Here is a 72,089-nt window from a genome sequence, read left to right as displayed (position 1 = left end):
TTGTGCGCCCAGTAGCAGTCCAGTCCTTAGCTTCTCATCAGCACGGTAGTCCTGGTAAAGCACATGGGGCGGGGGTGCCACCACTCCACTGCAAAAATGGTGGAAACCAGCAGATTATTGGTCAGTGCCAAACGTGAAGCTGGCGATCCCTGTAGTCAGCAGTAAGACGCTGACAAGAACAGCCCTTTTATGCTGAAGAATGAATTATTCATCCATTCCACTTTCTTGTTTTCATCTATTATTGAATGAACACTCAGCTCGGCACAGAGGGTCACTAGGAGATGCAGAATATATTGCTGGATCCAGAAGTGGCCAGGTGGGTACGAGGAGGTCACAATGGAACACGTCCAATCCATGTCCTGGATGCTTCGCTGACAACAGGGACGTTCCCTCTGCAATTAGACCTCAGTTTGCTGCTGAGCTTGTGTATCTCATACTACTGGGCGAATCTCTGGCCAGGCACATGCTTGTGGCAGCGGTTCCTTCAGGGGCATTGTGTGAATAACGGACAATCCGATGGTCAGATGAAGACTGAACATCAATAAATAAGAAGTAATTTCACTGGAATAGTAGCAGGCAAAGAGATACATTGTGATAGGCTTAGATACACAAGCAGAACCTATCATGAGAGAGTCATGGTGTACATACATTATATTACTTATCCTGTACTGATCCTGAGTTACATCCTGTATTATACTCCAGAGCTGCACTCACTATTCTGCTGGTGCAGTCACTGTGTACATACATTATATTACTTATCCTGTACTGATCCTGAGTTACATCCTGTATTATACTCCGGAGCTGCACTCACTATTCTGCTGGTGCAGTCACTGTGTACATACATTATATTACTTATCCTGTACTGATCCTGAGTTACATCCTGTATTATACTCCAGAGCTGCACTCACTATTCTGCTGGTGCAGTCACTGTGTACATACCTTATATTACTTATCCTGTACTGATCCTGAGTTACATCCTGCATTATACTCCAGAGCTGTACTCACTATTCTGCTGGTGCAGTCACTGTGTACATACATTACATTACTTATCCTGTACTGATCCTGAGTTATATCCTGTATTATACTCCAGAGCTGCACTCACTATTCTGCTGGTGCAGTCACTGTGTACATACATTACTTATCCTGCACTGATCCTGAGTTACATCCTGTATTATACTCCAGAGCTGCACTCACTATTCTGCTGGTGCAGTCACTGTGTACATACATTACTTATCCTGTACTGATCCTGAGTTACATCCTGTATTATACTCCAGAGCTGTACTCACTATTCTGCTGGTGCAGTCACTGTGTACATACATTACTTATCCAGTACTGATCCTGAGTTACATCCTGTATTATACTCCAGAGCTGCACTCACTATTCTACTAGTGCAGTCACTGTGTACATACATTACATTACTTATCCTGTACCAATCCTGAGTTACATCCTGTATTATACTCCAGAGCTGCACTCACTATTCTGCTGGTGCAGTCACTGTGTACATACATTATATTACTTATCCTGTACTGATCCTGAGATACATCCTGTATTATACTCCAGAGCTGCACTCACTGTTCTGCTGGTTGTTTTTGGACAGTGGGACTGTTAGGTTATCCTACATCAGACAGTCATACTGTGTTCCTAAATCACTAAAGTACAAACATTGCAGATGTGAAGCCAGCTAGGAATGCTCGGAGAGTTAAGCCTTGCACAATTTTAATGTAGGTCTAGCTCATCAGAGAAAACCCATTTCAAAATGCAAGTGACAGGGCAATCATCTGGTTACCATAGGTATTGCGAACAACCGATTTTGCTGGCGAAAGCTGCAAGAAGCCGGGTATTTAGCCTATTATGTGACCACCATTCAGATGTAACACAATCACCTCTCAAGTCTGCAGGAAAGGGGACTTCATTCTGTCTCGCAAAGGGGAGGACCCAACTGAGAGACCCACTGTATGATGTCCAATAGTCCTAATGGAGCATAAGGTCAAACCTATAATAATGGCAGCATAAATACACATGTAGGGAGCTCCCCCTAGTGGCATCTGAAGACAGACAGAATTTACTCCTTCAGCTTTAGGACTGTGAGGGGCATTCTACTAAAGTGGGGCTTCTTGGTATTAGGAACCTCTTCCAAGTATAATATAAATGTCTGTGCCAGGGTGGATTTGATTTAAATCAAAATGATTTAAAGAGGACCTTTCACTAGTATACAAACTAAAAACTAACTATACCTGTGGGCAGAGCGGCGCCCAGGGGTCCCCCTGCACTTACTAGTATGCCTGGGCGCCGCTCCGTTCGCCCGGTATAGGCTCCGGTGTCTCAGCTCCCTCTGTTGTACTGGACTGATTTTTTGTAGGAGGCGTGTCCCTTGCTGCAGTGCTGGCCAATCGCAGCGCACAGCTCATAGCCTGGCTATGAGCTGTGCGCTGCGATTGGCCAGCACTGCAGCAAGGGACACGCCTCCTACAAAAAAATCAGTCCAGTACAACAGAGGGAGCTGAGACACCGGAGCCTATACCGGGCGAACGGAGCGGCGCCCAGGCATACTAGTAAGTGCAGGGGGACCCCTGGGCGCCGCTCTGCCCACAGATAGAGTTAGTTTTTAGTTTGTATACTAGTGAAAGGTCCTCTTTAAATCATGATTTAAATCACGATTTAAATCACTAGTCAGTAAGGCTTGATTTAAATCATAGTTTTCTACATAAAGACAAATTCTTGCTAGTATAACTTATAATATGCAAGTAGATGAAGATTTTTAGAATAACAACTTTTCATATTAGTTTGATTAGGTTGATTCTGTATTCATAGGTTTGTAGAAGTTAGGATTAAGGTCTTTTTCTCAACTCTGTTCATGTTATAAAAGGTTTTGCTGTGAAGAAGAGGCATGTGATCTCTGCTGAGTCAAATTCAGTTTTGAGAACTGCACAAGTAAACCAAGCATCTGTGATAATATCTTGTAGGCAAAGAAACTGCCCAATAATCTTACAAAAACCTCTGGAAGACCATGACATTGTGAATGGATTCATGGAATTTATTTACCCAAAAAATTACACATATATAGAAACCTAGAATGTGTCGGCAGATAAGAACCATTTGGCCCATCTAGTCTGCCCAATATACTGAATACTATGGATAGCCCCTGGCCCTATCCTATATGAAGGATGGCCTTATGCCTATCCCATGCATGCTTAAACTCCTTCACTGTATTTGCAGCTAACACTTCTGCAGGAAGGCTATTCCATGCATCCACTACTCTCTCAGTAAAGTAATACTTCCTGATATTACTTTTAAACCTTTGCCCCTCTAATTTTAAACGATGTCCTCTTGTAGCAGTTTTTCTTCTTTTAAATATCCTCTCCTCTTTTTCCTTGTTGATTCCCTTTATGTATTTAAAAGTTTCTATCATCTCCCCTCTGTCTCGTCTTTTTTCCAAGCTATACATGTTAAGGTCCTTTAACCTTCCCTGGTAAGTTTTATCCTGCAATCCATGTACCAGTTTAGTAGCTCTTCTCTGAACTCTCTCCAAAGTATCACTATCCTTCTGGAGATATGGTCTCCAGTACTGAGCACAATACTCCAAATGAGGTCTCACTAGTGCTCTGTAGAGTGGCATGAGCACCTCCCTCTTTCTACTGGTAATTCCTCTCCCTATACACCCAAACATTCTGCTAGCATTTCCTGCTGCTCTGTGACATTGTCTGCCTACCTTTAAGTCTTCTGAAATAATGACCCCTAAATCCCTTTCCTCAGATACTGAGGTTAGGACTGTATCACTGATTTTATATTCTGCTCTTGGGTTTTTACTCCCCAGGTGCATTATCTTGCACTTATCAACATTAAATTTTAGTTGCCAGAGTTCTGACTATTCCTCTAGGTTTCCTAAATCCTTTTCCATTTGGTGTATTCCTCCAGGAACATCAACCCTGTTACAAATCTTTGTGTCATCAGCAAAAAGACACACCTTACCATCGAGGCCTTCTGCAATTTCGCTGATAAAGATATTAAACAATATGGGTCAGAGAACAGATCCCTGAGGTACCCCACTGGTAACAAGACCCTGGTCTGAATATACTCCATTGACTACAACCCTCTGTTGCCTGTCCCTCAGCCACTGCCTAATCCATTCAACAATATGGGAGTCCACGTACAGCCTTATTTTACATAATTAAAAAACTAATCTTTATTTTATGATGGAATAAACTTTGGATAGTAATATATTTTCCTCAAAAAGCATTTTATATATAAAAAAAAATCAGATTTAAATTAAAAAAAATCTTTTTTTTTTTTTTAAATCATTGATTTTTATCCACCCTGGTCTGTGCGCTTCATGCAGCATGATAGGAGGAAAATGTAATAAAAATGAAAGAAACACACTTAAGCTACTTTCACACTCGTCATGGATCTGCACAGACGGATCCGCTTAGATAATACATCCGTTTGTATTTTCTTTAACATTGCCAAAACTGATCCGTCTTGAACACTACTGAAAGTCAATGGAGGACAGATCCATTTTCTATTGTGCCAGATTGTGTCAGAAAACGGATCCGTCCCCAATGACTTACATTGTGTGCCAGGACGGATCCGTTTGGCTCAGTTTCATTAGACGCTGCAAGCAGCGTTTTGGTGTCCGCCTCCAAAGCGGAATGGAGACGGAATGGAGGCAAACTGATGCATTCTGAGCGGATCCTTATCCATTCAGAATGTTTTGGACCGCTTGTCAGAGCCCTGAACGGATCTCACAAACAGAAAGCCAAAACGCCAGTGTGAAAGTAGCCTAAGCTGCGCCAATAATTGTGACATCATTAGCACTGATATCAGAGAGGAACTGCCCTTTAAGCAGGAATTGTCCACACAGAATCCTAGAACATTGTTACATTATGTGCAGACCTCCCGGGCCCCTGACATCTGCTCACATGAGCTGTCCTTCAAGTCTTCATTTGGCCGGTATTACTTTCACTGTGCCTGCGAGATATTGCAGTTGGCAGAATGGGGCTCTGTGATTCGGACGTCCAAATTCACAGACCACTGTTCTGGGCAATAGGCCAGTGCTATACACATGAAGGACCTGGGACAATGAAGAGGACACAATGGCCCTGAGTGAGAAAAGAGGCCACTAGGTATAAACTGGAATATGACAATGGCTGACTTACGATGCCAAGACACCCACAGGTATAAATAGAGTGGTACACCAGATTTTACAAGACTCCTTTCCAAACTCTAGGCTGCCGAAAACTTCACCTTGGATGATGCACAATTTAGAAAATGTATATATAACAAGCCTTCACACTGTGTGATTACAGGGGAGATAAAATGAGATGTCAGAAAGTTGTAAAACGAAACAAGCAAAGGGAAATTAAATTTTAATTCTATGCACTCGTTTTTCCCTAACAAAATTAATCTATAAACAAACAATATACAAAGAGAAAAGTGTATACATCATATAGATATTTTATAATGGAAACTAATTACATCTTTCCAATACTGCCTTCTCTGTACTACAATATAACTACTATAATACTACCTCCTATGTACAAGAATATAACTACTATAATACTGCCTCCTATGTACAAGAATATAACTACTATAATACTGCCTCCTATATACAAGAATATAACTACTATAATACTGCTCCTATGTACAAGAATATAACTACTATGGGGGCGGAGCTTGACTTCCGGCCAAGCCAGACGCATGTGAGAGAGCTCCTCTCCATGTGAGCCAGCAAACTAGTTAATTTCGCTACCTAGCTTTGAAAGAATGGGCAAAGTGGGTCGGTACATACCCAGAGAAACGCCTGAACACCTGAGATCGGACCGCGGTCCGCAAGAAATGGACAAATTTCTACATAAGAAGGCTCCGGCCGCGAGTGCCGCCAAGATGGCGCCTCTGGAGCAGGAGGACTGGCCACAGGAAGCGGAGGGGGCGGACGGCGTCTCATCAGATCTGGATGCCGGACCCCGCGCCTCCACCTCGGCGCCTATTTCACGCCAATTCATCCAACAAGCCCTATCGTCGGCATTAGCCCCGGTGATTCAAGATCTCACCGAAATCAAGTGCGACGTGAAGCACATCGGGCACCGCGTGGAGAAGCTGGAGCACACGCAGGCAGCCATCCTGACTTTTGCTCACACGCTGGGCGACAACAGTGCCGCACTCGCTGCCTCTTTGGATACAGCTTACGCCCTGATAGAGGACCAAGAGAACCGCAGCCGACGTAAGAATATCCGGCTGCGAGGTCTCCCAGAGCGGGTACTGCATGAAGCGCTGCCTGAGGCGGCATCCGCCATCTTTTCCGGCCTGCTAGGTGCAGAAAGAGCAGCTGAAATCTGCGTGGAGCGCATCCACAGGGCGCTCAGGCCGAAACCGAGGGACAATGACCCACCGAGGGATGTGGTCTGCGGTTTGCTACGATATGTGGACACAGCAGCGATCCTAAAAGCGGCAAGAGAACAGAAAGAACCGCTCTACGAAGGAGCCAAGATCCTCTTATTTCAAGACCTAGCACCCTCTACTTTGAGTAAGCGAAGGATCCTACGACCGCTTACGGATCATCTGAGGGCTGTTAAAATGCCCTACAAATGGCTATTCCCGTTTGGTCTGACTTTCGCATCGGAGGGAAAGAGGACTTGCCTGCGGCGTGGACTCTGCTCCAGACGACCCCCCTGGATATACCATCATGGCTCCCGTCGGCTGACACAGGAGTCCCTCTGCCTGACTTGCCAGAAGAGCAGAAGTGGGTTAAAGCTTCTACTAAAAGAAAGTCCAACAACAGGCCGTGAGGTCTGCCGCACGGTTTGCAGAGGTCTATTTCACTCATGGACGGTAGCTCACTGAGCTAATGCTGCTGGACTGCTGGACGTTACAGATGATCTCCGGGTCCCTGAGCGCAAGTATTAGTGGCGGCCGTCTGAGCCTTTTCAGTTTGTTTGTAGCCTGACTCAGTTAGCCGGCGGTGGTCGGATAGGTAGGGGCTCGTTCTGAGTGGCCCTGAGCAGTTGGACCGCGGGCGGTGGACTCTTGGGTCAGGACGGCCCCACGGGGTGATCCGTGAGCCACTGTTGTGTCGGCGCGTCACTACTGCCGTGGTTTGTTCACATCCACAGGTTCCACATGTTTAGCATGCATGTCTATACTGCATATGTTTATGATAGCTATGGTGTGGCTGTAAGGAGTGTTAGTCCCTGTGACTGGCCTCTGGTTCAGTCAGGCCATTCATCTAATGGCTGGGAACCAGCTTATTGTTACTAATGTTATGTTTGCTATGGCTCGCAGGACAAGCAGGCTTACTCCCCCCGTATAGCCGCTTGCCTTAGACCATTATGGCACTCACCAGGAACTTACTGGCGCAACCCTGGTGCAAGCGCCTTACAATTGGCTGGCTTGGGCCATTCGCGCTTTGCCTTGCTTTGCTGGGCTGCGCGCTAGGCACAAGCCACCCGAACCCTATGTTGGAGATTTTCTCCACTTCCCGGTTGTTCTTGAAGTTGGATACTCCATTTTGTTTCCCTGGTCACACGCATGATTTTAAGCAACTAGCAGCTCTAAGGTCTACACTTGTAATACGTCATGGCATTGATTAAGTGTACTTCCCTTAATGTCAGAGGTTTTAATACACCGCAGAAGAGGTCACAGGTTGTTCGTATGTTAAAAAAATCTCGCACTGACATATGTTTTCTACAGGAATTGCATTTCAAGTCGGCACATGTGCCTACTCTCCCTAAGTCCTATTTCCAGCATTGGTTCACCAGCACGTTCAGTAGTGCAGCTAGGGGAGTCGGCATTGCCATATCAAAGACAGTTCCCTTCCGGTTATCATGTATACAGGATGACCCGGAAGGGCGATATGTATTTGTTAAGGGTTCAATAGGCACCCAGGTAGTGACATTAGCTAGTCTATACTGCCCAAATCGCGGTCAAACGAAATGGCTCATCAATACCCTAAAGACGTTTGCCTCCTTTGCTGAAGGAATTAGATTAATAGGCGGAGATCTCAACATGACGCTGAACCCCATAATGGATGCGTCCGATGGCTCTTCCCAATTGACCCAGGTGGCTCTAGGTAGAGTTAATGCCTATCTAGCGGAGGTAAATTTGGTGGACTCCTGGCGGTTGCTTCACCCTGCTGACAGAGACTACACTTTCTTCTCGGCACCGCATAATACTCATAAGAGGCTGGATTATGTCCTGATCTCGGGCAGCTGTGCTGACAGGGTGGAGCAGTCTACCATTGAGCCCATAACGGTCTCAGACCATGCCCCGGTGTCGACTTCGCTTCATTTCCCTACGCTACCTACACAAACCAAACAATGGCGTCTAAATGAGACACTCCTGGATAAACAGTCAGATGTAGATACCCTCAGTCAGAAACTAACGTGGTTCTTTGCTGAAAACTCTACTGATGGGATGCCACTGGCTACTGTCTGGGAGACACATAAACAGGTCATGAGAGGCGAGCTCATTGCGCTAGGCAGCAGGGTTAAAAGAACTAGACAGGAGCACTTAAATTCCCTCCTTAAGCAAATAGCGGATATCGAGTCCGTACATAAGCGCTCTAGAGCCCTAGAGGCCAGGGATCAACTAGCAATTCTGCGTAAGCAACTGACAGACCACCTAAATGTGTGTTATGCAAAAGCATACCAATATTCGCAATTTCGCTTTTACGCGCATGGGGACAAGGGCACGAAATTGATGTCCTCTCTCCTGAAACAGAAGAAGGACTCAATGTATATAGCAGGGATTAATAGGAGAGATGGTACCACTGTCCACAAAACGTCAGATATAGCCACTGAGTTCCAAAAATTTTATCATGACTTGTACGGTCTCCCTGAGGAAGTAGCAGGGTCCACTGTAGATAGGGCTTCCCTAATTGATGACTTCTTACACCGCTTACAGCTCCCCACTCTAAATGAAGAGGAGGCCCAAGCTCTTCTATCCCCAATAACGGAGAGAGAAGTTATGGGCGTTTTAAGCTCTATGCCAATGGGGAAGAGCCCGGGTCCTGACGGTTTCCCGGTGGGATACTATAAGAAATTTTCAAAAATCCTGACTCCCCACATTGCTGCCTGGTGCAATGAGCTCCTGGGTGGCTCACAGTTACATAAACAGTCCCTGGAGGCCACAGTCACTATTCTCCCCAAACCCGGGAAAGACCCTAAGTTGTGTGGCAGCTACAGACCAATTTCGCTTTTGAACGTTGACATTAAGGTCTGGGCGAAATTACTTGCCACTAGAATCAGTACCCTTCTTCCGAAACTCATTAACCCTGAACAAGCAGGCTTCGTCCCTGGCAGGGAAGGCAGTCACAACTCCTGCAGAATCCTATCCACCATACAGCTAGCAAAGAAAAAACAACTCCCCCTGGTTCTGCTGGGTATAGATGCGGAGAAGGCCTTTGACCGGGTGAATTGGGCTTATATGATTAAAACCCTGCATAAGTTTGGCTTCCCTGCGCAATTTCAGAGAGCTATTATGTCTCTGTATGGTGACCCTAGCGCCCGGATCAGAGTTAATGGCACTTTGTCATCTCCCTTCCCTATTAGGAACGGGACGAGGCAGGGATGCCCCTTGTCCCCTGCCCTGTATATATTAGTCATGGAAACCTTGCTGCAGGCCATCAGAGATCATCCTGGCATCAGGGGAATCAAGTTAGAGAATAGCCCCATAGAATATCTTAATGCCGCTTATGCAGACGACCTTCTAGTCATGGTCTCCAACCCGGTCGAGGCCTTCCCGCATCTGTTATCCCTGTTTGAGCAGTATGGACAAGTGTCCAATTTTAAAGTAAACTATACAAAATCAGAGGCCATGAATGTATCAGCTCCGACCAAGCAAATCCGCCTGCTGAAAACGAAAACCCCTTTCATATGGCAAACATCTCACTTGTCCTACCTAGGAATTAAGATTCCTTGTAGAATGGATGAGCTTTTCCGGCTGAACTTTGCTGCACTACTGAACGATGCACAACAACAGCTGCACACACTGAGAATTCCATATATTTCATGGATGGGCCGGAAAAATCTGTTAAAAGCATTTATTATGCCCAAGATACTGTACGCCATGCAGATGCTGCCTGTCTTTCTTCCCTCCTCCTTCTTTACACAAATTAGAAGGCTCTTCAGCACCTTTCTTTGGGGGGGGAGGGGGGCGAGACTGGCACATCGCACGCTGATTCTGAGAAGGGATCAGGGAGGTATGGCACTACCTGACGCTCAGCTATACTATAAGGCCATCCACCTGAAGAGGTGGCTACACCTCCACGCCCCCTGGTCTCATATCCTGGGTGAGGAGCTTGAGATAGCCCAGCTCGACAAAAAGCAGAGAGCGGGGTTATGGGGTCTGAACTCATCCTCACTTCACTCACATGTGCTGCTTAAAGGCACAGCGGCCGTTATCAGACAACTGAACAAGGACAAAGGCTTGTTGCATACTCTCTCACCGCTGATGCCGGCCGACCTTGCCCCATTTATAGTGAGGCCCTCTGCTGACACTGTATCACCTGTGTGGAATAAACTACGCAACTACACTGTCACAGAGTTCTTAGATGGGGCATCAGGTGCTCTCCCTGCTCATCACCCCCTAAACCACACTTTATATTCTAGCAACTTCCTGGATACCATAGAATATAACTCGGTCAGCAAACCATTATTAGCTTCTAGAGTGCCCACTCCGGAAACAACGTGGCTTGAGAAGTTGCTACACTTAAAATCCCCCCCTAGTAAAATAATATCTAAGCTATATCTGGCTCTTAATGTCCAGCCTTCTATGGGAGTCCCACAGTATCTGAAAACCTGGGCATCTGAGCTCAATTTAGAATTTTCGGAAACGGACATACTACGCATACATGCTCATTCTCACGGGTTCTCAAGATGTGTGAAAGTGCAAGAGCACTCATACAAAGTGATGACCCAGTGGTATCAGACCCCCAAACAACTGTTCGTGAAAGGTCTTAGTCAGTCTGACACGTGCTGGAGGTGTAAGGAGGCGTCGGGGACACAAACACACATATTCTGGTCCTGTCCAAAGCTCCGCCAGTATTGGGACGGGGTATCGGCTATGATAAATAAGGTACTGAATGCTTGTGTGCAGCTATCGCCTGAACTGGTGCTTCTCTGGCTTCCCACACCGACCTTCACACCTTCCAAAAGGAGCTTGGCAACGCATTTGATACAGGCAGCAAGGCTACTCATACCACAGAGATGGCTCAGCGAAGACTCACCGACACTCTCACATTGGGAGCAGAAAGTAGATCAGCTATGCAGACTGGAGGAGCTGGCGGGGTGGGAGGCCAGACAACACGAGAAATTTCTGAAAGTTTGGGGACCATGGTTGTCATTTCGTAACAATAGAGTGGGTGGCGCAGACTCACCGAGCATTAGTGGGGCAAGTTAACCTGACATAACCTGACATAACCTGTGTTCCCCTGTGGTCTCACCGCTATGCCAATCGACATCGATTACGCCTGCTAGTACAAGGTTTAGATCGGAATACTTGAACGAGAAGCGTCATTATTATGCGTGTACAGGAGGGCCTCATTTGGGGCCTGCACACCCCGTTTTCCCGTCCAACATTCTCCCCCTCCCCCCCCCCCTCCCTTCCTTCCCTATCCTAGTTTGGGTTTAGACCTGCCTAAGGTTGTTCTTAGTTAGCTGACATAGGGACGGATATGATCTGCACAACCTACACTTAGCAGATATCTATTGAATAAAGTTTTTTTTCTGCGCCTTTTGCACAGTCAGTCCTTCATTTGACAGCACTAGGTGGTATCTTACAATGTATAATGTAGCTTTACAAAGATTTGCGGGTTTTCACCAGAACTGTAAACTTCCAGATGCTAAAATCAGTGTACATTGTCATGTGTTCACATGTATATGTTGCATTCATCTGCTTTGTATATGCATTCATGTGAGTTGCTGCTACCTTGTATGTGCAAAGGTGGTAAGGGGGCGGATCCCTCCACCCGATTTTGTTATTGCTCAATAAAAAGAAATTTGACAAAGAATATAACTACTATAATACTGCTCCTATGTACAAGAATATAACTACTATAATACTGCTCCTATGTACAAGAATATAACTACTATAATACTGCTCCTATGTACAAGAATATAACTACTATAATACTGCTCCTATGTACAAGAATATAACTACTATAATACTGCTCCTATGTACAAGAATATAACTACTATAATACTGCTCCTATGTACAAGAATATAACTACTATAATACTGCTCCTATGTACAAGAATATAACTACTATAATACTGCTCCTATGTACAAGAATATACTATAATACTGCTCCTATGTACAAGAATATAACTACTATAATACTGCTCCTATGTACAAGATATAACTACTATAATACTGCTCCTATGTACAAGATATAACTACTATAATACTGCTCCTATGTACAAGAATATAACTACTATAATACTGCTCCTATGTACAAGAATATAACTACTATAATACTGCTCCTATGTACAAGAATATAACTACTATAATACTGCTCCTATGTACAAGAATATAACTACTATAATACTGCTCCTATGTACAAGAATATAACTACTATAATACTGCCTCCTATGTACAAGAATATAACTACTATAATACTGCTCCTATGTACAAGAATATAACTACTATAATACTGCTCCCTATGTACAAGAATATAACTACTATAATACTGCTCCTATGTACAAGAATATAACTACTATAATACTGCTCCTATGTACAGAATATAACTACTATATACTGCTCCTATGTACCAAGAATATACTACTATAATCTACTGCTACTATGTACAAGAATATAACTACTATATACTGCTCCTATGTACAAGAATATAACTACTATAATACTGCCTCCTATGTACAAGAATATAACTACTATATACTGCCTCCTATGTACAAGAATATAACTACTATAATACTGCTCCTATGTACAAGAATATAACTACTATAATACTGCCTCCTATGTACAAGAATATACTACTATAATACTGCCCTCCTATGTACAGAATATAACTACTATAATACTGCCTCCTAGTGTACAAGAATATAACTACTATAATACTGCTCCTCCTATGTAGCAAGAATATAACTTATATAATACTGCCTCCTATGTGCAAGAATATAACTACTATAATACTGCCCCTATGTACAAGTATATAACTACTATAATACTGCATCCTATGTACAAGATATACTACTATAATACTGCTCCTATGTACAAGAATATAACTACTATAATACTGCTCCTATGTACAAGAATATAACTACTATAATACTGCCTCCTATATACAAGAATATAACTACTATAATACTGCTCCTATGTACAAGAATATAACTACTATAATACATGCTCCTATGTACAAGAATATAACTACTATAATACTGCCTCCTATGTACAAGAATATAACTACTATAATACTGCTCCTATGTACAAGAATATAACTACTATAATACTGCCTCCTATGTACCAAGAATATAACTACTATAATACTGCTCCTATGTACAAGAATATAACTACTATAATACTGCTCCTATGTACAAGAATATACTACTAAATACTGCTCCTATGTACAAGGAATAATAAGTACTATAATACTGCTCCTATGTACAAGAATATAACTACTATAATACTGCCTACTATGTACAAGAATATAACTACTATAATACTGCTCCTCTGTACAAGAATATAACTACTATAATACTTCCTCCTATGTACAAGAATATAACTACTATAATACTGCCTCCTATGTACAAGAATATAACTACTATAATACTGCCTCCTATGTACAAGAATATAACTACTATAATACTGCTCCTCTGTACAAGAATATAACTACTATAATACTTCCTCCTATGTACAAGAATATAACTACTATAATACTGCCTTCTCTGTACTACAATATAACTACTATAATACTTCTCCACTGCTCCTATGTGCAAGAATATAACTTATATAATACTGCCTCCTATGTGCAAGAATATAACTACTATAATACTGCCCCTATGTACAAGTATATAACTACTATAATACTGCCTCCTATGTACAAGAATATAACTACTATAATACTGCTCCTATGTACAAGAATATAACTACTATAATACTGCTCCTATGTACAAGAATATAACTACTATAATACTGCTCCTATGTACAAGAATATAACTTCTATAATACTGCCTACTATGTACAAAAATATAACTACTATAATTCTGCCTCCTATGTACAAGAATATAACTTCTATAATACTGCCTCCTATGTACTACAATATAACTACTATAATACTGCTCTTATTTACAAGAATATAAATACTATTTTACTGCCTCCTATGTACAAGAATATAACTACTATAATACTGCTCCTATGTACAAGAATATAACTACTATAATACTGCCTCCTATGTACAAGAATATAACTACTATAATACTGCTCCTATGTACAAGAATATAACTACCATAATACTGCTCCTATGTACAAGAATATAACTACTATAATACTGTTCCTATGTACAAGAATATAACTACTATAATACTGCTCCTATGTACAAGAATATAACTACTATAATACTGTTCCTATGTACAAGAATATAACTACTATAATACTGCTCCTATGTACAAGAATATAACTACTATAATACTGCTCCTATGTACAAGAATATAACTACCGGTACTATAATACTGCTCCTATGTACAAGAATATAACTACTATAATACTGCCTCCTATGTACAAGAATATAACTACTATAATACTGCTCCTATGTACAAGAATATAACTACCATAATACTGCTCCTATGTACAAGAATATAACTACTATAATACTGTTCCTATGTACAAGAATATAACTACTATAATACTGCCTCCTATGTACAAGAATATAACTACTATAATACTGCTCCTATGTACAAGAATATAACTACTATAATACTGCCTCCTATGTACAAGAACATAACTACTATAATACTGCTCCTATGTACAAGAATAGAACTACTATAATACTGCTCCTATGTACAAGAATATAACTACCATAATACTGCTCCTATGTACAAGAATATAACTACTATAATACTGCTCCTATGTACAAGAATATAACTACTATAATACTGCTCCTATGTACAAGAATATAACTACTATAATACTATGCCTGACAGTATATGTACAAGATGATTAAATGACTGGTATTATGTTAATATCTACCTAGACTTGGTATCTCTGCAGCTGACAGCAGCATTACCTGCAGTGCACAGATTGTACCGTCACTGCCATCTCACTTTCTCTAGCAGGTACCACAGTAAAAAACAAATAATAAATCATCAAATGAGTAATGATATTTCAAAGGTCGCATTTTGAAGTCCAAGTGCTTTCTAGGTCATTGCTCTTTAACTGCAGCCATATATACAGTATGATAAACTTTGGAAGACCAAACTCGAAATTTAGAATCGGTAACAGTTGAAGCGGAGCAGAGGACCCGGCACAGATAATATATGTAAGTATATTAAAACTTTATATTCTTTGAAATGTATTGAGAATGTCGTGACCTGACTGTGGTCACACTGTGTGTAGGGAACATTAAATCCATCAGAAAAGGGAAAGCTAACACTTTGTACCTTTCTTCCCTGGTGTATTTTCTAGTTTTAGTAAAATGTAAAGCGATATCTTCCAGATCAAAAGAGCCACATACTGCAAATGTCTTAATACGAGCAGATGTCCGACCTCATAACAAGACATTTGAATGCGACAAGAGGAAACAACTAAGCTGTTTCTGGAAAACGAATTACACCATTATAATACTGCCCCTATATATTAAAATATTACTACAATAATACTTTTACTATGTACAAGAATATAACTACTATAATACTTACTCCTATGTACAAGAATATATCTACTATAATACTGCTCCTATGTACAAGAATATAAAAACTATAATACTGCTCCTATGTACAATAATAATACTGCTATAATACTGCTCCTATGTACAAGAATATAACTACTATAATACTGCTCCTATGTACAAGAATATAACTACTATAATACTGCTACTAAGTGCAAGAATATAACTGCTATAATACTGCTCCTATGTACAAGAATATAACTACTATAATACTGCTCCTATGTACAAGAATATAACAACTATAATACTGCTTCTATGTACAAGATTATAACTACTATAATACTGATCCTATGTACAAGAATATAACTACTTTAATACTGCCTCCTATGTACAAGAATATAACTACTATAATACTGCTCCTATGTACAAGAATATAAAAACTATAATACTGCTCCTATGTACAATAATATAACTGCTATAATACTGCCTCCTATGTACAAAAAGATAACTACTATAATACTGCCTCCTATGTACAAGAATATAACTACTATAATACCGCTCCTATGTACAAGACTATAACTACTATAATACTGCTCCTATGTACAAGAATATAACTACTATAATACTGCTACTATGTGCAATAATATAACTGATATAATACTGCTCCTATGTACAAGAATATAACTACTATAATACTGCCTCCTATGTACAAGAATATAAAAACTATAATACTGCTCCTATGTACAAGATTATAACTACTATAATACTATGTACAAGAATATAACTACTATAATACTGCTCCTATGTACAAGAATATAACTACTATAATACTGCTCCTATGTACAAGAATATAAAAACTATAATACTGCTCCTATGTACAAGAATATAACTACTATAATACTGCTCCTATGTACAAGAATATAACTACTATAATACCGCTCCTATGTACAGGAATATAACTACTATAATACTGCTCCTATGTACAAGAATATAACTACTATAATACTGCTCCTATGGAAAACAATATAACTACTATAATACTGCTCCTATGTACAATAATATAACTACTATAATACTGCTCCCCTTTATAGATGGTAGCATGGGTATCTAGATGTAGGATTGCTAGAGTGGTGTTGAGTGGCCTACGCTCTCTGAAGGTGTTGCATGCACGTGTCACGGTGCTCCTACCTGGATATCCTTGGATCCCAGATGAGGTGTAGTCCAAAGCAAGTGCTAAAAGAGGTTGTTGAACTTGGGTGATGAATGGGTAGAATAAATGGAGTCCAGACTTTGTATTTACGTTGAAAACAGCTTTACTTGGCAAAAACAGTAATCCAAACAGTTACCAAACTTTATCTTGGTCATCAGCAGGTATTGGCTTAACATTGGCAGGCAAACACTTCAGCAACAATCTCAGCTCTGCTATGATAGCTGGGTTAAATATGAAACTTTTCCTCTTCTGCTGGAACTTAGTTTAGCTATAGTCTGTCTTACTTTAATCCTATGAACTTCTTGTCCTGGCTTTAAGTACCTCAAGCTCTAGCATCAGCTTGGATGAAGGCAATGCAAGCCCAGGAGGAGACAAGCAACCGTGTAGCACTTCACAGGCAGAGCCTGTTGGCCTAGCAGAGCAAGCAGTGCTCTGCTAGCCAACACACAACCTTTTCCCAGGAGGGGGTAGGCTAGACTGCTTACTAACTAAACTCCTCCCTCTCTAAAGAGGGCTGGAATGGAACTAGAAGTTCAGCTCCAGAGAAACTATCTCGCCACAGATTTGCTGCCATCTGCTGGTGAACCAGGCACATTACATGCTAACATAAGTTTCATAGGAATAAATATTCACATTATTTAGGGGTGACACAAAATACATTCTAGTGACATAAGTTAAAATAATGGTGACTATAGCAAGGTGACAAAGAGTGGTAATGGCACTCTGGATCATTACACATAACTACTTTAATACTGCTCCTATGTATAAGAATATAACTACTATAATACTGCTCCTATACACAAGAATATAACTACTATAATACTGCTCCTATGTACAAGAATATAACTACTATAATACTGCCTCCTATGTACAAGAATATAACTACTATAATACTGCCTTCTATGTACAAGAATATAACTACTATAACACTGCCTCCTATGTACAAGAATATATCTACTATAATACTGCTCCTATATACAAGAATACAACTACTATAATACTGCTCCTATGTACAAGAATATAACTACTATAATACTGCTCCTATGTACAAGAATATATCTACTATAATACTGCTCCTATATACAAGAATATAACTACTATAATACTGCTCCTATGTACAAGAATATAACTACTATAATACTGCCTCCTATGTACAAGAATAGAACAACTATAATACTGCCCCTTTGTACAAGAATATAACTACTATAATACTGCTCCTATGTACAAGAATATAACTACTATAATACTGCTCCTATATACAGGAATATAACTACTATAATACTGCCTCCTATGTACAAGAATATAACTACTATAATACTGCTCCTATGTACAGGAATATAACTACTATAATACTGCCTCCTATGTACAAGAATATAACTACTATAATACTGCCTTCTATGTACAAGAATATAACTACTATAACACTGCCTCCTATGTACAAGAATATATCTACTATAATACTGCTCCTATATACAAGAATATAACTACTATAATACTGCTCCTATGTACAAGAATATAACTACTATAATACTGCCTCCTATGTACAAGAATAGAACAACTATAATACTGCCCCTTTGTACAAGAATATAACTACTATAATACTGCTCCTATGTACAAGAATATAACTACTATAATACTGCTCCTATATACAGGAATATAACTACTATAATACTGCCTCCTATGTACAAGAATATAACTACTATAATACTGCTCCTATGTACAAGAATATAACTACCATAATACTGCCTCCTATGTACAAGAATATAACTACTATAATACTGCCTCCTATGTACAAGAATATAACTACTATAATACTGCCTCCTATGTACAAGAATAGAACAACTATAATACTGCTCCTATGTACAGGAATATAACTACTATAATACTGCCTCGTGTACAAGAATATAACTGCTATAATATTGCTCCTATGTACAGGAATATAACTACTATAATACTGCTCCTATGTACAAGAATATAAATACTATAATACTGCCTCCTATGTACAAGAATATAACTACTATAATACTGCTCCTATGTACAAGAATATAACTACTATAATACTGCTCCTATGTACAAGAATATAACTACTATAATACTGCTCCTATGTACAAGAATATAACTACTATAATACTGCTCCTATGTACAAGAATATAACTACTATAATACTGCCTCCTATATACAAGAATATATCTACTATAATACTGCTCCTATATACAAGAATACAACTACTATAATACTGCCTCCTATATACAAGAATATATCTACTATAATACTGCTCCTATATACAAGAATACAACTGCTATAATACTGCCTCCTATATACAAGAATATATCTACTATAATACTGCTCCCTATGTACAAGAGTATGACTACTAGAATGATTAACCTTAAGGACTAGGCCATTTTTTGCAAATCTGACCAGTGTCACATTAAGTGGTGATAACTTTAAAACGCTTTTACTTATCCAGGCCATTCTGAGATTTTTTCCCCGCCACATATTGTACTTCATGACACTGGCAAAATGGAGTCCAAAAAATTCACTTTTATTTATAAAAAAAATACAAAATTTGCCAAAAATGTGAAAAAATTAGCAAATTTCCAAGTTTAAATTTCTCTACTTCTATAATACATAGTAATACCTACAAAAATAGTTATTACTTTACATTCCTCATATGTCTACTTCATGATAGGATCATTTTGGGAATTACATTTTATTTTTGGGGGACATTACAAGGCATAGAAGTTTAGAAGTAAATATAGAAATTTCTCAGACTTTTTCCAAAACCAACTTTTTAAGGGCCAGTTCAGGTCTGAAGTCACTTTGTGAGGCTTACATAATAGAAACCACCCAAAAATGACCCCATTCTAGAAACTACACCCCTCAAGGTATTCAAAACTGATTTTACAAACGTTGTTAACCCTTTAGGTGTTCCACAAGAATGAATGGAAAATAGAGATACAATTTTAAAATTTAACTTTTTTAGCAGATTTTACATTTTTATATTTTTTCCCAGTTACAAAGCAAGGGTTAACAGCCAAACAAAACTCAATATTTTTGGCCCTGATTCTCTAGTTTACAGAAACACCCCATATGTGGTCGTAAACTGCTGTACGGGCACACGGCAGGGCGCAGAAGGAAAGGAATGCCATACGGTTTTTGGAAGGCAGATTTTGCTGGACTGTTTTTTTTGACACCATGTCCCATTTGAAGCCCCCTGATGCACCCCTAGAGTAGAAATTCCATAAAAGTGACCCCATTTAAGAAACTACACCCCTCAAGGTATTCAAAACGTATTTTACAAACGTCGTTAACACTTTAGGTGTTCCACAAGAATGAATGGAAAATAGAGATACAATTTCAAAATTTCACTTTTTTGGCAGATTTTCCATTTTAATATTTTTTTTCCAGTTACAAAGCAAGGGTTAACAGCCAAACAAAACTCAATATTTATGGCCCTGATTCTGTAGTTTACAGAAACACCCCATATGTGGTCGTAAACTGCTGTACGGGCACACGGCAGGGCGAACAAGGAAAGGAATGCCATATGGTTTTTGGAAGGCAGATTTTGCTGGACTGTTTTTTTGACACCATGTCCATTTGAAGCCCCACTGATGCACCCCTAGAGTAGAAACTCCAAAAAAGTGACCCCATTTTAGATACTACGGGATAGGGTGGAAGTTTTGTTGGTACTAGTTTAGGGTACATGTGATTTTTGGTTGCTTTATATTACACTTTTTGTGAGGCAAGGTAACAAGAAATAGCTGTTTTGGCACCGTTTTTTTTTTGTTATTTACAACATTCATCTGACAGGTTAGATCATGTGGTATTTTTATAGAGCAGGTTGTCACGGACGCGGCGATACCTAATATGTATACAATTTTATTTATTTATGTAAGTTTTACACAATGATTTCATTTTTGAAACAAAAAAAATCATGTTTTAGTGTCTCCATAGTGTGAGAGCCATAGTTTTTTCAGTTTTTGGCCGATTATCTTAGGTAGGGTCTCATTTTTTGCAGGATGAGATGACGATTTGATTGGCACTATTTCGGGGTGCATATGACTTTTTGATCGCTTGCTATTACACTTTTTGTGATGTAAGATGACAAAAAATTTTTTTTTTTTATACCGTATTTTTATTTATTTACTTTTTTAACGGTGTTCACCTGAAGGGGTTAGGTCATGTGATATTTTTAAAGAGCAGGTTATTATGGACACAGCCATACCTAATATGTATATATTTTTTTATTTATGTAAGTTTTACACAATGATTTCATTTTTAAAACCAAAAAATCATGTTTTAGTGTCTCCATAGTCTGAGAGCCATAGTTTTTTCAGTTTTTGGGCGTTTATCTTGGGTAAGGTATGAATTTTCCCGGGATGAGATGACTATTTTGGGGTGCGTACGACTTTTTGATCGCTTGCTATTACACTTTTTGTGATGTAAGTTGACAAAAAATGGCTTTTTTGACACTGTTTTTTTTTTTTTTTTAACGGTATTCACCTGAGGGGTTAGGTCATGTGATATTTTTACAGAGCAGGTTATTAAGGACGCGGCGATACCTAATATGTATATTTTTTTATTTTTGTAAGTTTTGCACAATAATATCATTTTTGAAACAAAAAAATATCATGTTTTAGTGTCTCCATATTCTGAGCCATAGTTTTTTTTATTTTTTGGTCGATTGTCTTAGGTAGGGGCTCATTTTTGCGGGATGAGTTGACGGTTAGATTGGTACTATTTTGTCAGGCATACGCCTTTTTGATCGCTTGGTATTGCACTTTTAGTGATGTAAGGTGACAAAAAAATTGCTTTTTTTAGCACAGTTTTAATTTTATTTTTTTGACGGCATTCTCCATGTCTTTTCCCTATTTAAAAAATTATAATTTACTTTATTTTTTGAAAAGGATGCTTTTTTTTTCTTTTTACTTGAAACTTTAAAAAAAAAATTGTAAAATTTTATTAACTTTTTTTTCCCACTTTATTATTTGTCCCACTCTGGGACTTCAACATTATAGGGTCTGATCCCTGTTTCAATGCAGCACGATATGCTGCATTGAACTGTTAGTGTCCTACACTGTAAGACGCTAACAGTTCCCTAGGAGACCCAGCCTGGGGGCTGGGCCTCTTAAGCCTCCGTACATGCCAGGCCCCAAGCCTTGGAATCGCTTGGGGCTGCTATGGCAACCATTGAGTCCCCGCCACAGCAGCGCTGGGACCGATGGATGAGGTGAGGGAGCGCAAACCTCCCATATGCAGCGATCAGCACTGACCGCGGCATATGAGGGGTTAATCCACCGACATCGGCATCATCACCGATGCTGGTGGATGCAGCAGGGATCCGGCTGTCAGTAACAGCCGGATCTCTGCCGCTGATCGATGCACCGCACGCGCGGGGGGGGGAGGAAGGCCCTCCGGACGAGAATGCTCGTCCTCTAGCGCTAAGTGCCGACGATTTAGGACGAGCATTCTCGTCCTGGGTTGTTAAGTTGTAAAATTAATGCAACAAAATATTACAATATCTTTACAATAAAGTCATAGAAAAAAAATAAAGTTAAATCATACTGACACATGGATGTTCCTCCACTACACATTATTGCAGTTATTTTTCCTCATCTTCTATCTTACTACGCCATCATTTCTCTCCAGCACAATGGAGCAGAATGACGCTCCATGTCTCCAGTGTCTCTTGTCTGCAAACTCATGAGCATTGCTCTTCAGATAAGTCTCCTGTAGGGAGAAGGATACATCTCCTGCCGCCTGTTCTTAGTCTTTACACTGTTCACATTAACAGAGATTTCTTATAGTCTTATTCAGGTCACTTAAACTTCTTGGCATTTTTTCTCCTCCTCCCACTGCTGTGACCTGTAGTGCCCCATCTTTTGGTGGACACTGAGGGGATAGGTTCCTCTTTCTGAGGGTCGATGAATGAACTTGCTCCATTTCAGCTTCTTTCTCCAGATCTTCTTCTCCCAGTGCACTGTAACGTCCAGAAGCTACTTCCAGTACCGATAGCTCAGGTGTTCTCTCTGCTGTGATGGTTCTTCCAGGAAAATCTGCTGTGATGTTTTTTCTCTTTACTGTCTGGAACCCTTCATTATCCACACTGGTTCCTGTGGCTGGACCAGATGGCTCGGTGGACATAGTCTGAGCCAATGAACCAGTTGATTCTGTAAGTGTGGCCCCAGCAGCTGGGTTAGCCGGTTCCGTAAACACACAGTGCTGCTGCTCAGGTGGAGGCTGGCTCGGTAGACTTGCTGAGCTGTTTCATTGATTTCATGAAAAGAAAATATATATTTTTTGTATTTTATTTTTTTCAGTGGCTGGTGATATTTGTGAAGCAGCACCCATGGGTGGCACATCAGTCTCTACAGCAGGGTCACTGGTACCTTGCCTTCTAACAGCATTGGGATTGACAGTTTCTGGGACTACATCTGTAGTTGTAGGGACATCCTCTTGGTCTTCCTCCATGTTTTCTGTGAACATCTCCTCAGTGATCTTGTTGTGTTCTGCGTGCGGACAGTCCCGGAACGTGTGGCCCTGTCCTAAGGTTACAGATGACCGGGCCTGTGCACTCGTCCTTTACATGCCCCAACTGTCCACATAATGAGCACTTGGTGTGAGAGCAGCTGTGGGCGAAGTGTCTGCCCCCACATCTATGGCACAGGCGCGGCTGCCCAGGGTAACAACATATCCCTCTCTCAGAGCCCAGGTAGAAGGAGTGCGGCAGATGGCTGGTCACCCCGTTGTGTTGGACGATGACAGTGTAGCCCCCATTCCATATACCCTCCTCATTATAGATTTTTGTTGTTCGGCTTGCTACTATACACTGTCTGTTCAGCCAGAGCTCCAGATCGGCCAGCGCGACCACCTCTGACTGGAAGAGGACAGTGGCCGTGACCACCTGGGGCCTAGACAGCTAGATTACTCTGAGGTGCTCCCAAATCTTGTTCTCTTTTGTATCATTATAAATGCTCCAGAATAAATCCAGACTGTACTGAAGCTTAAAGCTGACATCATAATTCCTGGTGGAAGGAATATGGATCAGAGCATACACCCCAGAAGCCTTAAACTTCATGAACTCTTTCAGAAGAACTTTCCCAATGTACAGTCTGGAGGGGGTGTTCTCCTCTGGTCCTGTGAACCTGATTCTGACTGCGTTCCTCCTCTGAGGTGGGGGGTTCGCCGGCCTGGTGACATTAGAGAACAGTCTCCTGTACTGAGGTTCTTCAGCAGATGGATCAGTACTCGGCCTCTCCTCAGCTGCAGTCTTATGGTCATCTGATGTTGCTGCCTGCACTGTGGAGAGATGAGGGTCCTGTACAATGTCTGTAACCTCTGCTGCACGCTGTGCAGTGGGTTCAATTAGGGGTAAATTGTCACTCGCAGCACTGAGCGGGGTCTCACTGACCATATCAGCGCATACACAGTTTTGTTGCTGAAGCACAGGACTGACACTCAAATTTAATTCATCAGTGCTACAAACAAAGTCCACTGTGCTTAACCCCTTGCTGTCTGACACACTTTGTTCTGCAGCATTTGCAGAGGTTGTGTCACCACCAGACATCTGAGAAGCTCTGTCAGATGTTCTTCAGAACCTCCTGCTTGAGGTTCCTTTTGTTTTGCTTTCGTTTTCTCATCTCGTTAGCCTCTCTCAGCTGTCATGTAGTTGCACTGATTGCATCCCTTTAAATCCCTTCCCATACTGCATCACTTTGCGGTTTATACAACTTCCTGGAGTGTGTGCATGCTGGATGCTACTACTGAGTCTTCTACAGATAAGTTTTGTTCATTCATTTGTGTTTTCCTGTTTGTGACCCTGACTCCCTCCGTATCAAGTGTAGGGAGCTGGTGGTCGTGTCCCCTCACTATTATAGGGTGTTCAGGTGTTATACAGTCGAGGAACGAGGATATGTGATCATCTACCATTGAGATTTTTGCATAGGCTGAGCAGTTAGGGAGAGAGCCAGGTCTGTTGCAGGGCTCTCCCTTTGGTTCCTTAGTTTTGGATCCAGTCAGTCGGATCTTCATTTTGTGTCTTCTAGTTTTCTGTACACCTTCCGTGACAGGTTGATGGCTCAGACCCCAAACATGGTTCACACAAGAGCAGTGATCCTCCAGTCTCTGCACCCCCATATATTATAGGGTTCCTCTGCTTCACAACATTACAACCAGTCTCATATTCAGTTTCTGTTTTTCCATAAAATTCTCTCCTTTTCACAACTTGGGCTCTAGATTCTTTCTTTTTGTCACTTGGCCAGTTTTGTATTTTAGATATTATACTTGTATCCTCCTCCAGACTCCCCTTCAGTACAGCCAGCTCACGTGTGCAATCATCCAGACACTCACACTTCATCAGCTTTGTTTTAGGATCAGACTCTTTGCTAATTTCATCTCTTAATCTGTGGATCTTCATTTCAAGATTAAATACATTTTTTCTGGTCACATTTATTTTCAAGTCAGAAACAATGCTGCATTCAGAAGACTCACCAGCCACCATTTCCAAACTCTCCTCTCCATGCTGCAGGCCACACTCCAGGCTCTGGGCTTTCCCAGGATCATCAGCCCAGCTCCCCTCTCCTCCACCTGGGTCAGAAGCCATGACCCCTCCCTGCAGGGAGCTCAGCACCACACGTCTATCCTCTCCTATGTACAAGAATAGAACTACTATAATACTGCCTCCTATGTACAAGAATATAACTACTATAATACTGCTCCTATGTACAAGAATATAACTACTATAATACTGCTCCTATGTACAAGAATATAACTACTATAATACTGCCTCCTATGTACAAGAATATAACTACTATAATACTGCCTCCTATGTACAAGAATATTACTACTATAATACTGCTCCTATGTACAAGAATATAGCTACTATAATACTGCCTCCTATGTACAAGAATATAACTACTATAATACTGCCCCTATGTACAAGAATATAACTACTATAATACTGCCTCCTAGGTACAAGAATATAACTACTATAATACTGTCCATATGTACAAGAATATAACTACTATAATACTGCCTCCTATGTACAAGAATATAACTACTATAATACTGCCTCCTTTGTGCAAGTATATAACTACTATAATACTGCCCCTATGTACAAGAATATAACTACTATAATACTGCCTCCTTTGTGCAAGTATATAACAACTATAATACTGCCTCCTATGTACAAGAATATAACTACTGTTATACAGTGGTACTATGGTTATGTGAGTGCAGCCTAACTTGTAATATTATTACGCTCCAGAAATACACCAGGCCCCTCTTGAATTCCTTTATTGTACTCACCATCACCACCTCCTCAGGCAGAGAGTTCCATAGTCTCACTGCTCTTACCGTAAAGAATCCTCTTCTATGTTTGTGTATAAACCTTCTTACCGCTAGACACAGAGGATGTCCCCTAGTCACAGTCCTGGGTATAAGTAGATGATGGCAGTGATCTCTGTAATGACCCCTGATATATTTATGGTTATCTCCCCTTAGTCGTCTTTTTTCTAAACTAAATAGCCCTAGTTTTCAAGTTTTTTCTAGGTCCTGCTGTCCACCTATTCCAGTTTTTACAGCATTTTTCGCCCTGTAAGATACACCTAGAGGAGGAGAATAAGAAAATAAAATATTTTTCTTTAGAATTCAGATCAGACCACCAATCTGACACCCAATGTTAATCACACCTCAGCTCAGACCCCAATGTTAATGAGACCCCAATAAGACCTCAGATTAGATCCCCAATCAGACTCCAATATTAATGACCTCCAATCAGACCTCAGATCAGATCCCCAATATGAATAATCCCCCCCCTTATTCAAACCTCAGATTAGACTCCCAATTTAAATGACTCCTAGACCTCAGATAAGAGCTCCAATATGAGTAAACCCCCTCCTATTCAGACCCCCAATATGAATAACCTCAGATCAGAACCCCATGCTCAGAGCAAATAAAATGTAAAAAGATCAACTTACCTCTCGCCGCTCCTAAAATACTGCTCTCTTATTCTTTCTGCTGCACGCCGTGCTGTTACCCAGGTCACAGAGCACCGACAACCTCACGCTGTGCGCAGTCGCAGCACAGCGAGTGGCCGAGAACCAGGAAGCGGTGAGTACAGAGCCCAGGAAGTGCTGCATTCACTGCTTCTCAGTCTCGGCCCTCCTGTATGAATGAGCACTTCCATAATTAAAGCACTCATTAGTATTCTCCCCATAAGACGCACTGACATTTTCCCCCTACTTTGGGTGAAAAAAAGTGCGTCTTATAGGGCGAAAACTACTGTACTGAAGTTGCCTGCCTTTGAAGAGGTGCCCATTACTGTACACAATACTCCATTTGTGGTCTGACTAATGGTGGGTGTTGTAGAAATATTAATATTAGAAATCCGCTCTCATCAGGCTTTGAATAAGGAAAGGCAAATCCCTCAACCGCAGTTACCATCTTGAGTTCGTCTGAGCAACTGCCCCTCCTCCACAGTCTGCTCACCTTTTATTTAGTCACAGTAACAATAGAAAGGGGCTGGCCACTCACCCGACCACTTACTTCATGTAACAAGGATACAGGAAGTGATGACACAGGAAGATGAGCTAGTTCAGGTACTTGTCAAAGGACAGGGGAGGGCATCAACATGGCTGAACAGTGCAATGCACACACCCCATCCCCGTATAAGGAAGGATGAGTCATGTCCATTGTCTGATCAGCCAGGTGGCCGCCTATCCCCCACCACTGTCAGCATGGATCCCATTCAATACTGCTCAAAGTGACCAGTATCTAGTGAAGATTATTCTACTGGTTCTTATAGGTTTGAGAATATCTGCGAGACATTGCTACGGCTATTGTCAGTATACGGTACGAGTATACCGACAAGGCAGAAATGCATGTCTTAAAAGCAGATATGTATCCAGAAAGGGATAGCGAAGCCGCAGCAGAGGTATAATATGTATCTCTCGTTATGCAGACTTCACTTCTCTAATGTGTATAGACATTTGAAGGGAAGAAGCCCAGTGCATTGCACTTAGTGCTCACAAATCGGCAAACGCCCGCTACACACTGAGAACACGTCTCCGAGCCCATGAGAAGGTTTTCATACTGACGGTTTTACCACTGGTCCCGATTCAACCCAAGTACCCTCTGCTAGAGCGCTCTTCGGTTAAATCCGACACAGGGAGACAGATGACAATCTATAAAACACACACACATCCTAAGATAAAATGTCTGCATAATAAAATTTACACAACATGGGTAAATGGTAGAACTATGATCTCATCATCTATGCCCCTTTTGAAGCACCCCATGATCTCATTAACCTCTTAGGAACATATGACGTATAGTACGTTGCCTTTTTATGGTGTGTCACGAGTATTAATTGTGAAGTGGGTACTTTTCACATATACAGGTGCGTTTGTTCAAATGGACTGCGCTGCTCCAGAGTAAACAGAAAGATCCTCCTTTCCAAATCACACAGACTTCCTTGGATATGGGAAAGCATTCAGGTCACCTGGGTTCACTTTCCCCTCTCCTTTGTGAACCTCTGTGAAAGATCAAGGTTGCCTCAAATAGTGAAGCACAGTCACATGGGTTGAACTACGAAGGTGTTATTGTACTTACGGGATAAAAGAAGGTAACAAGCGGAGTATAAAAATCAATCACCCTACCCGGGTTTCGCTTCAGAAAGCTTCGTCAGGGGTATCTCCTCCGCCCACTTTAGGGCGGTCTATATAAACCCACAGGTGGGGATCCACCCCACCTCCATAAAATCGTCATAGTCAATACGGCTTATTACAAAAGTTAAAACCCTTATAAGGTACATAAAATACAAACTCATAGAATTTACATCACATAAAAACCTCCTTTAAATCGCCTAATTCCATAAATTACAGGGAATCTACCTCTAAAACAGTTACATTGTGTTCTCCCATTCAGAAGTATCGACCCTCCCCACGTGACCCATACTCCATCCAATAGTAAAATACACACCCTAGGACCGCCTACTTTCATTCAGGGATTGCAGAACACGTCATACCCCACATGATCCACTCCGGCCAATCACAGCCCTCTAGCAGTACTGCCAAAGGTCCATGAATGGCTCCAGTGGATATTGCGGTACGGGATGTTCTCTCAAGTAAGGCAAGGTTTCAGATCAAACTCCACATTCATCCCTTTAGGTTGTAGCGTATCCATCCTATAGATCCATTCAACCTCCCTCCTATTAATCTGCTCAATGGAATTCCCTCCACGCCAATGTGGTTTAACCAGCTCGACTCCAACAAATGACAGGCCACTGGGATCTTTCTGATGTTTAGTTTTAAAGTGCATAGAGACACTATGCGTCTCAAGTCCCTTTCTAATGTTGCGGACATGCTCTTGAATCCTTACCTTCAATTTTCTCATAGTTCGGCCCACATAGTGGAGGCCACAAGGGCACTCCAGCATGTAGACCACCCCTACACTCTCACAGGTAATAAGCCCTTTTAGTTTATAGTCCTGATCTTTCTGGTTGGAATGTACAATCTGTGTATCCCTCTTTCTTTTTTCTTTCTTCCTATTACGGCACGGCAGACAGAACCCACACCAGGTGAGCGTATCCCCTTTTCTTACACCCTCAGAACGTAGCTCTAGCTGTCATTACACTCCCTGGCTTAAAAATATACCAAAGGGGCAACTAAAAAAGGTTCACCGTAATTGTTCAAAGGAAGAAGATTTTAAGACGCAGAGTGAGGCTATCAGTGAATGGTTTGTGGAAAAGGGATATTGTAGAGAGGACCTAGTGAAATGTAGGAAGGAAATAGAAAGAGAAAGAGAGGGAGATTCACAAAAAATAAAAAAGATTTCCGCTTTTCCTTCCTTACACAATTTAATGTGCATGCCGGGATTATTAAAAATGTGATAAAAAAGAATTGGTCAACCCTAAAGAACGATCCAGTATTAGGGAAAGATATTCCGGATCAACCAAGGGTGATCTTTTGAAAGGCACCGAGTCTACGGACCAAATTGGTGCATAACTCAATACGTTCTGAGGGTGTAAGAAAAGGGGATAAATTCACCTGGTGTGGGTTCTGTCTGCCGTGCCGTAATAGGAAGAAAGAAAAGGGAAAGAGGGATACACAGATTGTGCATTCCAACCAGAAAGATCAGGATTATAAACTAAAAGGGCTTATTACCTGTGAGAGTGTAGGGGTGGTCTACATGCTGGAGTGCCCTTGTGGCCTCCACTATGTGGGCCGAACTATGAGGAAATTGAAGGTAAGGATTCAAGAGCATGTCCGCAACATTAGAAAGGGACTTGAGACGCATAGTGTCTCTATGCACTTTAAAACTAAACATCAGAAAGATCCCAGTGGCCTGTCATTTGTTGGAGTCGAGCTGGTTAAACCACATTGGCGTGGAGGGAATTCCATTGAGCAGATTAATAGGAGGGAGGTTGAATGGATCTATAGGATGGATAATCTACAACCTAAAGGGATGAAAGTGGAGTTTGATCTGAAACCTTGCCTTACTTGAGAGAACATCCCGTACCGCAATATCCACTGGAGCTATTCAAGGACCTTTGGCAGTACTGCTAGAGAACTGTGATTGGCCGGAGTGGATAATGTGGGGTATGACGTGTTCTGCAATCCATGAATGAAATATTGGTTGGAGTATGGGTCACGTGGGGAGGGTGGATACCTCTGAATGGGAGAATACTATGTAATTGTTTTAGAGGTAGATTCCCTGTGAGTTATGGAATTAGGCGATTTAAAGGAGGTTTTTATGTGATGTAAATTCTATGAGTTAGTATTTTATGTACCTTAAAAGGGTTTTAAATTTTGTAATAAGCCGTATTGACTATGATGATTTTATGGAGGTGTGGTGGATCCCCACCTGTGGGTTTATAAAGACCGCCCTAAAGTGGACGGAGGAGATACCCCTGACAAAGCTTTCTAAAGCGAAACCCGGGTCAGGTGATTGATTTTTATACTCTGCTTGTTACCTTCTTTTATCCTGTAAGTACAATAAAACCTTCGCAGTTCAACCCATGTGACTGTGCTTCACTATTTGTGGCAACCTTGATCTTTCACAGAGGTTCGCAAAAATGCTTTCCTATATCAAAGGAAGTCTGTGTGATTTGGAAAGGAGGATCTTTCTGTTTACTCTGGAGCAGCGCGGTCCATATGACGTACCGGTACGTCATGATGTCCTGTTACTTAAGGACACATGACGTACCGGTACGTCATGTGTATTTCCGATCACCGCTGCGTGGCGGGCGGTGATCGGAACTGGGTGCCTGCTGAAATCAATCAGCAGGCACCCTGGGACAATGCGCGGGGGCGTTCTGTGACCCCCCCGTATCGGCGATTGCGGCAAACCGCAGGTCAATTCAGCTTTGGACGACTGATCAGCGAGTTTGAATCTTTAAAAAAAGAAAGAAAAAAAAAGCATTTTTGGGGCTTTTTTTTTATTTAATTTTTATTTTTTACCTGTTAGTTTTAGGGCAAAGTCTGCAAACACCCGTGCCCCCACAAACACGCACACTAAATACAAGTTTAACACGCACGCACACACACACGCACACACACACACTCCCCTATGGCCCACCATATGAGGATGAGGACGTTTTGAGGCCTCGTGCTGCACATGGGCCTAGTAAAAAAAAACAGTGTCAGGCATTACTGGAGTGGGGACGTCCTCTACCAGACCCCAATTTACAGTACGGCCATGACACGTACCCGGTTTGAGGCCATGCAGATAATGCAGCATGTCCCCCCCAAGGTGATCCCGCCTATGACCGCCTGTACAAAATCAGGCCGGTCATCGATCACTTTGGGGCCAAATGTTTGAAGGCCTATGTACCTGGAAGGGAGGTCGCGGTTGATGAGTCTCTCATTGCTTTCAAGGGGAGACTCATTTTCCGCCAGTATGTTCCCTCTAAGAGGGCGAGGTGTGGCGTAAAGCTGTACAAACTTTGTGAGAGTACCCCAGGGTACGCTTACAAGTTGTGTGTACGAGGGGCGAAATTCCCGTTTTCAACCCCCAGAATGTCCCCCACTCTGGGTGTTAGCGGGAAAATTGTGTGGGACCTTATGCACCCACTGCTAGATAAGGGTTACCACCTGTACGTGGATAACTTTTATACTAGTATCCCCTTGTTCCAGTCCCTCGCCGCCAGATCCACGTCCGCTTGTGGGACCGTGCAGAAAATTCAATGCGGCCTCCCTACCCACCCCCTCCAGGTACCTATCCCCAGGGGTGAGACCTGTGCCCTTACCAGTGGAAACCTGTTGCTGGTCAGATATAAGGACAAGAGGGATGTCCTTGTACTGTCCACAATTCATGGTAACGGCATCACCCCTGTCCCTGTGCGAGGTATCGCGGCAACGGTCCTCAAGCCCGATTGTATCGTTGACTACAATCGGTATATGGGAGGAGTTGATCTCTCTGATCAAGTGCTCAATCCATATAACACCATGCGCAAAACCCGGGCATGGTACAAAAAACTTGCGGTCTACTTGGTACAGGTTGCCATGTACAACTCTTTTGTGCTGTCCCGGAGCGCCGGCAACAATTCTATGAGGCAGTCCTCAAGGCCCTGATCTTTTCTGACCTGGAAAGAGCAGGCCCGGAGTACCTCGGGAACTGGAGGTGCCCGGATCGTTCCTGGCCAACACTTTCCAGGTGTGGTCCCCCATACTGGAAAAAAGGGATGGACCCAAAAAAGGTGCAGAGTGTCTCACAGGAGGGGATACGAATAAACACCACCACTCAGTGTGACACGTGCCCCGATGATCCGGGCTTCTGCATTATTGGTTGCTTCAGGGAGTACCACACTTCCATGGAGTACTAAATTTATAATCCCCTTCCCCAATTTTAATTCCATTTAGCCACTGACAATAAAATAAAATAAAACTCTGGTGCTCAGAGTTGAGACACTAAAACAAACAAATTTTGTTTTAAAAATATTATTTTGTAAAAATATATATATTTTTTAAAGTAGACATATTAGGTATCGCCGCGTCCGTAAGATTCTGCTCTAAAAAATACCCCATGACCTAACCCCTTGGTTGAACATGGTCAAAAAAATAAAATAGAAACGGTGCAAAAAAAGGTTTTTTTTTGTCACCTTACATCACAAAAAGTGTAATAGCAAGCGATCAAAAAGTCATATGCCCACAAAAATACTGCCAATAGAACCTTCCTCTTATCCTTCAAAAAATTTGCCCCTACCTAAGATAATTGGCTAAAAAAAAATAAAAAATTGACTCTTAGACTATAGATACTAAAATGTTTTTCTTTTTGTTTATTAAAGAATAATATAGTGTAAAACCAAAATTAAGAAAAAATATTAGGTATTGAATATTAGGTATCGCCGCGTCCATAAGAATCTGCTCTATAAAAATACCCTATGACCTAACCCCTCAGATGAACACAGTCCAAAAAATAAAAACGGTGCCAAAATAGCTATTTTTTGGCAAATTTTCCATTATAATCAGTTTTTTTCCAGTAACAAAGCAAGGGTTAACAGCGAAACAAAACTTAATTTTATTACCCTGATTCTGCAGTTTTCAGAAACACCCCATTTGTGGTTGTAAACTGCTGTATGACCAAACGGCAGGGCGCAGAACGAAAGGAACCGTATGGTTTCTGGAAGGCAGATTTTGATGGCCTTTTTTTTTTTTTTTGCACCATGTCCCATTTGAAGAACCCCTGATGCACCCCTAGAGTAGAAACTCTATAAAAGTGACCCAATCTAAGAAACTACACCCCTCAAGGTATTCAAAGCTGATTTTACAAACTGTATTAATCCTTTAGGTGTTCCTCAACAGTTTATGGCAAATGGAGATGAAATTTCAGAATTTCTATTCTTGGTAACTTTGCCTCGCAAAAACGTAATATAAAGCAACCAAAAATCATATGTACCCTAAAAATAGTCCCAACAAAACTGCGAGCCTATCCCGTAGTTTCCAAAATGGGCTCACTTTTATGGAGTTTTTACTCTAGGGGTGCATCAGGGGGGCTTCAAATGGGACATGGTGTAAATAAACCAGTCCAGCAAAATCTGCCTTCCAAAAAGTAGTTTACGGCCACATATGGGGTGTTTCTGCAAACTACAGAATCAGGGCAATAAATATTGAGTTTTGTTTGGCTGTTAACCCTTGCTTTGTTACTAGAAAAAAAGGATTCAAATTGAAAATTTGCCCAAAAATTTAAATTCAGAAATTTCCTCTCCATTTGCCAATATCTCCTGTGGAACACCTAAAGGGTTAACAAAGTTTGTAAAACCAGTTTTGAATACCTTGAGGGGTGTAGTTTCTTAGATGGGGTCACTTTTATGGAGTTTCTACTCTAGGGGTGCATCAGGGGGCTTCAAATGGGACATGGTGTAAATAAACCAGTCCAGCAAAATCTGCTTTCCAATAACCACACAGCGCACCTTTCCCTCTACGCCCTACCATGTGCCTGTACAGTAGTTTACGGCCACATATGGGGTATTTCTGCAAACTACAGAATCAGCGAAATAAATATTGAGTTTTGTTTGGCTGTTAACCCTTGCTTTGTTACTTGAAAAAATTGATTAAAATGGAAAATTTGCATTCTGAAATTTTATCTCCATTTGCCATTAACTCTTGTGGAACACCTAAAGGGTTAATGACGTTTGTAAAATCAGTTTTGAATACCTTGAGGGGTGTAGTTTCTATAATTGGGTGGTTTCTATTATGTAAGCCTCGCAAAGTGACTTCAGACCTGAACTGGTCCTTAAAAAGTGGGTTTTTGAAAATTTCTAAAACATTTCAAGATTTGCTTCTAAACTTCTAAGCCAGAATGGCTTGGATAAGTCAAAGCGTTTTAAAGTTATCACCACATAAAGTGACACTGGTCAGATTTGCAAAAAATTGCAGGAGTTAAGCCTTGGCAGCAGCTGCCTGACATTGGCTGTTACGGGCTGAGTTTACTGTCAAGTAAAAGTCAGGTCCTTTTTCATGGCTGTTTTACCCAGTGTTTTCACCCGGAATATGCACAGGTGACTTGTATTTTCTCTTGCCATCTGCACAATGAATACTGAGATGAAAAGGTGGACCTTAACATTAACTTAAGGCCCAGGAAATTTAGTTTTCCCAGGCATGTTTTGGAATAGCCCACAATTCACATAGTGCCTTTGTATCAATAGAGTTATCTGCAGGACATGTTGGCAAGTCATGTTCTTCCTAATTTTGCTGGGACTTTAGGAAAGCTTGGAGGGTATGGCCTTTCTTGGCCTGAAATATGAGACATACGTCGGAATGCCATGGCTACTGGTTAGGACTCTCTTTCTTTTACAAATAAGAGACAGCTATACCTGGGCACTTTATATTTAGACCTTGAAAGGTCATTGCTCTTGACTTACGTTCCACCAAAGTCTATGAGACTTGTCTCGAGTTGGAATGATCTGTTTCGATCTCTATATATCTAATGAGAAGAAATTTGCAAGAAGGTCCTAGACTACTTAAAAAGTTGGGCTGCAAAAGGAAATTTAACCTTTGTGGTCAAGTTTAAATTTGATTGTGGTTCTTCACGTTTGTCTGTTTTCTTAGCAGTTGATCCAAGTACTTGTATGGCCAAATCGCTTGAGACAGAACTTGAGATCATGGGCTCAACATCCAGAGAGGCTCTGGCAGCCAAGGATGAAGATAATTCTGAATTCAACATCTTCGAAATGTTTGTCCAACCATGTCTAGCGGAGCTTGTAGGATGTGTTCTCTTCATCTCCATCGGATGTCTCTCAGTGCTGGTCAATCCCGTTGGCGCTGGACCTCTGCTTCCAGCGCTCACTCATGGTTTGGCTTTAGCAGTTGTCATCTCTGTTCTGGGTAATATAAGGCAAGTTTGACATTGCCAAAAGGCAATCTAGAGTTCAGTGCAAGGAACGACATCTATGTACTCTTGACAGAATCAAACAACTTTGTGTCAGAGACCTACATTTAGTAACCACACTGGGGAGAAGCAATAGGGATCCATTCACACAGTGGACGCCAAAACAGTGTCATGCTGGTCTCTGCTGTGGTTGGCAAAGTACACCTTATAAATGTATACATATCACACACATATATACACTACATATTATACACATTACACACATATCCATATCACACACATATATATATATATATATATATATACACACTTCAAACATACTGTATATACACATTACACATGTATGCTCATTAAACACATGTATACACTACAAATATACATACACATTACACACATATGAACACATTACACATGTATACACATCATATATATATATATATTGTGACACAGTAAAGGAGTTGTCTGGGAAAAACAGGTATTTCCCCCCAGTGAAACACCGGACTGGACTCATGTGTCGGTCCGGGTTTTTGTTAACACTTAGCTGCCTTTAATAGACAGTTGGGTTCAGAAGAAGGAATCTCTGTATTGGGATCTGAGGCTTGTGCCAGGGTGGAGGGATGAGACCTATGTGAGGTGAAACAGGCCGACTAAAGCCCGCTGATGGACTTTTGTTGGCAGAACAGGCCGCATGGTGTGAACCGACACCAATACTGCAAGGTGACTTTTTTGCTTGAAAGTGTTTTTTTGTTCTGTGAACTTTCTAACATGTGAATAAACACTGACTTCTGGTTTACAAACTGGTTGGTGCCTCTATTCTGCGTCCGCTTAGGCTACTTTCACACTGGTGTTTCTGGGTCTGCCTGTGAGATCCATTTCAGGGCTCTCACAAGCGGCGCAAAACAGATCAATTCAGCCCTAATGCATTCTGAATAAATAAGGATCCGTTCAAAATGCATCAGTTTGGCTGCGTTTGGTCTCCTTTGTGTTTTTTAGGCGGTCACTAAAACGCAGCTTGCAGTGTTTTGGTGTCCGCCTGACGATGCGGAGCCAAAGGGATCCGTCCTGACACACAATGTAAGTCAATGGGGACTGATCCGTTTTTTCACTGATGCAATATGGTGCAATTGAAAACGGATCCGTCCCCGATTGACTTTCAATGTAAGTCAAGACAGATCGGTTTTGACATAGACTTAGATTATTTTTTTACAGAGTAATGTGAACGGATACAAGCGTTTGCATTATCGGTGCGGATCCGTCTGTGCAGATACAAGACGGATCCGCACCAAACGCCAGTGTGAAAGTAGCCTTATCCTGTTTACCAGAACGAATCCCCACAATATATATATACACACACACACACACACACATTACACACATTACATACATATGACACACATATATACATATTACACACGTCTTACCTTACACAGTTATATACACGTCAAACATATATATACAAATCAAACACATACAGTACAGACCAAAAGTTTGGACACACCTTCTCATTCAAAGAGTTTTCTTTATTTTCATGACTATGAAAATTGTAGATTCACACTGAAGGCATCAAAACTATGAATTAACACATGTGGAATTATATACATAACAAAAAAGTGTGAAACAACTGAAAATATGTCATATTCTAGGTTCTTCAAAGTAGCCACCTTTTGCTTTGATTACTGCTTTGCACACTCTTGGCATTCTCTTGATGAGCTTCAACAGGTAGTCCCCTGAAATGGTTTTCACTTCACAGGTGTGCCCTGTCAGGTTTAATAAGTGGGATTTCTTGCCTTATACATGGGGTTGGGACCATCAGTTGCGTTGTGGAGAAGTCAGGTGGATACACAGCTGATAGTCCTACTGAATAGACTGTTAGAATTTGTATTATGGCAAGAAAAAAGCAGCTAAGTAAAGAAAAACTAGTGGCCATCATTACTTTAAGAAATGAAGGTCAGTCAGTCTGAAAAATTGGGAAAACTTTGAAAGTGTCCCCAAGTGCAGTCACAAAAACCATCAAGCGCTACAAAGAAACTGGCTCACATGCGGACCGCCCCAGGAAAGGAAGACCAAGAGTCACCTCTGCTGCGGAGGATAAGTTCATCCGAGTCACCAGCCTCAGAAATCGCAGGTTAACAGCAGCTCAGATTAGAGACCAGGTCAAGGCCACACAGAGTTCTAGCAGCAGACACATCTCTAGAACAACTGTTAAGAGGAGACTGTGTGAATCAGGCCTTCATGGTAGAATATCTGCTAGGAAACCACTGCTAAGGACAGGCAACAAGCAGAAGAGACTTGTTTGGGCTAAAGAACACAAGGAATGAACATTAGACCAGTGGAAATCTGTGCTTTGGTCTGATGAGTCCAAATTTGAGATCTTTGGTTCCAACCACCGTGTCTTTGTGCGACGCAGAAAAGGTGAACGGATGGACTCTACATGCCTGGTTCCCACCGTGAAGCATGGAGAAGGAGGTGTGATGGTGGGAGTGCTTTGCTGGTGACACTGTTGGGGATTTATTCAAAATTGAAGGCATACTGAACCAGCATGGCTACCACAGCATCTTGCAGCGGCATGCTATTCCATCCGGTTTGCGTTTAGTTGGACCATCATTTATTTTTCAACAGGACAATGACCCAAACACACCTCCAGGCTGTGTAAGGGCTATTTGACCATGAAGGAGAGTGATGAGGTGCTGCGCCAGATGACCTGGCCTCCACAGTCACCGGACCTGAACCCAATCGAGATGGTTTGGGGTGAGCTGGACCACAGAGTGAAGGCAAAAGGGCCAACAAGTGCTAAGCATCTCTGGGAACTCCTCCAAGACTGTTGGAACACCATTTCAGGTGACTACCTCTTGAAGCTCATCAAGAGAATACCAAGAGTGTGCAAAGCAGTAATCAAAGCAAAAGGTGGCTACTTTGAAGAACCTAGAATATGACACATTTTCAGTTGTTTCACACTTTTTTGTTATGTATATAATTCCACATGTGTTAATTCATAGTTTTGATGCCTTCAGTGTGAATCTACAATTTTCATAGTCATGAAAATAAAGAAAACTCTTTGAATGAGAAGATGTGTCCAAACTTTTGGTCTGTACTGTATATTCATGACAAAACATGTATACACTTTACACACACACATATATATATACTTCAAACATATATACACATTATACATGTATACGCTACAAACATATATACATTACACACATGTATACACTATAAAATAGACATTAAACACGTACACATATTACACACATATACGCTACAAACATACTCTATATACAGGTCCTTCTAAAAAAATTAGCATATTGTGATAAAGTTCATTATTTTCTGTAATGTACTGATAAACATTAGACTTTCATATATTTTAGATTCATTACAAACCAACTGAAGTAGTTCAAGCCTTTTATTGTTTTAATATTGATGATTTTGGCATACAGCTCATGAAAACCCCAAATTCCTATCTCAAAAAAATAGCATATCATGAAAAGGTTCTCTAAACGAGCTATTAACCTAATCATCTGAATCAACTAATTAACTCTAAACACCTGCAAAAGATTCCTGAGACTTTTAAAAACTCCCAGCCTGGTTCATTACTCAAAACCGCAATCATGGGTAAGACTGCCGACCTGACTGCTGTCCAGAAGGCCATCATTGACACCCTCAAGCAAGAGGGTAAGACACAGAAAGAAATTTCTGAACGAATAGGCTGTTCCCAGAGTGCTGTATCAAGGCACCTCAGTGGGAAGTCTGTGGGAAGGAAAAAGTGTGGCAGAAAACGCTGCACAACGAGAAGAGGTGACCGGACCCTGAGGGAGATTGTGGAGAAGGACCGATTCCAGACCTTGGGGGACCTGCGGAAGCAGAGGACTGAGTCTGGAGTAGAAACATCCAGAGCCACCGTGTACAGGCGTGTGCAGGAAATGGGCTACAGGTGCCGCATTCCCCAGGTCAAGCCACTTTTGAACCAGAAACAGCGGCAGAAGCGCCTGACCTGGGCTACAGAGAAGCAGCACTGGACTGTTGCTCAGTGGTCCAAAGTACTTTTTTCGGATGAAAGCAAATTTTGCATGTCATTCGGAAATCAAGGTGCCAGAGTCTGGAGGAAGACTGGGGAGAGGGAAATGCCAAAATGCCTGAAGTCCAGTGTCAAGTACCCACAGTCAGTGATGGTCTGGGGTGCCATGTCAGCTGCTGGTGTTGGTCCACTGTGTTTTATCAAGGAGATTTTGGAGCACTTCATGCTTCCATCTGCTGAAAAGCTTTATGGAGATGAAGATTTCATTTTTCAGCACGGCCTGGCACCTGCTCACAGTGCCAACACCACTGGTAAATGGTTTACTGACCATGGTATCACTGTGCTCAATTGGCCTGCCAACTCTCCTGACCTGAACCCCATAGAGAATCTGTGGGATATTGGGAAGAGAAAGTTGAGAGACGCAAGACCCAACACTCTGGATGAGCTTAAGGCCGCTATCGAAGCATCCTGGGCCTCCATAACACCTCAGCAGTGCCACAGGCTGATTGCCTCCATGCCACGCCGCATTGAAGCAGTCATTTCTGCAAAAGGATTCCCGACCAAGTATTGAGTGCATAACTGAACATAATTATTTGAAGGTTGACTTTTTTTGTATTAAAAACACTTTCTTTTATTGGTCGGATGAAATATGCTAATTTTTTTAGATAGTAATTTGGGGTTTTCATGAGCTGTATGCCAAAATCATCAATATTAAAACAATAAAAGGCTTGAACTACTTCAGTTGTGTGTAATGAATCTAAAATATATGAAAGTCTAATGTTTATCAGTACATTACAGAAAATAATGAACTTTATCACAATATGCTAATTTTTTTAGAAGGACCTGTATACATTACACATATATGCTACAAACATACTGCATATACACACATGTATATACTACAATCATACTGTTCTTACACATTACATAAATATGTACACAACAAATATGTTGGTGCTATAGATAATACATTTATATTTTCTTGTCTTTAGTGGTGGACACTTCAACCCAGCCGTCACTCTAGCTGTGGTCATTTCAGGTGGACTGACTCCCATTCTGCTGGTACCTTACTGGGTATGCCAGCTAGCAGGGGGGATGCTGGGAGCTTTGCTGGCCAAGGTATGTTCATGGTTGATTATTCAATTTTTAATTTTTTTTTGCCAAACTAAAGAAATCATCACTGTTCCAGTATCAAATATATATTTCCTTTTACGCATCTTCCGTGCTGATTGTTTCCATGCTTCTTCCAGGGACTGGCAGATGAATCCTCATTTGTGAATCATACCGGGGCGGTCTGCATGCTGGACAGCGAGACATCATTGGGCAAAGCGGTCGGAGTGGAGATAGTCTTTAGTTTTTTCTTGGTTTTTGCTGTGGTGATGGGAGCGGTGGGAGAGCGTAGCCGGACCCCACTGGCTCCTTATTCTATTGCCTTCACTCTTGTAACTGGAATTTTGGCAGGGTGAGTGCCCCAGTGTGCCGCTATCCGGCACTAGTACATATATGATGGATACATATGGCCTGGGATACAATGTTGCCATGTGCTATGATATCAGATGTCTAACCCTGTCCTCCTGTCTTACAGAGGCTCCATATCAGGTTCCTGTCTGAACCCATCACGAGCTCTGGGCCCAGCAGTTGTAGCTGGGTACTGGGATTACCACTGGGTATACTGGGTGGGCCCTGCCTCTGGAGCAATCATAGTGTCTCTAATATACAGGTAAGCAGTGAATTCAGAAGATATAGGGAGATTTACCAAGACTGGCGTACCCATAGACCAGTCCCGATCTCTCTGCACTGGCGTGAGATGCACCAGAGGCACAGTGGCGTAGCTAGAAATGACTGGGCCCCACAGCAAATTTTTGAATGGGGCCCACCTCCCCCAGTAATTTTTTTGCGACCCCTTCCTTTCATGCCGCCCCCATTCCTGTGTCTAGTAAAGACCAGGCCCGGCAGCTGTTCCATCCGTCTATACTGCCACTGTATATAATTTCATTGTGTAATACTGTTGAGGGGGCCCTGACAAAATCTTTTAGTCCTCCTCCTCCTGGATGGGCCCCTTCTGGGTCAGGGCCCCAAAGCAGCCGCTTCCCCTATAGCTACGCCCCTACAGAGGCAGATACGTCTTAAGAAATTAGGAGCAAATCTTGTGGTTGCGACTTCTAAAATGCCGCTGCAACAACATTTTGCTGCAAGTGGTGTTTCTACGCCGCCCTCTCCACTTTCATAAAAAGTGGCGGCGGATGTATCTTCTTTTATATTGGTTTCTTGGCGTTAAAGGAAGACTGAAATCTAGTTAAGGTGCACGGAGTGCTGAGGGATGCACCTAATTTATGATGAGGCGTGCACCTCAACATAGATTAGGCACATCCACCAGCAGCGCAGGGGATATCATAGACTGACACATCATGGCAGTCTATCATAAATCTCCTCCATGGTCTTGTCCAGCTCTGGATACACGGAGTAGGAAATGCCCATAAGAATCTCAAAGTAATGAGGAGAGTTTAGCTTAGGCAGGGTGCGGGCTCTCCTTAAAGACACCAGCTGCGTATGGAGAATTATTGCCAATGCTCCATGGGGGAAAAAAAATGCAAAGGGGTATCTTCCAGGGAGAGAGAACCATCTCGCTAGTGCCACGTTCTGGAAATGGCTCCATACGAGGAGGGGAGTCTAGAAAGCTTAAGGACTGGGCATGGACCTAGCCAGTTGTTCTTATGATCTGCAGCTTCCCTCTCTCCTTACCCTTTTGTTTTTTGTTTATGTTGAAGGGTAGATTAGTTTTGTTTCCGAGCACCCACATGCTCACTGCTATGTATGACTGACCATATAGGGGCAACCCCTGGACATATAGAAAATTATCATATAGACATGGGCCAATCCCAACAGTTTTTAGGATCTGCAGCTTCCCTCTCTCCTTACACTTTTGTTTTTTACTTATGGTGGCGAGTACATGAGTTTTGTCCTGTAGCACCCATATGCTCACTGCTATGCATGGCTAACCCTGACAGGGCACCCCCTGGACATAGAGATATCATATAGACATGGACCTCTTATTTTTATGATCTGCAGCTTCCCTCTCTCCTTACCCTTTTGTTTTTTGCTTATGGTGGCGAGTACATGAGTTCTGTCTCCTAGCAGCCTTACGCTCACTGCTATGCATGGCTGACCCTGAGAAGGCAACCTCTGGAGATAGAGATAGACATGGGCATATCCATTCTGTTTATGATCTGCAGCTTCCCTCTCTCTTTACCCTTTTGTTTTTTGCTTATGGTGGCGGGTACATGAGATCTGTCTCCTAGCAGCCTTACGCTGACTGCTATGCGTGGCTGACCCTGAGAAGGCAAACTCTGGAGATATAGATAGACATGGGCCTATCCCTAGTGTTTATGATCTGCAGCTTCCCTCTCTCCATCTCCTTAGCTGTTTATGTAAATGTTGGCAGATGCATCAGCTTTGTCTCACCTTTATGCCTGAATAGACTGGATGGCATAACTTTTATCCATATGACCTATTAGGGTATATAGCGATCAAGAGAATTCTGGATATTATTGGACACCTTGCAATATCACATGTCAACAAGGAATTTAAAAATAATTTGTCTCCATTTTTCTACTGTAGGCTTCTACTGGCAGGAAAATCTCATCGATTATTCCTAAAATAAGGAAGAAGGACCAACTGGTGGAGGTCGACCCAAGAAGACACAGTGGAAGAGTGGGCAAAGACTCGGGACACAGATGTTTATAATAAGCAGCTGCTCAAATCCTACCACCCAACATTATGGTATAATGGACTCCCATACTTCTCAGGGCTGGTAAAGTCATTCTACCAGACTCTGTCACAAAAAGCTGTCTATAGGGGCCAATGACCATTGCATTTTTTTATGTTTTATTTTTTAATATTTTCAAATAATAATAAAATATAAGAATGTGGATTACTTGACTATATGCACAACTGAATCACACAAGGTGCCAGCCTAAAGCCTCATTCACACGTCCATGCCCGTGCTCAAATTTATGAGCAGGTGGTCAGTGATGCATCCGTGAAGCTGTCCGTGAAGGATCCGTGTTGGGTCAGTGTGTCCTTTTTTTGCTGTCCGTGTGCCATCCGTGTTTCACTGACACTGAACAGCTGAAAAATAAGGGTCCATTCACACGTCCGCACTTCCGGGTCCACAATTCCGTTCCCGAAAAAAATTGAAATGTTCTATTCTTGTCTGCAATTGCGGACAAGAATAGGCATATTCTATTAGTGCCGGCAATGTACAGTCCGCAAAATGCGGAACGCACATTGCCGCTGTCCGTGTTTTGCGGATCAGCAGATCCGTGGATCCGCAAAACACATTGCAGACTTGTGAATGGACCCTAATTTTCAAAGCATGGCATACGTGTTGCATTGGTGGTTTTCACGGACCCATAGACTATAATGGGCGTGAGGAATCCGTAAACACGGACAAAATAGAGCATGCATCCGCGCTAAAAAAATTGACCCCTGGACTGTGCTAAAACACTGATGTGTGAATACACACATTAAAATGAATGGGGACGTGTGCTGTCCTTGGAGAACACGTACAGCACACGTCCGTGGAACACTGACGTGGTTCTTGAGTTGTTCCTGGACATCATGATTTCAAATACAACACCGCCACCTGCTGGTAAGCAGCATTATTACACCACTGTGGGAAATGATCACATTGCTCCTTATCCTCATATTTGAGTGTAAGGTGATAACTGCAGATTGGCTTATATAATTAAAAATCTTTAAAGACTTAATTTTGACCTGCGCAGAGATTACCACCCTGGCATCCTGCATCCTGCCCATCATAAGGTTGGTACCTGTCTTGTCATATAGAGCAAAACTATATGTGAAACCTTCTAGGGCAGGCATTTTCAAACTGCGGCCCTCCAACTGTTGCAAAACTACAACTCCCAGCATGCCTGAACAGCCTACAGGTATCAGCCTACAAAAGGGCATTGTGGGAGTTGTAGTTTTACAACAGCTGGAGGGCCGCTGTTTGAGGGTGCCTGTTCTAGGGGGTCTGACCCATTGTGACACAATACATCTGCTCGTTGTTGACCCCTGGGATACCCACTGCTTGTCCTGATCAACACCTGACCACAGCGGAGGACATAGGGTCCTGCCATAACAGCCTGCGCTTGACGAGCTGCCCCATCGTGCCAGTTAAACAGTGGATCCAAAGGAGAAGTCCAGGTCCTTTATATTTCCGACACCTATTGAATCCACATCTTACTTTGGCTCATAAAAATTGCTGCGTTTTTTCTCCAAGAGGTCAATACTGGGTCAATACATGCAGACTGGGTCAATACATACATTTATATTACAGGAGGTGACCACTAGAGGGAGCAAAATGAGGACGGATTTATACAGCTGCCATTTAGCTAAATAGGCCAGACAAGTCTAAATACAGCCCCTAGTGGCCACCCATCTTTACTACAACCAGGCCTCCTACCTCCAGGGTGTTCACCTATATACTTTATGCTATAATTTGTTTCATATCTTGACCATTTTCAAGATCTCTGCTTGCTGTCAGTAAATAGTAAAATTGTTGTTTACATTCAGAGACTCAAAAGACCTAATTGTCACAGCTGAGGGTTTGTTACAATTGTATCCAGTCGAGATAATTCTCCGTAATCTAAACATTCAGGGTTTCAGACTGAGAGGGGCGTCTGTGGTAGGCACTAATGGTGGGCACCATTCATTCACATGTTGGAGGTTGGTCCATGGCGTGCTGTGGTTGTCGGGTAAAATCCATAGACATCTGCAAATTCTTCTGTTTGTGTGGGAGGAAACCACAAGCAATCAAAACGTACTCATGTTACATGATCACCTAGCATGTGAGAGCCTGTCATAGATTGTGAGCTCTGCTGCAAAAGGAGCCGATGTGTGTGAAACAAAGTGCACAGCGCTGCAGAGTATTTCAGCAGTCCATGCGTAATGCGTAAAGAAATGTCCATATGGCTATCCTTCAGGGGCTCCTAGGTTATGCTTTGTTCTTTCTCCAAGTTACATATACTGTATCCCTAACTTAGTTTCCTCAGCAGCACAGAGTATTTGAGAAAAGGAGCATGCTAATGTTTTGGGAGATCAAAGACTGAGGGCAGCGTAGCTAAAAGAGCAGGGTCTCCCAGTGGCACAGAGTATTTCAGAAGAGGAGTCTGCCGATTTGGTAGGATGACACACAGGAAGGAGCGGGTCTCGAAGGAGCACAGAGTATTTCAGGAGAGGAGTATGCTGATCTTGTGGGAAGTCACAAACTGAGAGTTATGTGGAGAGAGGAGCAGAGTTACAGCACAGAGTATTTCAGGAAGAGAGTTAAATAAAAGCAAAATAATTGAATATGTGTTCAAGATCCGGGATCCTTTAGGGCTGTTTCACATGAGCAATCACGATCCGTGTGTGAGCATGATCCTCCGTTCTGGACTTGCAGGAGTGCACAGCATTACACTGATTTATAATGCTGTGTGTCTCTGCTTGACCTTACTTCTACCGGATCACAGTCACATAAAGCTGTCTATATAATCCTGTAGAAGTAAGATCAAGCAGAGACACACAGCATTATAAATCTGTGTAATGCCGTGCGCTCCTGCAAGTCCAGAACGGAGGATCACACTCAGACATGGATCGTGATTCCCGCAATGGGTTTGCTCATGTGAAACAGCCCTTAGGCCTCTTTCACACGGGTAAGTTTTCCGCGCAGGTGCAATGCGTGAGGTGAACGCATTGCACCCGCACTGAATCCGGACCCATTCATTTCTATGGTGCTGTGCACATGAGCAGTGATTTTCACGCATCACTTGTGTGTTGCGTGAAAATCGCAGCATGCCCTATATTGTGCGTTTTTCACTCAACGCAGGCCCCATAGAAGTGAATGGGGCTGCGTGAAAATCGCAAGCATGTGCGGATGCGGTGTGATTTTCACGCATGGTTGCTAGGTGACGATCGGGATGGGGATCTGATCTTTAATATTTTCCCTTATAACATGGAAAATAAAAGCATTCCTAATACAGAATGCTAAGTAAATTAGGGATGGAGGGGTAAAAAAAAATATAAAAAATTCAACTCAACTCATCCACTTGTTCGCGCAGCCCGGCTTGTCTTCTTTCTTCTTCTTTGAGGACCTGGGAGAAAAGGACCTTTGGTGACGTCTCTGCGCTCGTCACATGGTCTATCACCATGGTGATGGACCATGTGATGGACCATGTGATTGGTCAGGGTAAAATGAATACGCAGATGCAATTGCGGACAAGAATAGTACATGTTCTATTTTTTTCCGGAGCCGTGGACCGGAAGATTGGGAGCGCGCTCTGGAAATGCGGACAACACACTGTGTACTGTCCGCATCCATTCCTGCCCCATAGAGAATGAATGGGTCCGCACATCCGTTCCACAATTTGCGGAACGGATACGGACCCATTCTACGGACGTGTGAATGGACCCTATAGGGAACCTATCATCAACTTTATGCTGCCCATACTAACGGCAGAATAAAGTAGAGACAGGTGAGTATATTTCAGAGGTCTGTCATTTATAAGTTAAAAGTAAGTGGTTGCCGAGAACCAACATCACAATCATTGCAGACTAGGCCTGGAAAAGAGTCGAGGCCACCTGAGAAGAGTCATGGTTACTCATAATCTCCTGCTTTCCCTGCCCACCTGCTGATGACTGACCGTCTTCTACCTAGTTTTCTCCCTTTCTGTCTAGGAGAGAACTGCCAATCATCAGCAGATGGGCGGGAGAGCAGGAGATTATGAATAACCAGGACTCTTCTCATGTAGATTTGACTTTTTTCAAGACCTTGGCTGCAATGATTATGATGCTAGTTCTCAGCAACCACTTACTTTTAGCTCATGAGTGACACACCGCTGAAATCAGCATTTCTGTCACTAATTTATGCTGCCCTCAGTGAGGTCAGCATAACGTTGTTGACGGGTTCCCTTTAACAAAACAGGTTCCACTCAGAACAGGCCTCGCCATGGTCGACCAAAGAAGCTGAGTGCATGTGCTCAGCATCATATCCAAAGGTTGTATGGATGCTGCCAGCATTGCTGCTGAGGTTAAAGGGGTGGGGGGGGGGGGGGGGGGTGGCACTGGCGTAGCTCAAGCCAGGAGAGCCACAGTAAAGCCGTACCCCCCCCCTCATTGATGGCAGCGGCAGTTCTGATCGGAGTCCCAGCAGTGTAATACTGGGGCTCCGATCGGTTACCATGGCAGTCAGGACACTACTGAAGTCCTGGCTGCCATGGTCAGTTACTCTGCAGCATACTTACATGTGCTGTAGCCGCCTGGCGCTCCTCCTTCTTTAAACTCGTCACAGGTCTGTGCGGCGCATTGCTATAAGCATAAGCAATGTGCCGCACAGACCTGTGACTAGTTACAAGAAGAAGGAGCGCCAAGCGGCCACAGCGCATGTAAGTATGCTGCAGAATAACTGGCCATGGCAGACAGGACTTCAGTAGCGTCCTGGCTGCCATGGTAACCGATCGGAGCCCCAGCATTACACTGCTGGGACTCCGATCACAATTGCCGCTGCCATCAATGATGTGGGGGAGGGGGGGTTCGCACTGCCCACCAATGATTTTAATACAGAGGAGGGGGGAGGGCACACTGCCCACCAATGATTTTAATACAGGGGAGGGGGGAGGGCACACTGCCCACCAATGATTTTAATACAGAGGAGGGGGGAGGGCACACTGCCCACCAATGATTTTAATACTGAGGGGAAGAAGAGGGTGCATTGCCCACCAATGATTTTAATACCGAGGGGGGGGGGGTGTCACCGCCAGTTCTGTGAGAAGGTCTGACAGACGTTCTTCTGGGGCGGGGCTTAGGGGGTGGGGGGGACTGACTGATTCACGCGCATAACAAAGCACAAGGTGCATATTAAAATATATAACACTATATAAACTGACTATGGTCTCTGCTGCACTGTAACATATTTTCCGCCCTATAAGATGCACCTAGTTTTAGATGAGAACAATAAGAAAAAAATATTTTTCATTACACCTCAGGTCAGACCAGCAATCAGACCCCCAATGTTAATCAGACCTCAGATCAGACCCCCAATGGCTCAGATAAACCCCCAAACCTTTAGCCATCTATCAGCCCCCAATGTCAGCCATAAACCTCCCCAATGTCAGCCATAAACCTCCCCAATGTCAGCCATAAACTCCCCCAATGTTAGCCATAAACACCCCCCAATGTCAGCCATAAACCCCCCCAATGTCAGCAATAAACCCCCCAATGTCAGCCATAAACCTCCCCAATGTCAGCCATAAACCCCCCCAATGTCAGCCATAAACCCCCCAATGTCAGCCATAAGCCCCCCATTAGCCCCCCAATGTCAGCAATAAGCCCCCCATTAGCCCCTCATGTCAGCCATAAGCCCTCCATTAGCCCCTTATGTCAGCCATAAGCCCCCCATTAGCCCCTCATGTCAGCCATAAGCCCCCCATTAGCACCTCATGTCAGCCATAAGCCCCCCATTATGAAAGCGCTTCATTAGTACAGCGTTAAAGACTGCCCTGATCACCGTGGCCCGGCAAACCATCTTCCAGGGCCCGGACCGCTGATTTAGAAGACATGGGAAAAGAAAAGTTAGTACTGTAAGATCAAGTCTAATCTTTTGTTTAACCCCTGAGGCTGGCGGCTTTCTAACTGGAAAATCCAGAAGGATTCTCTATTTAAGAGTTTCCTCCTGCGGTCGCCTCCTCTTACTGGTTTGTTGACCCTTTCAATACCTTGCACAGACATGTCAGAGGTATCACCACCATGGACTACCGCAAAATGAAGACTAGCCGCAGAGATATTGCGGCTTTCATGGTGTGGTACATCTGAGATGTGTTTTCTCATCCGTGTTTTTATGGCATTAATAGTACAACCTACTGTCACGGCTGAGGATGGGGGAAACCCTCAGCCGTGCCATGCCCGAAGATGTATGGTCGCTGCTCGACCAGGACGACAGAATTAGGGAGCAGGTCACCTCCTATCACGTCCCTAACACTGACCCTGACTCCCAGCCGTATGAGCCAACCCTGATGGTAGGAGGGCTCATACACCGGAACCTATAGTCCCTACTAGCCCTCGGGGTGGCCCTGGACTAGGAGCAGGGTAAGATGACCTGTTCCTCCTAGGCACGGAGGAACAGGAGTCTCACTGGCCAAGCTGCAAGGAGAAGGGGTACATAAACAGACATATGGATATGGCAGGTGAACTACTCTAGTTCAAACCTACCTGCCACAGCCTTGCTGACTGGATCCCGTGCTCACAAGCTGATGTCCACACCATACATAAATGGACACAGCCTACACACATACACACACCGGAACCCAGATTCATAGCTGCATTAAACATGAAAAGGAAAACAACATCAACTTAACATCACATATAAACATTTACTTATGACCACAAGGGTGGCCCTCACTGGCAGATGGTATAAGACCAGGAGGATGACTCCAGCTTACAAACAAGGCTGGAGTACCCCTCAGACTTCTGATCTAAACTGAGACTAAATAGCCCATATAGCCACACCCACACACAGACACACCCAGTGTTCACACAACGAAGGGAGTTAACCCTTCCTACACCAGGCAAGGGAAGACAGACACTTAAAGGGGAAGTGTACTCATGCATAAATCCCGTGCACACCAAAACGACAAAGTGCACACATACAAAGACAGGTTGCCTGGTGCAACCGCATGCACTTTACAGCAAGCTTCCTAGCACCAGCTCAGGCTGCTATACTGCCACATACATTATGTTGCCAGCGGCAACCACAGGTGAGGGAACATACTTCATCCCTCACCTGTGATTGACAACAAGACAAGACCGCAGGCAACTGCATGCGGTTCCAGGAGTCAAGGCCATGACCATGGTCGTGACACCTACATACTGTAACATACATTTGTTGTAGGTGATCAAGTATATAGCATAGGTTGTATTACAGTTTGAAAATGATCTTATCACAAAACTTTGACCATTAACACTGGATTCAAATGATCTCGAAATGTTCATATATTTACAGCAGGTACAGATGGAATGCCCACATTTATAGTTTCCTTTAGTTGATAGCCAAGTATTTAACGGTTTCAAAGACCTTTTATTTTGAAAGAGACTAGGACTTACTGTGTTGGCTATAGTGGGGGCTTTGCGTGCCGCACATTTAACCCCACTTTGTGTGACTGCCAACCAGTTTTTTATCACATGCTAACACTGGGAAGTGCTTTTTTAATGATGTTGCAAATTTGTGTATATTCACTGCTGAATTGTGTAACAAAAACATTCTTAGTGACCAGAGCAAATGGTCTCTGTTCATATCCAAGACTTCTTTATTGTATTTTAACATTCTTTGTTGGGGATATGCTCTGCATGTTAATCTATTAATAATGTCCTGCGCTTCAATTTTGTAGGTAGTTGTCTTCTAGCTCTGATTAGTTCCCCTTTGGGAATATTTTTAATTGTATGAGTGGGTCGGCATGACAAAGCATGCAATAGGGTATTGCCTGCTGGGGGTTTCCTGTAAGTGCTTGTATATATGGAGGCTGTGGTGGAGTCCCCCATGAGGCGGAGATCCAAGAACGCGACATTCGAGGTATCATGCTGAACAGTAAATTGGATGCTGTTCACACATGAATTTAGGTAGCAGGTGAAAGGCGGTATGGCCGCCACATCTCCAGACCAGACAAAGATCAAGTCGTCGATGTAACGGCCATAACCACCTGCAAATGGGTTGGTGTCGATGAGGAGAAAGTGTCCCTCCCACCATGCCATAAATATATTAGCTATGGAGGGAGAGAACTTGGCCCCCATCGACACCCCCGATGTTTGTAGAAAAAAACATCTCATCAAACATAAAAAAATTTCACCTCAGGAGAAAGTCCACCAAATATTCAACCAGCACAATGGAAAAATTGCCAAAGTTCTCCAGAAACCATGTTAAGGAAATAGTAACTAAATCATGCGGAATACTGGGATAAAGCGCAATAACATCCGCCGTTACCCATGTGTATTGTTCAGACCATTCCAATTCCTGTACCGCATGTAGGACTGATTTAGTATCTCTCAGAAAACCCGGAATATGGGGGATTAGTGGTTGTAACACTGAATCCACCCATTGGCACATGCGTTCAGAATATGATCCTATGCCTGATACTATGGGTCTGAGAGGAGGGGGAAAAATGTGCTTAGGGATAACAGGATAGGGATAACAGGGTGTGCTTAGGGATAACAGGATAGGGATAACAGGGTGTGCTTAGGGATAACAGGATAGGGATAACAGGGTGTGCTTAGGGATAACAGGATAGGGATAACAGGGTGTGTTTAGGGATAATAGGGTGTGCTTAGGGATAACAGGATAGGGATAACAGGGTGTGCTTAGGGATAACAGGATAGGGATAACAGGGTGTTCAACAAAAATGTAGTCATATTCTTTTTGATTCAGAACACCAATATTAAGCCCATGAATTAACAGTTTCCTGATTTCTGCTTGAAAGGAGAGGAGCGGGTTACTGGATAGAATCTTATAGGTCTTATCATCTTGTAACATCTGATGGATCTGAAGCCTATATAGTTCACTATCCAAAATAACCACCGCTCCCCCCTTGTCTGCCTGTTTGACTACAATGTCTGTTCTATCACCTAGTCCACAAAGTGCTATAGATTCTTTTTTAGACAGATTATTCAATCTGGGGTCTTGGTTCTGAGAAGTGATTTTGTTATTTAGTAGAACCAGATCCTTCTCAACCAGTTCTTGAAACCTATCCAGCGCATATGATCTGGACTGGATAGGGTAGAAGTCACGGTTGGAGGGATTAAAGCTCTGTGAGCAATGGACAGGATTTGAAGCGGAGCTCATATTCAACTCCTGCAGGTCATATACATGTATCATCTCCAAAAAAGACATATTGACTGTATCATGCTTATGAATACAGGTTACAGGTAAATTACCATCATCTGGAATCATATCCATATTGGGAGTAGACAGGTTGGCTTCAAGATCACTTGCACTTTCCTTGCACAAATCAATTGATTGAAAGTGCTGCTGCAAAGTTAGATTACGGGCTGGATGAAGTGTTCACTGCTGGAGGCTGCTGCTGCTGTTTGCTCAGATGAGTCTTTTTTCTTTATTGTGTTTCCTTGCTGGCCTGATTCTAGGTGACCCTGACTCCGTCCGTATTAAGTGCAGGCAGCCAGTGGTCGTGTCCCCTCACTATTATAGGGTTTTCAGGTGTCACACAGTCTTAGGTACGTGGGCATGCAATCGTCTACCATTGAGACCCTTGGATGTGCATAGCAGTCAGGGAGAGCTCTTAGGGTTTTATAAGGCTCACCTATATGCTCCTTAGTTTGGGATCAAGCCAGTCAGTCGTTTATTTATTAGTTCCTGCAACTTCACCCGTGACAGGGGGAGGGTGCACTGCCCACCAATGATTTTAATACTGGGGGAGGGGGGTGCACTGCCAACCAATGATTTTAATACCGAGGGGGGGAGGGGGTGCACTGCCCACCAATGATTTTAATACCGAGGGGGGGGGAGGGTGCACTGCCCACCAATGATTTTAATACCGGGGAGAGCGAACCGGGGGCTGATGGAGATGGTACTGGGGGCTGGTGAGAGGCACTGGGGGCTGATGGAGAGGCAATAGGGGCTGATGGAGAGGCACTGGGGGCTGGTGAGAGGCACTGGGGGCTTATGGAGAGGCACTGGGGGCTGATGGAAAGGCACTGGGGGCTAGTGAGAGGCACTGAGAGCTGGTGAGAGGCACTGGGGGCTGATGGAGAGGCTACTGGGGGCTACTATGAGGCTACTGGGGGATGCTATGAGGCATGGGGCCTGTCAGTGCTCATACCATACGCCTGTCTGAGCTGTCGTCCCAGAAGGAAGCCTCTTCTAAAGATGATCCCTCACCTACTGTGTCCTTCTCCCATACCATGTAGATTGTAAGCCCTCACAGGCAGGGCCCTCTCTCCTTTTGTACCAGTTTGTAACTCGTCTTGTTCATGGTTAGTACAATTGTCTGTATTATGTATGTGTAGCCCTTTTCATATATACAGCATTATGGAATGAATGGCGCTTTAATAATTAATAATAATATTAATACATGTGACTGCGTGTTTGTGTTACCCTGCAGGATGTACTGTGTGGGGGCCTCCATGTTTATTGCTATCATTGACCCATCCTCCTCACAGGCTATTTTCATGAGTGTGACTTGTATAGTTGCTCTCTGCTCACAGAACGCGCTGACACAGAGTGACGCAGCAGGTCATGGACCTCTCGCCCAGAGAGGTAACAATTGTAGCAGTCACAGGAGCACGTTTACTAAGTCTAGCTTTTTATGCTGGTCTTAGTTTCCTCCTTGCGCTGCCTTCCAGTCCTTGGCAGGCTTAGTTTTTTTTCCAAAATGTACACCTGTTCCCAGGCGTAAATGTTAGTAAGTTTTCCAGATTTCCGACATGCCCCTTGTGACGAATACCACGCCTTGTGCCCGCTTGACGTCACCTACATCGAGCTCTCGAGACGCGGTATGGTCATGGGTTACCAAAGCGTGACGTTATGCCCTCCAGAGGAGCAGGTAACGTCAGATTGGTACAATTTACACAGACACCTCCTGTCCACTCGGGCACAGAGAGGCAACAAGCTGAGAGAGCCTTTCACTGCCGCAGTGAAAACAGCGCCGTCTCAGCCCGGGTATCTGCCACCAGCTTCTCGTTTGATATAAACCCGGTCTGCTAAAGAGATTATATAGGGTAGGAAACCAACCCGCGGTAGCTTATAACTAGGCCAAAACACGGACGTGGGGATTCGTGATTGAGATACAAGACAGTACAAGATTAAATTATTTATTTAATCGCCTTGAGGGCACACTAGATGACACAATATACACAGAGAATATATACAGTGGTCTGAGGTTACAGATACAGGTGATATAGGTACAGCAGGGTTAAGCAGAGCAAAAGTAGGTTACCGGGTAATTGAAAGTTCTATGATGGTGGAATTGTCCTTAGCTGCAGTCACGTGGGGGGGTAATGTCAGCGGTTCCCAGGTCTCTCCAAACACATTTGCACGATGTGACCCCCTTTCAGAGAAAGACGCCGCCCGCTGGCTTGCTTGGGCTTATGACCTGTAGCCAGCCGCTCCCCTCCCCGCCTATGGGTAAGCTCCACCCCTCCTACTCTGACCCTTAAAACCACTTAGGGCTCATAGCCCCAGACCAGAATGTCGCAGGAAGATGGTTCCGGGCCCAATTGATCTGCCAAGGTTCCGGCTACAACTAGAGTCCAAACATGGTACTGTTAGTTTGTTTCTGTGGGGAGATATGGATATCTCCTTTTGCTGGCATCCCATCCTCAAACAAAGACCATGAATATGTATCCGGTTTGCGCCTGCGATGGCCGGGCGATTTATAATTCCTTATGAAATGTAGGTGCTAACATGTCTGGGAGGTATCATTGATCCTGGCAAGGGCTGATACCTCCTGCTGGGGTTTTTCCTGCAGGATTCGTGCTGTCTGACTGGAGGTGTAAAATGTAATCAAATGTGGCCTGCTAGGAGTTTTCTGCTATCTGGCTGCGGCTTTGAAGCAGGGCCCCCCTGTGGAGCTTGATTTCCTCTGCCATATTTCAGCAAATGGTGGGTGGGAGGACATGGCTGACAGTAAATATTAATCCATATTCCTGACACCCCCACTCCATCCAACTCCCTAAAGAGTAAAACAGGCAACGATCAAACAAAATATTGTCGGAGAGCCAGTTAAAAAATAGTCGCAAGTCCCTCAATAAATGACCCTCACAGTGTTTTATGGGCTCTGATCTCCTTGAATTTTAGATGTACATGAACGACATAGAGACAGATTTAGGGCTCATGCACACGAGCGTACTTGCTCAGTGCCTGTGCTGCAGACTGAAGTTAGGGTGGCCACTGGCTTCACCCCAGAAAGCCGGACCTCACCGGACTCGTCCCCAAACCAATAAACCATACCGGCCTCCGTGAAGCCACACCCCTGCCTCCATGAAGCCATGCCCCCTATTGCCGGCCGGGAAAAAAACGGGGGGAGGAGAGGGAAGAAGTTTCTGAATGGAAAGTGAGCTGGGCGCAGCCAGGGTGCTTCTCTCTCCCTCAGACAGCCACAGGGACTGACTGGGGGTGAGAGAAGCCTCATTTAGTTGCTGCAGTGCTGCTGTCTGAGCGTGAGCTACTGAAAGGGTGAACATTTATGTGTCTGTCCAGGCCCTGTCCCTGACGGAGGACAGGGAGCCAGAAAACCAGACTGTCCGGCCTAAAACCGGACGTCTGGCCACCCTAACTGAAATTGCTGTCCGCAATGCACAGGCACCATGCAGACACATTGACTTGAATGGGTCCGACATCTGCAACATACGGCCAAAGAGAGAACATGTTCTTTTTCTGATGCAGAGAAACGGATCAGAAGACCACGGAAGCGTTTTGTACTGCTTCCGATCCTTGCCTCCGCACCTCAAAGAGATAGGTGAAGTCCTATCTTCGGTTGTATCTGGCGAATGCGGACCCATTCAAGTCAATGAATCCGCATCCATGATATGGAGTGCACATGGCCAGTGCCTATATATTGCGGAACGACCATTTACGGTACTGAGCAGGTACGCTCGTGTGCATGAGCCCTTAGAGTTAGATTCCCATCCGTATTCAGGTCACTTTGCTGTTTGTGGATGGGTCCAGATATTTTTTGATCAAAATATATTTACTAAGCACCTCATAGTTTTACATAAGTTGTGGTATGTGTTCATATATAGATTATATACTGTACGTTTATAGAATGCTGTTGAGCCATGCCTTGTTTGTCAACTACTGTGAGGCAGGAGCCCCAGAACCAGGGTGTGCCCCGAGGGAAGAAAGGATGCCTAGCCCTAGGGAGCAAAGGTGGGATGTTTTTTTGCAATGTACGAATATTATTTTGGCACTATATTGAACAAAATATATGATGCAAGAAGTTTGTAACATGATAATGTTTATTTTTATAAAACCAATAAAAACTTATCTGATATAAAAAAAGGTGGGATGTTAGCTTTTGTGACTGATTGTGAAAACCAAAGCCACTACCACTCTCATCCTCTACTCTGGCTCCTCTTGGGTCACTGCATATGGTAGGAAATACAGGGCAGTCAGCAATTGTCATGTGGCCATTTCAATGTCTTTCGGACATAACCGGATGGTTATGTCACATGAGCGGTGGGATTTTTTCTTCACCAAAGGGGGTAACACTTAGCACAGAATACATTTGTAGTCCACCTTCCTCAGCTCATTTTGGAGCTCAAGGAAGCCGGCTTACATTTAGACCAGTGCTGGTTGTGCTGAAGTTCGGTGGATCCACCGCCATTGCAGGGTCTTAATAAATGACCCCTATAGTGTTTTGTGAGAGCACGGATCAACTGGACATCGTCAGTGCTGCTCTGGATCAGATTTATTGACCAAGTTTCGATCCTACGAAAAAGCAGCTGTCACAGACGTTCCCACAACACGTGGAAGGAGATGGGCGAGACCGGCAACAAGTGGTTTGATTTGACAGGTTTTCCCTGTGGATCAATAGACATCTGTGTTGTTTCTGGTAATGGCCTCACCCCTTGCCTCAGGTGTTGATTATGTGGTCATTTAACCTTCCTTATTTATTGTTGCTTCTCCCACAATGCTGTGTGGTTTATAGCTTCAGTTTCAGTTGTGGATAGCTGGTGTGTAGATCTCGGCTAAGTTCCTGGTGCTTCCATTGCTCCTTTGAAGTTAAGACTTTCCTTTCCCTTTTGTATTTTGTTTGGGTTCTGAGTGTTGCATTTCCCTATAGTTTGTATTAGGCCTGTAGAAGACTCCTGTTCCTCCTTCCTTTTGGAGGAACAGGTAATCTCGTCTCTGCCATTAGTACTAGGGTCCTATAGGGCTAGATAGGACTCTAGATATTCCTGCGTATGAACACACCTACCTCTGGGGTCTGTTCATACTGGTAGACAGTCAGGACTTTGGTTAGGGTTTTACTAGGAGGTGTCCATCTTCCTTCCCTAGTTCTCAGGCCTGATTCCCTGTTCCCCCCTTCCCTCTTATGCTCAGTGTGGTGTTTCCCTCCCACACCGAAACGTGACAGCAGCACTGGGGAATTTCAGGAATTTGTATCAGCCCTGAATGTGAACAGGTCTGGACTGTTTTCCACATCAGGGATAAGCGAATTTCATAGTACCTTGTCAACAAAATATTCAGAAAAATCACAGCAACTAATAGTCTGCTCAGTTATTAATAATGAGGCCTGTAATTACAGCTCCTCAGTCCCATTCACAGTTTTTACACTCTGTCCCCTTCAAGTGATTGGGACAGAGGAGCTGTAATTACACTTGCTGCGACGTCGATGGTGAGCAAGTAAACAGTGCAGAGAACACATGAGCGTTGCGTTCTCTTCAAACAGTGGCAGAGGTGCCAGGAGTTGGACCCCGCTGATCTGATATTGATGACTTATCTGGAGGTTAGGTCATCAATATCAGAAACCGGACAACCCATTTAAGTGGGAGCAGCACTGCGTTATCAAGCTCCGTACAATACAAAAGTGCAGTTCCAGAGCTATGCAGAACGGCAGATTGTCGGGGGTTTAGGGTGTTGGACCCTCAACGATCACGAGTATAGTTCCTCAACGATCACGAGTATAGGAGTACTGCAGGACAGCTGATCATCGGGGCTGTCAGATGGCAAACAATTGGATGGCTTATCTTGAGAACATCCCTTTTAAAGGGGAATACAGACCCTCTAAACGAATACAGACCGCCCAAACCCACTATATATAGACTGAGCACAGACAGGAAGATTATTGGTGGACCGATGTCCAGGTGGGCTGTCTGAACCATTCTCAAAGGTGAAAACATTGTGCTCCAAAGTGAACCGGAGCAGTTGGACTACAAATGCATTGTGTGCTTCTAAGTGTTCCCCCGTTGTTGAAAAAAATTCCAACCACTGTACGGCCTAACTCCTGCGGTATTGAACCATACAGGGCTTCGACATCTAGCTGTGCCCTTTAGCCTATTCAGTACATCCATTGTATCTCTCACGTGTAATGGCAAACGTATCACAAGTACCACCATTGAACAATCTTTTACCATAAGAACATTTATCATCTGCAAAATGACCAGTGTCCTGAGGATAGGTCATCAATATCGGAAACCGGACACCACCCTTGAGTGAATGGGAGCAGCTCTGCAGTAACTGGCTCCATCCATTACAGAAATGGACAGGGCTGCATAGATCGGGCACCGACTTCCAGAGTCACAGCTACTGCAAAACAGGTGATTTCGGGAGTGCGGGATGTGGAACCGCAGCCAATCAGATGAACTATCCCGAGGATAGGCCATAAGTAAAGTTACCAGAAAACTCCTTTAAAGGGGTTGTCCGGGTTCAAAGCTGAACCTGGACATACCCATATTTTCACCCAGGCAGCAACCCTAATATGAGCATAGGAGCATTTCATGCTCCGATGCTCTCCTTTGCCCTGTTCTGAATCACGCAAAGGCTTTTTTAGGAGATCCGGTCACGTACCGGGCTCTCCATAGCGAACACTAGGCGGAGGCTGTATTCAGTGAGGTCACTGGCACTAATGGGCAGGCTTTAGCGCTACCTTAGGCCTCTTGCACACGATCGTATTTTTTATTTTATTTTTTCAGTCTGCAAAAAACGGATCCGCAAAAAATATGGATGAGGCCCGTGTCTATTCCGTTTTTTTGCGGAACGGAACAGCTGGCCCCTGATAGAACAGTACTATCCTTGTCCATTATGTGGACAATAGTAGGACATGTACTATCTTTGAACGGAACAGAAAAACGCCTTAGTCCTCTTTCACACGACCGCATTTTTTTCCGTTTACTGGCCGTTTTTTTGCGTTCCGTATACGGAACCATTCATTTCAATGGTTCCGCAAAAAAAACCTGAATGTACTGCGTGAGCATTCCATATCCGTATTTCCGTTCCGTTGAAAGATAGAACGTGTCCTATTATTGCCCGCAAATCACGTTCCGTGGCTCTATTCAAGCCAATGGGTTCTTCAAAAAAACGGAACACTTAAAAAGTGCTTTCGCATTTCTTCCGTATCCGTTTCGTTTTTGCGGAACCATCTATTAAAAATGTTATGCCCAGCCCAATTTTTTTCTATGTAATTACTGTATACTGAATATGCCATACGGAAAAACGGAACGAAAAAACGTAACAGAAACGGAAACACAACGGAAACAAAACACGAAACAACGGATCTGTGAAAAACGGAGCGCAAAACACTGAAAAAGCCATACGGTCGTGTGCAGGAGGCCCAAGGGAGAGCATTGGAGCATTTCATTCTTTCATTTCATTAATGCCAGGGGGCTGCCTGGGTGAAAATGCGGGTATGTCCAGGTTCAGCTCTTTAAGGTCCCTTTCACACGAGCGTGATTTCCGCGCGGGTGCCATGCGTGACGTGAACGCATAGCACCCGCACTGAATCCGGCACCATTCATTTCAATGGGGCTGTGTACATGTACATTTTTTCACGCATCACTTCTGCAATGCTTTGAAATCGCAGCATGTTCTATATTCTGCGTTTTTCACGCAGCCCTGGCCCCATAGAAGTGAATGGGGCTGCGTGAAAAACGCATCGCATCCGCAAGCAAGTGCGGGTGCGATGCGTTTTTCACTGATGGTTGCTAAGAGACGTTGTTTGTAAACCTTCAGTTTTTTATCACGTGCGTGAAAAACGCATCAAAACGCATTGCACCCGCGCGGAAAAAACTGAACAACTAAACGCAATCGCAGACAAAACTGACTTGTTTTAGTGCCAAAATCGCTGCATTTTCACTGAACGCACCCGGATCAAATCCGTCACGCCCGTGTGAAACCAGCCTAACCCTGGGTTCACACCTGAGCGTTTTACAGCGCGTTCCTACGCGCTGTAAAACGCACAACAGGCAAGAACCAATGATTCCCTATGGGAAGGGTTCACACCTGGGCGTTTTACAGCGCGTACGATCGCGCTGTAAAACGCCCGACGCTCAAACAAGTACAGGAGCTTTTTTTGGCGCGTTTGACGCGCGTTTGGGCCATAGACTCTTTGGGCAACACTGCTGTCAATCACCCAAACGCGCGTCAAACGCGCGTTTACTATTACAAAAAACTCGCATCCAAACGCGCGACAAAATCGCGCATAAAAACGCGCGTTTGCGAAACGCCTAGGTGTGAACCCAGGGTTAGTGTTCTGTATTTGCTCATGGAGGGGTCCACATGAGACCATTGCTGGAGACGTGACACATAATTCACCCTATGTATTGCAAAGGTTGAAATTCCATGCTTTGGGAACAGTCCAGGACCTATGGTCTACCTAATGTGTCACTGTTAGAAATCTGAATGAAACCAGGAAACTCCTTCTATCTGCACTGAACATGTACAAGGCGGGTGTAATGTGTACACAGCCCCTGCCAAATCACTAGAGGAAAGTTCCTACTCGGAGGAGGAGCCACTGGCAGTATGAAATACTCAGCTCCGGGCTGTGGAAGAGTCACATCTACCCAGGAACATGCTGTCTGCTCTGCTCATTGGACTCCTCACAGTCCTGCTCTATCTCTTCATATCTGCATGGAGGAAACGGCAACATTTACCCCCGGGGCCAACTCCATGGCCTATTATCGGCAACCTGCACCAGATTGATAAATCTGCACCTTATAACACTTTCACTGAGGTAAGTCACTTAAAGGGGATGTCTGCAATGCACATGTGACAGTCTAAACTGCTAATATAAGTTGAGATTTGGTCCCTGACACTCATACAAGGACTCTGGTTGCAGGAGGCTTAGTTTATTTACAAGTGCTGCTTGTAAGACTGGTTGGTAATGTCTGTTCTCCTTAGACAAGATGCACTCATAGAACCATGGCAGGCACGGCTAATCGATCCTGGAGTACAACTGTGTATATAGCAAGGAGGCAGTGCAGTACGCCGCCCTGCAGGGTTTTGCGATTGTGAGGTCACGGTACTTAGGCAAATGAGGGTTGCTCTGGGTTACTCACAGTTCCTTGGAGGACACTGGGCGGGCGTACACCAGTGATGGAGAGGCTAGCACAGGAGACCTCTGGGGCACTCTCTGTGTATAGGGACCAGGCCTGATGTTGGTTGAGGTGCCCTGGATATTGCAGGTGTTTAATGTGCTGGGGGCAAGGTCCCTTTAAGATTCGTAATGCCAGTGCCTGTAACGGTGGCACACCGATTTCTAGTAGTAATAAGTGAGGAACACGATGTTGTGGTGAACCAAACTTCCTTTACTGGAAACAGGTAACTTTGTACAGTCTAGGTTCAGTTCCACATGGCAGCAGCAATTATAAGCAGGCTTCTACATCAATGGCAGGTACAATGTTCTTTGCAAGATACTCGGAGGGTAAAAACACTTACAGACCAGGATGCACCTTTTCCTCAGAAATCCTGTGCACTATTCCTCAGAACTCCTAGCTGTCTCAATCCCAAGGCCCGTATGCCCTAATGGTGGCTTTATCCTTGGTAGAAAACTTCCTCAGGTATATATCCCTTGCTTTAGGTAAATAATCCTTCTGCCCTTTAGTCCCCAGGTTGGCTGGTTACTCTTCTGCTCTGCTCTGCACTGTGCTTTGTGGGAACTGCTGGTTTCTCAAGAGGTACACTCTTCTCTTGGTGACAATCTTCTGAGATAACTCTGGCTCAATATCCTCAGGCAGGCTGGACTGCATTCACTAGCCTCCTGGTGGCAACTAGAAGCCTGGGTTGTCTAGCTGCATGTCAGAAGCTCCCTTCAGCTGTTGCCTAGCTAAAGTCCACACTACTTCTGACTCTACACACCTTTTCCTGACCAGGACCTGACTATTTATACTAAGGGCTCCCTTTCTCCCTCTAATGTCTAGGAGGAGGAACTACACCCTAATAGGCCTGCTATACACATAACAGGGAACATACACATAAAGAGCCAACCCCAAAACAGAACCAATAACCCCAAAGAAAAGTGGGAGACACACATATAAAATATATGTAATTTATTGAGACATGATCACATAACAAACAATATATGAAACAAAAGGCACAAGTGTACAGGCGGGGGGGGGGGGGGGGGGGGGGGGGTAGATCTCATGTAAGGAGGTCAAATACAACCGCTCTCCCAAAAACCCAGCTGGCAGGGAAAAGAGGTCACAGCCCTAGGTATACATCCGCATGAAAATTGTGAGAACTGTAGGTTCACTCAAAGTAACATGTACTGGTATGTATGTTGCATGCACTGACGAAGCCTCTCCAGGTGAAACGTACGTTGAGGTGCAGCTTTTGGTCACACGCTCTGGGTCCAGTATATCAGGGGTAATACATGTTTTGTTGTTTTGCTAAGTTAGTTGTTACATTTCTCTATTGCCACCTGCACTTGGCACACTTGCCTCTGTCTGTATTGTACAGTTAAATGGCTATGTGCATACCTTATGCGGCCATCCCAGGTTTTTGGGTGGGCTAGTTTGCCTTGTGCTATTTGTACATTTTTTCATTTATCTTTCTGTGCATGCGACATACATACCAGTACATGTTACTTTGAGTGAACCTACAGTTCTCACAATTTTCATGCGGATGTATACCTAGGGCTGTGACCTCTTTTCCCTGCCAGCTGGGTGTTTGGGAGAGAGGTTGTATTTGACCTCCTTACATGCGGTCTCCCCCCCCCCCCCCTCCTGTACACTTGTGCCTTTTGTTTCATATATTGTTTGTTATGTGATCATGTCTCAATAGATTACATATATTTTATATGTGTGTCTCCCACTTTTCTTTGGGGTTATTGGTTTTGTTTTGGCTCAGTATACTATACTAGACCCCAGTGTAATCTATACATTATTGTGAGTTTTTTCTTATAGGTTGGTCTAACATACACATAAATACATATAAAAATACATTAAAAAGGACTGTGAAATATACTGCCACTGTCCCTCAGGAGTAGGAGTACCACGTGGCCCAATTGACGCTTGTGTAGTGCCCACATTTACCTAGTGAGACACTACAGCAGCCCAAGCAGCTACGGGGCCACTGAGAATGGGCTGGGCGAGCTGACCTGCTGCAACCAATTGGGGCACGGGGCAACATGCACTAAGGGCCAAGGAAAAAAACTACAGCGCTGCCTGTAATATCAGAATCCAGGTTCTTCTGAAGACCACTTCTATTCATATAGAGCCATGTACGTAAATACTATGGGGGTCATTTATTAAGACAAATTTTGGATCAAAATGCAACTTGTGTCAAAAATTGCAACATTTGTTCATTCTGGCGTGTAAAGATGATGTGTTCCCCGATTTGTGTTTCAATCCCTCACCATTTCAGGTATTCCGCTTGTGGCCAGTGACTCAAAACATTCAGCGTTATACAATCTGTGGCTGAAAACATTGATCAAGTCCAACTAACACAGCTGCACGCATAGGATAGCACGCACATATCGCGGTCATGTCACGGTGTTTACAAAATTGCAGCAAAAACCGTGACATGACTGCAACCTGTGAGTAAAGTCTACGGTGCCCACTTAGATATAATTAACCCTCCGAATAGAGGCAAGGATCTTTCCAGTCCCTGAAAGCAAGCAAGGATCCTGAGGCATTGAAAAGCCAAGTACATTAGAAAGTTGCAGAACTAGTTTCCACAAGGAATACGCTTTATTCATTTAACACGCAAAATCCGTGTTCCCATTCACAGATGACTAGCAGAGATCTTGAACGGCTACGCCAAGTATATTAGGGAATTGCTGAACTTTTTACAATAAGACAATGAAGCTTTAGTTACATAAAACTTGTAAAATTTTTAAAGCCACAACTCCTCCCTGGAACCTGAGCTAGCAGTAATGGACACCTGAGGTCCTTCCTCCACCCACTACTACTGCTATCAAGCAGACATTGTACTGTGATGATGGGTGTGTCTACTACTGTAACATGTAGTAGTCAATAAGTAATCTACTGCTACTTAGCATGAGTAAGCAACTTTCAGCATGCCAGCTATTTTGCAACTACAACTCCCAGCATGCATACTTGCTTAGCTGTTCTCAGAACTCCCATAGGACCATGAGGGGATTTGTAGCGGAGCGGCAGTGTCAATGCGCAACCTGCAGCTCTGTTAATTTCAGATGGCTCCAAGAGGTATGGGGTCCACGCTCTTGTGATCAGTAGGACCCCCACTGATATAATAGTTATCAACCATCCTGTGGATAGAGGATAACTTGTAACAAAGGGAATACCCCTTTAAGGCTACTTTCACACTTGCGTTTTTGCCTGTTCCGGCAGGGTTCAGCAAAAACGCTTCCGTTACTGATAATACAACCGTCTGCATCCGTTATGTATTATTGTATTATCTTTAACACGGCCAAGGCCATTGTGTATGAGAAAATGGATCCGTCCCCATTGACTTGCATAGTGGGTTTTGCTCCGCATCCCACAACGGAAAGAAAACCGCAGCTTGCTCTCCGGTATGGGAACGCAACCAAACGGAACGGAATGCATTTTGAAGCACACAGTTCTGTTCAGTTCAGTTTTGTCCCCGTTGACAATGAATGGGGACAAAACGGAAGCGTTTTTCTCTAGTACGGAGATCCACTGCCGAGTCTTAATACCGGAGAATGGAAACGCTAGTTTTTTAGTAGACATCTCCTCCTTGTATCCCACACAAGTGGTCTCCACATCTCCAGCTATGTCAGGCCATGATGGGAGATGCAGTTTTGCAGCAGCTGGAGTGCCGGAGATTGATGACCCCTGTCTGAAAATGTATATTATTCTGGTTGTCTTTGCAGCTCGGGAAGAAGTATGGAAGCGTCTATACACTCTACACTGGTTGGAAGCCGACAGTGGTTCTGTATGGCTACGATACACTGAAGGAAGCCCTACTGGGACAGGCCGACGATTTCAGTGGGAGGGCGATTGTGCCCGTTTTTGAAAGGGTTGCCCGGAAAAAAGGTAAATGCCCATCTGAACCATCTTATACTTAAAATTTTAGAAGCCCTTATTGTGACACTCCCAGCCACCATCTGTGCAGGGAACTGTAGCCCAGCCTTATTTCCAACTCCATAAACTGTATATAAATCATGTGCCCTTTGGCCTGATTCACATCACCAGTTATAGATGTTCTTCCTTAACCCGTTAAGGACATGGCCAATAAGATATTTTTTTCCTTTCTGCCTTCCAACTGCCATAGCTTTTGAAAGGACCCCTGTCAGCAGTTTTGTAGCTATGACACAGGCTGACCTGTTACATGTGCACTCGGCAGCTGAAGGCATCTGTGTTTATCCCATGTTCATATGTGCCCGCCAGGGCCGGACTGGCCATAGGGCAGACCGGGCATTTGCCCGGTGGGCCGGGCCGCCTCAGGGCTCGAGTGGGTGTGCCTAATCACACCCCTGTCTGTCTGTGCTCCGCCTCCTGCCAGCCCCGGCCGCACATCTTAATAATCTGTCTGATCAGGGCCGGGCCGCCTCAGGGCTCGAGTGGGTGTGCCGGTATGGCCTAATCACACCCCTCCCTGTGCTCCGCCTCCTGCCAGCCCCGGCCGCACACTCATACTTACTGACTGTGTGAGTCCACCCCCACTGCTCCGCCTCCTGTGCCCGGCCTCTGTGACTCCATCTTCCGGCGGCCGGCAGCGTAACGTCACTCAGACGTCACGCGCCTGCTCCGCCTTCATTAATAAAGAGGGAGGAGCGTGCGACGTGACGTAGTGAGTGACGGCACGTTACGCTACGCGGCCGCCTAGTTTGAATGTTGAAGAGCGGGACTGGACTGGAGCCACCACCGCACCAGCCCACCAGCTTCTGCCTGCCAGCCTGCCCCAGTACTAGTGCCCAACTGGCTTTGGTAAGTTAGTGATGATAGTGATAGATTATATTAGATAGTAACTTTATGTAAGTGAGAGAGCTATTGAGCTTGTAAATAAACTTGTGCAAACTGCAAAGTATATGAGTAGTTTAGTTACTAACTACTCATATACTTTGCACAAGTTTATTTACAAGCTCAATAGCTCACTTACATAAGGAACAGACGTCTTACAATAGGGAGGGACACTGTTATGGGGGGGGGGGGGAGATGTGATATGTGGATGATGACACATTTATATAGCACAAGATGCTTGCGCTGCCATATATGTGTGTCATCCACAGATCCCCCCCGGCCACCCATAACAGTGTCATCCACAGATGCCCCCCCCCCCCCGGTATCTGTGTCAGATTCCATCATTCCACAATCCACACAGATGCCACCATGCCAGTGTCATCCACAGATGCCCATACCAGTGTGTCATCCACAGATCCCCCATAACAGTGCGTCATCCACAGATGTCCCCATAACAGTGTCATCCACAGAAACAGTGTCATCCACAGATGCCCCATAACAGTGCGTCATCCACAGATGCCCCATAACAGTGCGTCATCCACAGATGCCCCATAACAGTGCGTCATCCACAGATGCCCATAACAGTGCGTCATCCACAGATGCCCATAACAGTGCGTCATCCACAGATGCCCATAACAGTGCGTCATCCACAGATGCCCATAACAGTGCGTCATCCACTGATGCCCATAACAGTGTCATCCACAGATGCCCCCATAACCGTGTGTCATCCACTGATGCCCATAACCGTGTGTCATCCACTGATGCCCATAACCGTGTGTCATCCACTGATGCCCATAACAGTGCGTCATCCACTGATGCCCATAACAGTGTCATCCACAGATGCCCCCATAACCGTGCGTCATCCACTGATGCCCATAACAGTGTCATCCACAGATGCCCCCATAACAGTGCGTCATCCACAGATGCCCATAACAGTGCGTCATCCACAGATGCCCATAACAGTACGTCATCCACAGATGCCCATAACAGTGCGTCATCCACAGATGCCCATAACAGTGCGTCATCCACAGATGCCCATAACAGTGCGTCATCCACAGATGCCCATAACAGTGCGTCATCCACAGATGCCCATAACAGTGCGTCATCCACAGATGCCCATAACAGTGCGTCATCCACAGATGCCCATAACAGTGCGTCATCCACAGATGCCCATAACAGTGCGTCATCCACAGATGCCCATAACAGTGCGTCATCCACAGATGCCCATAACAGTGCGTCATCCACAGATGCCCATAACAGTGCGTCATCCACAGATGCCCATAACAGTGCGTCATCCACAGATGCCCATAACAGTGCGTCATCCACAGATGCCCATAACAGTGCGTCATCCACAGATGCCCATAACAGTGCGTCATCCACAGATGCCCATAACAGTGCGTCATCCACAGATGCCCATAACAGTGCGTCATCCACAGATGCCCATAACAGTGCGTCATCCACAGATGCCCATAACAGTGCGTCATCCACAGATGCCCATAACAGTGCGTCATCCACTGATGCCCATAACAGTGTCATCCACAGATGCCCCCATAACCGTGTGTCATCCACTGATGCCCATAACAGTGTGTCATCCACAGATGCCCCCATAACCGTGTGTCATCCACTGATGCCCATAACAGTGTGTCATCCACTGATGCCCATAACAGTGTGTCATCCACTGATGCCCATAACAGTGTGTCATCCACTGATGCCCATAACAGTGTGTCATCCACTGATGCCCATAACAGTGCGCCTGCAAGGAGAGACAGAAAGGAGGGCAAATAATCAGTGGAAGCAAGCAGAGGACGGCAAAGCAGACAACTTAATAGCTTCTTTTGTAAGTAAATTGTTTTATTATAAATGTAGTAAGTAAATGTAGTGGTGCTATAATGTGGACCCCAGGCCTCTCTGATGTCCTGCAGGCTGGTGCTGTGGCAGCATACGGTTGGTCAGGCAGCAGAAAGGCTCTGGGGCAGTCATTGCGCTCTGGAACTTTTCCCTTCACAGCCACTGCTATCTCTCTCTTGTACAGTGCAGACTCTGCAAGAGGCTTTCAGTTTGCTCTCCGTCCTCATAAAAGTCTATGGGAATCAAAACAGATCCATCTGGTTCCTGTTATGCAAGTCGGAAAACAAAGTCAATTGTGCTTCCGGTTTTGGCTCCACCCCTAGACTGCAAGGGGGTGGGGCCTGTTGGGTGTCATGTGATTGGGCTGCTCAGTCAAAAATGCCCGGGCCTATTTTTTGTCCCAGTCCGGCCCTGGTGCCCGCGTTGCTGAGAAAAATGATTATGTTTTTGTAAGCCGTGTACCAGGGTGGGCTCCCCAGGATACAGCGACGTCATGAACGAGGAATGCAACTCCACCACCAGCTTTTGCGAAAACAGAATTTTACTTAAACGTGGCAATGAACACAACCACAAATGCTGGGAACATACAATGCATTTACATACACCCAGCCTGAAGGCTGAGACCATTGTACTTCCGATGGAAGTGCAGAGGGCATCTCCCCCAGGGCCCTTTAAGAGGAATAAAAGTACTTGTTTTCATGATGCCAGTTGCAGCGAAACAACTAGGGCACAGGGCCCCTTTAAGAAATGGTGCTGGTACCCAGGTGTAGGAATGCCAGAGTAGTGTAGGGAAGCCTATAATGTCCCTTAATGTTGGTGCACGTGTCACAGTGCTCCTACCTGGATACGCTGGACCCCAGGCGTTAGCTCCGAAGCAATGAAAAGGGGGGTTGTTGAATGGTGGAATGAAGAATAAATTGAGTCCAGACCTTGTGATGAAGTTCAATAACAGCTTTACTCTCAATAAATGTTTATCCAAATGATTTACAGGCTTTGTCTTGGTTGCAGCAGGCTTTGGCATTAACTGTGGCAGGCAAACTCCACTCTGCTACATCTGTTACTCTCTGGCTCTGGGTGCTGCAACTTCACTTTGTAGTCTGACTTAGAATTATGCTATACCAGGAAATCTTTCTCTCCTGGCACCTGAGGCTCTAAGCTTCTACCTCCATATCCAGCTAAGCTGAAGGTGCTCCAGCTGGCTTACGCAAGGCACATCCAACAGGGACGTGCACCTGTTGTACACCTTACCCCTAGGAGGGGGTAATCTAAAACCTTCCCCTAGCAGGGGGTAAGCTAGACTGACTAAAACTGGTCTCCATCCTTCCTGCGGCAAGTGGGAAAAGCCCACCACACCACAGAGGGGGTATTAGAGAGAATGGAGCTTTCCATTCCATTCTAAGTGTAGCTCTGCCATACTTGCTGCCACCTGCTGGTGAACCAGACATAATACATTTGAACATAACCATTGCAAAATAGGAAATGCACATTATGAAGGACTTGGAATAAATACACAGGTGACATGATATTAGACCATTAGAGATAGTAGTGAGGTGCAGAAGTGGTAATGCCACTCTGGGGCATTACAAAAGCAGGAGGAAAGTGTGGTTATTTACCTACTGGTGGGCACAACTAAACTGCCACACCTTACCTAAAAAGAAACAAGAACAATTGTTTGGGTGTGTGGTGCGGGCTAGCCTGCGGTGCAGCACAACAGCTTACAATCTTACAAAGCTCCACAGTATTCCCCCTCCCAAAACTGGACTTGTAGCACGTGCCTGAGCATTCCTTCTGAGCAAAACGCCAGCCTGGCTTGAGTTTGTGGGAATTTTATCAGCTCTCCAATGTGAAATGTCACTTTAAGTTATGGAGTGCTTGCAATGAACAGCAACACTTGTGGCCTGACACAAACAGAGACCCTAACTAACTAACTACAGGCCTGGTCTCAGTCTCTAGGTGCCAACATTGTAATGAGGTGCGTGCACGATCTTACCGACCTGGGTCTGCTCTGCATCCGATGGTGACTCTGAACAGAACAAAAGCCTCTCCAACAAGCATGCGGTCCCACAGTGTATGTAGCTTTGCTCCTCAGCTCTCATCAGCGTTCCTGGAAGCAATCCTCGTTCCTCTGGACAGGATCAGGGTCTTGGACACGATCAGCTTCACTTAGCTGCCGCCCTGGTCACTGAGGGATGCTCCCACACCTGGATGCCGTCGGATCCTCTGGTCACTAGGGTTGTACCGGGTATCGAATTATCGATACCCGATCGATTCGATACAGGGATTTGCTATTTACCGATACAAGGCTGCACTGCTGCGCAGCCTAATATCACTGAGAGAACATGGCATGCGCCGCTCTTGGCACCCACCATGTTATCCTGAGCCAGCACAGTGGAGAAGGAGGGAGTCCTTCCCTCCCCACTGTGTGCGGCTGCCGCTGGCCACCAATGAGAACAGAGAGGAGTAGGAGGGGAGGGACTGTGGCCACTACGCCACTAATGAATATAGTTTATGCCTGAATACAAACGCAGGCTGCGGGTGCCGTCCATATACCATACCTGGCACCCCTCCTCTATGACTGTGCGCTGCACCTGAGAGGTTAATTGTGGCGTATCGCAGCGCGCAGTCATAGAGGACGGGTATGGGATATGGCCGGCACCCACAGCCTACGTTTGTATTCAGGCATAAACTATATTCATTGGTGGCTCAATGGCCACTGTCCCTCCCCTCCTACTCCTCCTCTTCTCAATATTATATTAATTGCGGTCCCCATTTCCCCCCCCCATCCACAGTATTATAGTCATTGGTGGCGCAGTGTGCCCCCCCCCCAGTATTATAGTCATTGGTGGCAGTGGCCCCAGGGTCCCCCCTTCCTTATCCATTGGTGGTACAGTGGCAGCTTCTGATCGGAGCCCCAGCTGGTGCCATGGTAAGTTCCCTGCTGCTGTGTGCACAAAAAACAGGGCAGCAGGGAGAGTGTAAAGTCCTATTCACCCAAATTGAGCTGTATTAGGGTAAATAGACGAGGGTTCTAGCCCCTAAAAAGTAAAAAAAACAAAACCAAAATATTACAATTTGAAATCGCCCCCTTTCCTAATTTTACATATAAAAATATAAACGCATAAAAAAATATATATATTACATATCGCCATGTCCAAAAAAGTCTGAATGATTAAAATATCCAAAAAAATGTGGTGAACGGAACAGAAACACGCAATTTACCTTTTTTTTTGGTCACCTTGTCCCCTCCCAAAAAATAGGGTAGGACTGTTCTATTATGGGCCGGACGTTCCATAAAATGCGTAATGCACAAGGCTTTCTTTGTGTTTTTTTTTTTTTTCACGTGGTATCGAATGGTCTAGACCAGGGATCAGCAACCTTCAGCACTCCAGCTGTTGTGAAACTACAATTCCCAGCATGCTCCATTCATTTCTATGTAAGTTCTTAGAAGAGCAGAGCAAGTATGCATGCTGGGAG

The 72,089-nt window shown here is 43.9% G+C and overlaps 2 protein-coding genes across 3 annotated transcripts in view; both read left to right on the top strand.

Annotated features, from left to right (window-relative positions):
* The first annotated feature begins 15,348 nt into the window (after positions 1–15,348).
* LOC122942273 (aquaporin-8-like) lies at positions 15,349–43,813 on the top strand. 2 transcript variants are annotated; one of them, XM_044299780.1, is made up of 6 exons: positions 15,349–15,483; positions 35,590–35,875; positions 40,877–41,003; positions 41,135–41,346; positions 41,470–41,604; positions 43,503–43,813. In XM_044299780.1, the coding sequence occupies exons 2-6, from the start codon at positions 35,610–35,612 to the stop codon at positions 43,543–43,545; spliced, it is 783 nt and encodes a 260-aa protein (XP_044155715.1). In that variant the 5' UTR covers positions 15,349–15,483; positions 35,590–35,609; the 3' UTR covers positions 43,546–43,813. The 2 variants fall into 2 exon arrangements, with proteins under 2 accessions (XP_044155715.1, XP_044155716.1); XM_044299781.1 differs by having other exon boundaries at positions 15,405–15,483; positions 35,593–35,875.
* Positions 43,814–61,373: 17,560 nt separating this feature from the next.
* Positions 61,374–72,089, top strand: part of LOC122941306 (cytochrome P450 2C55-like) — an 18,981-nt gene continuing 8,265 nt past the window's right edge. The window contains exons 1-2 of the mRNA XM_044298429.1: positions 61,374–61,597; positions 65,678–65,840. Coding sequence (XP_044154364.1) covers positions 61,436–61,597; positions 65,678–65,840 — 325 coding nt within the window. The 5' untranslated portion in view covers positions 61,374–61,435. The remainder of the gene's footprint in view (positions 61,598–65,677; positions 65,841–72,089) is intronic.

Source organism: Bufo gargarizans, chromosome 6, assembly GCF_014858855.1.
Source record: "Bufo gargarizans isolate SCDJY-AF-19 chromosome 6, ASM1485885v1, whole genome shotgun sequence".
NCBI classification, from domain to species: Eukaryota; Metazoa; Chordata; class Amphibia; order Anura; family Bufonidae; genus Bufo; species Bufo gargarizans.
The sequence above is the reverse complement of the archived record's forward strand: the minus strand, read 5'-3'. Positions and strand labels throughout refer to the sequence as shown.

Bases quoted from the DNA above. Each gene is read 5' to 3' on its own strand.
- LOC122942273 (XM_044299780.1), top strand. From the start codon at position 35,610: ATGGCCAAATCGCTTGAGACAGAACTTGAGATCATGGGCTCAACATCC. The intron at 41,347-41,469 runs GTGAGTGCCCCA...CCTGTCTTACAG, and splicing joins GTAACTGGAATTTTGGCAGG to AGGCTCCATATCAGGTTCCT. The intron at 41,605-43,502 runs GTAAGCAGTGAA...TTTCTACTGTAG, and splicing joins ATAGTGTCTCTAATATACAG to GCTTCTACTGGCAGGAAAAT.